Source organism: Poromitra crassiceps (assembly GCF_964638095.1).
Source record: "Poromitra crassiceps genome assembly, chromosome: 1".
NCBI lineage: Eukaryota > Metazoa > Chordata > Actinopteri > Beryciformes > Melamphaidae > Poromitra > Poromitra crassiceps.
The window spans coordinates 27,715,299-27,787,387 of NC_139623.1; the positions used below are offsets into that span (position 1 = coordinate 27,715,299).

The window sequence follows — 72,089 nt, forward strand, 5'->3', positions numbered from 1 at the left end:
AAAATCACATCAAAGAACAAAGAAAAACAACAACTATAATTCAAGTTTAAACAGTAAGTGTGCAGCTGTAGCATTTATACATTTTTTTACTTTTCAACTGAGCATGCAGACAAATAAGGGTGCAATGCATGCTTTTGCACCCCCGTAGAACCGGGCCTGCCAGGCCACGAAGAAAAATGTGCCTTTTTTGCATGTTTGAATCGGTTTTAGCCATATTTAGTGGAATATCTCATTTTAAACACACCAATGTTATTGTCTATTGATTGAATTCCTCTCAGACTCACACCACTGACTTTATTAAATAAAGTCATTTTAAGTCACAACTGTAAAATAGCTGATAGCCCCTATATCCGAAAACACAATTTGTCACTCACTGAGCTGAATATTATGTCCAAGAAAGACTACAGTGAAGCCACTTTACAGACAAGCTTGTTCTGAAGAAGAAAAATAAAAACACAGGTTGCCAGCCAGGTGGCCTGGCCTGTAAAAAAAAAAAAAAAAAAAAAAAAAAAAAAAAAAAAAAAAAAAAAAAAATTTTTGATGGGCCCCCCTGACGAGTGGGCCCTGGGGCGACCGCCCCCTTGCCCCCCCTCTGGCTCCGCTACTGACAGCGGGGGACGCAGCTAAAAACACACCGGTGGTTTGTGCAGCAGCAGAGTCAGATGACACTCGCTACAGATCTCTCTGCAGTAGACGAACCTGCATGCCAACCAAACTTGCATTCTTTCCCGACTAAAACACTCTTTGGAAAAAGTAGGTGAGACTTTTTTGAGATAGGCTACCAAAGTGGTTTTACATGTTGTCAAAAAATACAATTTAATTGACTGCTTCTATCTGCTAATAATGAGTGCGAAAAGGAGCAAACATTGATGGTTATGGTCATATGGTCCCATCTTAATATTCCTCTAAATCTGGCTTGAAAAGGCCCAAATTGTTGGTGGTTTGCCCCCTGGCACACCCTGTCTTTCTGTGGCACACCCAATGTGCCAAGTCTGGCTACCCAGTGGTCGAGCCACGCCCACCCATGCATTCGAACGGAGGCTGCTCACTCGCGCATGAAGCCATCATGGGGGGGGGAGGGGGGTTTCTTCCTGGTTTTACTTCCTGATCATGCAGCCTCAGGCGAAGTGCGCATGTGTGCCATAACGTATTCCATGACGTCTCTCCCACCCCTCCCACCCATGGATGTATTAAAAGAAAATACACCCGTATACGGCTCTTAGTGGCTTCGGAAGGAAAAATGACCCCATAATTTTTTTTTTGATAATTAAAAGAGTCGTTTTATACTTTGAGTCACACCCGGAAAAAATTCCCCTGGGTTTAACAGCTGCCGGGGTCCCCATGCAAGTGGATGGGAATTTTCCTTTCTGGGCTGCATGGCGTCACGTGACTTGCAATACAGAGCTTCGCCACCATGTTCAAATGGCTTCACAGCCCAGCGCTATAGACCCATTTCACGGGGGCCATTTTGTGCCGAAAAGCCAGGGTAAACACAGGTGCAAGCAACACACTAATGAGGGTTTCCCAATTCCAATGGTGGAAGTTGGAAACCCTCATTAGTGTTTTGCTTGCACCTGTGTTTACCCTGGCTTTTCGGCACAAAATGGCCCCCGTGAAATGGGTCTATTCCTGGGGGCTTGGCTGAACCCGGTGAGGGAAAGATAATTTCCGTGTTCGTCATTTGAAGTGATGATGTCGACGTATAATATCCCCGTCGACTCAGTGTAGTCTCATTTAGCAGTTTGCTAGCTAGCCGCCCTTTTAACATAAAAGCTTAAAAACTCATAAAAGTGGTCCTCATGTGTGAAGATTATCCTACTGAACACTGGTTCGCATTTGATTAAGCTCGCGTTGCCCAGAGACCTTATTAGACGCATCGCACCATAGGTGAAATCAGTGAAGAACCAGGAAGTGTTAGCATCAATGTTTTCCGGACTCGTTCCTGGGGCTCTCTATAGGGCCTTATGGCGCATTCCTTTATCGCAAAATAACTGGGATGTTAAGGCTAAATGACGTCGCATTCGTTTTGTTAGCATTTGCAGAAAACTTGAGCTGGGAAGTTTACTGTTCATTGGTCAGATCCAGTCGCTAGCCAGGCTAGCCATTGTTAGCAATAAGTTGATAACATGGCATTTTGCGCATACAAACACTGCAGCCTCATTCACACAGATAGATGTTATGCAGTGCTGTGTGTACAGCTGATTTAATGAGACAAACAAAACAGAAGTGCTAAACAACATTACTACGATTATAACTACTGTTGTTGTGCGGCGCAGCCATCTTGGATTTTTTAGGTCGGGGCTGCTGAGGCTCCTACGAGTTTGGAATGGGAAATACCAGCTCTGGTGACGTCACCGTCCCAGCTCATGACCTTTGAAGTCGTAAGATTACCAGTTCCCAGTTATAAACAAATGCACGATTACTTGGCTGCACATGGGATAAATCAAAGATGGCTTTTGTTTTCCCTCGACATAATTTATAGACTTTGTATTCAGGCTCAATACAGTGTTGCCTTGATGTAGCCTAAGGCTGTTGTGCTTTTCTGGTGATTGAACGTGATTAACAGTAGGCTAAGGGCCACTGACACTAATTTAGTTTCCCTGTGTAGCTCATGAGAAAACAAGCATTAAGTCACTATATTTATACAGTAATATATTTCTAAATTTAAGCAGGTAGCAAATGCTAATTTAGTCTTCCATTTCCTTCACACAGCCTCAAGGTCATTTTGAACAGGGTTGTCACAGAATTTTCATAATTGTTGATATTTTAATGCCATTACAGGTGAGCTAGCATTGTTTTTGTTCTTCTACATCCCAGACTCATTTGATTTTGCAAAAGATTTGCATGGAAAAGACGAATCAATACGTTAAGAGTGCACAGCCAAGAAAACACATGTATATATAGTAACAGGACAGGCTAGGTTGAGAGCATTGGGTTGTACAGTCATCAAACACACACAAAGTAGTGAGCTCTCCCCAGTGGCAATGGCCTGGGCTTTTATTTAGAAAAAAGGTAGAACCAAAAGAGTCGCAAAAGGTAAACATAAATTGGCTCTGACTGGAACTCTACTTTAGCCCTATCCAGGCCGCTATCCGGCTTACCGGGTTGTAAACTCACCAGTTAGGTGTCAGGTCTGGTTGTCCTTGCTCAGCTCTTTCTGAGCCTCTTTGCTCTGCTGCTTCTCCCCTCTAATGTGGCCCTCTGCACTTAGTCTGATCTGGGCCTAATCAGGTGGATGGGGAACATCTGGGCCCAATCAGGTAGTTGGGGACAGCTGGGTGAGTTTGGTCAGGTACACCATCCTCCTGAGACCACATGATGGAGCCAACGGGTGGGGACATAGCAGCCCTCAATCACCATGCCCCTCAGCCCCTTACAATATATATACTGTATATATATATCAACAGATCGTCTGTGGTGCCCCAATGACCCTCCGGGGTTATGGGATAGGTGAAGGTGAAGTGATATATATATATGTATATGTATATAAATACTACTACTAATAATTATTATTATCGTGTGTCCTGGTGGCTCACCTGGTAGCACCTGTGAGGGCGCCCGTAGTAGATCGGGTGGTGAGGCTCAGTCCTGCCAACGCGAGGTCCTTTGCCGAATGTCATCCCCTCTATCTCTCCCCACCTTTCCTGTCTGCCTACTGTTCTATCTTATATATATATGTGTTAATATAATAAGTACAGTATTTAGAAATTTGATTGAAAAGTAAAAACCACAGAAAGTTCAACATAAAATATTAATATGATATATGATTAATAATGATCATTCCTGACATCCTGTATGACCTAAATGTATTACCGTACTTTGTTTTCCTAAATCACTATGGGATCAAATTAATTGGGTGGGAACAGTGATGATTCTGAATGAAGAGAAAATCTTATTTTTTTCCTTTTCATGGCAGGAGTCCAAGCAGCAGTCTCTTCTCACCTTTGATGGAGCACCTCAGTCCTGGGCGAGGAGATCTAACCTTGACTACTTGTCACTGGACTTCAATTCTGCATCTCCTTCTCCTGTGCAGAAGGTATGTGGAGATTGGATAGTTAATAGAGATGAACTGGCTAAATACTCAACAAAAGGCAATATCTTAACCCTGTCTTCCTAAATACATCTGGGAGATGCTGTCACAGTATGGGCCTTTTTCATCAGCAGCCATTTTGTGTCTAAAAGACAGGAAGTTAATGTTTTGCTTGCACCTGTGTTACTTCCTGCCTTTTAGACACAAAATGCCCCCTGTGAAAAGGTCAATTCCACACAGGTTGGTCCACCAGTGGCTCAATCAATTCTCCAATGGTCCACCAGCATTTGCCGTGACTCAGTGGTGGTTCAGTGATGGACTATAGCTGATAGCATAAATTAACTGACAATGTAGACACTGTGTCTGTTGCAAGCCGTTCCATAAGATAATCAAATGTACTTGTATTTACAGTATACAACACAGCTGTTTATTTACAGTATACAACACAGCTATTTTTTTGCTGCATAGAATGCTGTCAACCTTTGGACTAAAGATGCAAGAAAATACAAATGAGGAACAGCTACATCTTACGCACACACAGGACCAATGTAATGCTTGCTCAGTGCTAAGAATCAGGACATGACATGAGATAATTTAAATATGTGGAGATTTTGGGCCCATTTTGTTGTTTGGTGTTGTATTTTAAATTTCTTATTGCGGATAACTAGTCAAAAATAGACCATCTGATGTGATGTCAAGGTATTTCCAGTACAGCTACAATAGAGTTCAAGGCAAAATAAATTCTTCAAAATATCTACCACATACAGTAAAAGAGCATTGAACACATAAAAGGGCAAACCTACGTATGTATCATATATGTGGTTCATTGGCCTGACAGCATTTATATTTGTCACGGGTGCCGGCAGATGTCCCAAGCAGATGGTGACACAGCAAGATTTTTGAAATATGTTATTATGGCCAATTAAATGCCCCAAAATGGCCAATTAATCATAGCACTACCCACAGCAGCCAGCAGGTCTCTCACACACACACACACACACACACACACACACACACACACACACACACACACACACACACACACACACACACACACACACACACACACACACACACACACACACACACACACACACACACACACACACACACACACACACACAGTGATTGCATGCTCCAAGGGGTATCAGAACTAGTAACTATCGAAAAGATCAACAGGAAACATCAAGTTTGTTGTCAATCCCTCCTTCTGAATCAAAGAGCAAGAGCTGATTTCATTTAGCACCGATGGTCAACAATCATATCTGCGTTCCGATCAGCTAGTAGTTCCCCTTCGAAGTGGACTGCACAGGGTATTTAGCCATGTTAAGTAATAAGGCTGAATACCGTGTGCAGTGCACTTCGCAGGGAACTACTAGCCGATCGGAACGCAGCATAGTGAGAAATTCATCGTATCTTACACCTGCTTTTTAAATGTGAGCTGTATCTGGATAACTCATCTGGATGTGATCTGGATATGGAAAAAAGCATTTTAATGCAAGGTGTAAATGCACCGTGATCAGGATGTGATCAGATCTGTCTGACCACATCTACAGGTAGTCTGGCTCACATTGTGCCCAGATCTTTCACCCCATTTACACCTGGTTTTTAAATGTGACCATTATACAGATAAGTAGCCTCAATAGACCAGAATGCAACAGCCAGAGATGCATTTTGCATAACGGGAGTGATTGTCATTTTTTCTCAACTGGAAAAACTCACTCTCTTATAGTTAGGCTACTATGCCATCACTCTCTCTCACCTACTAAATGCTACAAGCTCAGGCATGTTTTCTGGAGGTTGTGCAAACTAGGCATTCTGGGAAATGCAGGAAATCAAGTGAAGTAGAATTAGATGAAGACCGTTGAGGGAAAGTGGGTAAGCAAATGAAAACAGTTCATCACAATATCTGCATTGGAGATCACAGTAAGAGTATCTCAGGGTAATCCCTCAGCTCACACTCAGCTGTAATATGGCATTACGACCACAATCTAGAATGAGCTCTAGTGAGCCTGTGTGCGCTGCTGCTATGAAAACTTGCATACAATTCAAATGACCATGTGAATTCAAGTGTACAATAACACTAATAACTTCTACTTGTAGGCAATGGGGAAATGAACGCAAAGCCATTTACACATTACATTTGGTGTCTTGAAGCACTCTATGCATTGCTGTGTTGTGCAAAACATCACATACAATGGCAAATGCATGGCATTAGATGTGACATCCTACAATACATTCACTTGTTTAGCTTCAAGACATCAAGTGCAGCAGCGCATATACAGGTGTTTTCATTATTTAATTGTCCTATCAACCACTGCCACTCTTTGACAGAGTTCTGACTTCTTCTTAGCAGCATCTTACAGCAGTGATAACACAATACAAAATATCTCCTATATGTTGTACGGGTAAAGCAGAAGCGTGTTTTTATATAACTTTTTGATTTGTAATTTAAGATACATATTTAGCTGACTTATTTTTCTCTCAATGTCCAACAGGAGCCCTTTCTGTCTGACGAGCACAGGGTGGATTATGTGAAGGTGGATGCGACCAAGACTCAGGCACTACAAAACACCAAGATGGAGTGGACAGATGTCCGGCAGTCAAAAACGTAAAGGAAAGACAAAATACATGATGGAAATATCAAGTGCATTTGGTTTCACGAAGACAAATATATGGACTTATACCAATTAGGGGAACTTTGATAATCATGTCAGCAATAATATACGGTATATTAAAAAATCTGATAAATAATCAGAATATATTAGACACTTGTATATAGACAGCGGAGACACAAAATAGCACTGTGAAAAAAAATCACAATAGTTCTGCACTGTAACATATTGCCTAATCATGCTCTGTATAACAATGGTGTTTTACTGTAATGTACATTTTTTACAAAGTTTTGAAGAGGACATCAAACTCAAAATAGTATTTTTTTTAATTATTTTGTTAGAACAAATGACAGCAAGATGTCAAATGGCAAAATGCAATGTAAAAATATGTGCTTGTAAGAGAGTTGTAAATTGTAAATACCGGTATATATATTTTAATGATAAAGAAAACACTTCCACATAATATATCATGAACCAAAATTATTGGAATGTCCTGTCCTGTCAAGGAGATCTACAAAAACAGCATATTGAATGTGCCTGTTTGGTATGGTAAAGGTCATTTGATGAATTTGCCTGCCATGAGGTAATTTCTGACTTTGTGTAACAATTTTTGCAATCTTTGAAATTGGAAGCTTCAGCTTGAAGCTTGAAGTTTGAAACTCACTTTGTCAATACAATTTAGCAATAGAAATGTTTCAGGTTGAAAGACATTGGTACACATTGGTACCTTCAGACCATTCAGTCTCTCTCCCTATTCACCGATGCCCATGGGTGAAGTTTGCGTTAGTTCAGGGGCTGCACTGCACCTTTTAGTGGCCGTGGCCGAAAATCTCTATTTGAAAAATATCTATTTATTTATAACCAGTGTGCAAGCCCACCCCCTTTCCCTGAAGATGCGGAAGTCTTTTTTAAGCTGTAATTCCTTGAATGGCCACTTGAGGCAGGACACAGAAGTCCTGTCATTCCTGTTGAACTGCCCCACTTTGTAACAGTAATTAAAGTCCCTGGAAACCAAAATCCACAAAAACCTTCTAACTATTAAATTTAGGGTCTTATGTGAGTAATTGTGTGCCTCAGAATAGAGAGAGAATTACTTTCAACCCTAACCCCAAAAATCGACACTTTTCTACAAGGTCTGGATTTCCATTTCCTCATTGAAGAGAGCGGAGCGCGCGGTGCTAAAATGCATGATCTTATCATGTCATAAGATTTAATCGAATCACACACACGCATGCACGCACGCACGCACACACACACACTGACACACACACAGTAGCGCTGTGCACTCGCAGTGTGTGTGAGTGTGTTCGCCGAGCAACGCGCGAACACACACACACACACACACACACACACACACACACACACACACACACACACACACACACACACATACACACACACACACACACACACACACACACTCCATCTCTCTTTCCTTCTCTCTCTCTCTCCTTCTCTCTCTCTCTCACTCCGTTAACGGAGAGAGAGGTCTCCTCCGAGAGAGAGAGAGAGAGAGAGAGAGGAAAAGACCTGCTGCAGACGGGACACGCCCACACAGTCCGTGGGAGAAAATACACTCTAAAATCTAATTGATTCTCATTACTTTTGCCATGACTGTCAAATCTAAATTTATATACTTTGCGATGTTCATCATCGTTCAAATTTGGCTGGTGGCTTATTAACATAGGTTCCTGTGATGTGATGAACTCAAAATGCTAAATAATAAAAAAATATTTCTGGTTTCCAAGGACTTTAAACATTTTTACAGCCTGGAACGAAACACGGTTTTGGTCTATATAGCTAATTTAACCTTTTCATAACAACTGTAGGGGGGTGTTTTTTTTAAATATAACTCACCCGTTTGGAGTAAAATAGATGATAGAAAAGGGGGTGATTGACAGATCGCCTGATCGCGCAGCTTGCCGATCACGGACCAATAGCAGGCAGAGCTGTGGCTCTGGGGAACTCCCATCTCCCGTGAGGTGTGGAAGGACTCAACCCATTCCCTCCCACTCTGCTGACGAAAAATCAAGATGTGATGGCCAACGTTTGAACTCCGCCAGGGAGAAGAAATGGGATAGCTACGTCCATATTATTTATGCCTATGTTTATAACACAGAAGTAATCTTTTATGCCTTGTAATCAGGGCCGTAACCAGGGTTCCGAAATAGGGGAGGTCCAGCAAGGGGAGGCGGAAGAAAATTTGAGTTTTCCCCCCCCCCTTTTTTAGCCATATTTAGAGTAATATATCATTTTAAATCAACATTAGGATTATACTGTTGTGATGTCATTATTCAGTATATTCTCTTTCATGTCACCACCTGCTCAGCTCTCCTGTCAACATAATTGTAACTAACAAACACAAACTGTTTTAGCCAAATTCATAATTCAAAATGACACCTACAAACACAGGTACACAACCCAAGCCGTACACAACACACAAAGTCATCATCGATAATAAAAAAAACATACGGAGGGACATTTATTTATTCCTGATAGGAACGATTGAAAAATAAAATAAAATATATTATGTTGTTTTTAACTTTACACCACCTCTTTTTGTTACTTATTGGGTCATGAAACTGAAACCATGCATATAGCCACCTGCATACCTGACTTCGGGAGCTTGGCAATTGGCATCATGCATGATTAGCCAGTAGCATCCCAACGTGTCACACAGGTAACATTACTTAAGAGACAGACTAGACACTTACTTTCTTGGTTGTTGCTAAAAAATCTGTCAGTGTCACTCACTGTCTGTCGTTCACTCGCTCACTGTCTCGCAGCTCGCTCACCTTCAATTATCTCGCCAGGCAGACAGACAGTCATCACTCACCACCATGCTGCTGCTCTCTCGGAATCAAGTTACCGCGGACGCGGCATCAGATGACTTCCTGCCTGACCTGCCTTTCGTTTCAAAATAAAAGCGATCCCGTGTTTTTCATGCTTTTCCATGCAGATTGTTTTATTTTTTTCTCTGAAATATTAGGGGAGGTCCGGACCTCCCCGTCCTCATAGCTAGTTACGGCCATGCTTGTAATGCCTTGCTCTAGAGATAAAGGGTGGAATTGTGTGACTGACTGTTTTCAATGTTTATTATAAAACATAATATTATTCTGGTCTAATTTCCACTGTGGTATGGTGGCAGCCTGATGCAACCGACTGCATGGGCATCTTGGCACCCAAGTCAGGCATTTAAACGTAGGCTACACTGCTCAGTACTCAAGCACTCATAGCTCTCTCATTTTAGCAACTTTCTCACTTGTTTAGCCTACATGGTTTTCAGATCTGCTAGTTATTAAGCTACTTATCGTTAGTTTGCTCCTCTCTCTCGCTCGATCCTCTCTCCACGCATCCTCCAGTCCGAGTCCATGCATGCGGACTCCAGAAACAAACAGAACTAGCCTACTACTTATCCGTGGTGTCCACAGCGGCCCATCATCCCATGTAGTGTAATCCATCACTCATTGGCATTAGTCGGGATATGAAAATGCATCTGCTGGTATCATAATTATTCATTTTCATGGTCTAATTTGTGTCCGTTTTAGCGGGCCTTGATGTGAAAAAGTTTGAGAACCACTATAGAACACCACACAATAAATATAGACCTGCAAGATTTGTTTAGAGAACTTGAATGGTCACTGTGTCTACTTTTTGGAATTAACACAGACTGCCTCAGGCGTCGAGGCTAGTAGAATGCTAAATAGGAGTTGAGTAGGCTAAATATGAATATGACAGAATGTAACTTGCACATCCAAAATTGTTTCTGAGATGTAATTGAATTGATTTTGAAAATACATAAAAATACATTTTATAAAAACTGATAAAGAGCTGCAACAATTAGTCAATCCATCAATTCATTGCCAAATATTACATTAATTGCCTATTTTGATCATCTATTCGTCATTTTGAGCAATTTCTGTAAAGAAAATGTCCTAATTCTCTGATTCCAGCTTCTCAAATGTGAAATTTTCTGGTTTCCTTAGATGGTAAATCATCTCTGTCCTCTGTGACAGTATTCTCCTTTGTGTACCCTCTAACACATTACAGTTCTTTCATTTGAGTTTTAGCTGTTTTTCAGCACAGCTAATTTCTCCCTCACTTCAGCTGTTAATCACCTTCTGTGAGGGCGTTTGACTTACAGGCAGCATTTCTACATTTTAACCTCAAGTTTTGGAACTTTGACCATGTTAGCCCTAGATATCTGACATCATAACAGTATCCCTGGAGATGATGTGCCATGGCTGCAGTTATGGAAATCGCCGGCTCCACGGGCTCCCAAAATCATGACTGACAGACAGGCAGACACCGCCCACCCACCTTGGTGCCATCGTGCAAAGGTGCGCCATCGGCTCACTACATCAGAGTTGCTTGAGTGACATCACTGATGACATCACAACTGCCTGAGTGACATCACAGTTGGGCAAGCAGTTGCTCGAGTGACATCACTGATGACATCACAATTGATCGAGTGACATCACTGATGACATCACAATCATGACCCACACTGCCACCACACACACTGCCAACCACTTTGCCAATTTTAATTAAGAAGATAATTAGTTGTGTCTTTCTAATATGATACACTGGTTTGAATATGCAGTAAACCGTTTCATTTGCAGAAAGGCCAGTGCATGCAATATCTAATCATCAATTTATATTAGTAATTTATCTCTGGGGTAATTTCCACTAATACAAGGCTTGATACTAGACGAAGAAGTGATGTGAAGTCTGTGAAGTCTGATGTGAACTCAAGACCACTCTGCCTCTGATTTGTGGTTGAGTTTGTTCTGAGGGTAAGCCAATCAGAGGTGGAGTAGAAGTGACATGTCAAAAAAAAATTCAAACCTGTGTCAATGGTAAGAATGTGTCAATTTGAGAATAAAATGACATAAAATTAAAGAAAAAAGTATTTTATGTATTTAAAATACACAAAATACAAGGTCTGAAAGTATCTTGATACAAATTACATCTTATTTTTCTCGGTCCAGCCAAATACAAATGACAAAATACATAAATGTATTTTAAATACGTATTTAAAATACTGCCCATCTCTGCACACACACACACGCACGCACGCACGCACGCACGCACGCACACACACACACACACACACGCACACACGCATACAAATACGTCACTAGAATGCGCCGAGACTGTGTACCTGAGAACTGAGAAGGGCCAGTCGAGGAATTCATCAGCGGAGCAGCCGTTAAACGCTTGGTAGGTGTTTTTGTGAGCATAATCAGAGAAATGGCTAAAACAGTCAGTGGATCGCTGCAGTAGCGTTTTGCTGCCTGCGATATGCTTTAACGTTAACCTACCTTGGTGCTACCACCTGACAAAGTCACACTACGTTGCTACAAGTACAAGCCACATTAACTGTAGTACTCATACTGGTGTAAGCAAGCAGTCTAGCTAGCTAGCGTTAGCTAACTAACATTAGCTAGCCTAGCAACAAGCAGTATCAGGCTAAAGCAACCCGGGGCCGAGTCGACCGCTAACCTACTGCAGTAAGTTAACGCTGTCGTTTAATTAAAGCTAAAAGCTAACGTTAGCAGAAACCTCAACGTTAGGTAACGTTAACTTCGCCTCCAGGCTGGGAAATCAACACCCGTCCCATGCTGCTAGATTTGGGCTGCGCTTGGTAAGTTTGTTTAGTTACTTTGAGTGAGCTTAGCTAGCGAACATCGTTGGAGGCGCTAATGTTGAGTGTAGTTGGTGTTGCTTGGGAACAATAGCACTCCGGTTACTTTGCGAGTTGTTTGAAGTCAAGCTTTTGTAACTTTAGTCTGGCCCCACATTTAAACTCAGATTTTGGCGGCGTATGTAACGTTATAACAATCCCTTATCCATAGCTTGTTTTATTGGCGGGATGGATGATCTTGTCTAAAGCCAATGGAACACCAATCAAACAATCTACAACAAACACCGACATCGCGTCACCAGGCTCTTCTCGGCGAGAAAGAGCCTGGCCTCCGTTCACAAGTGATTTTGTCACCCTGTCTGATTCCGGCCTAGAGCCCGCCCTAGACAGGAAGTAACAGCGGAAATAGCTCGTTAATTTGACAATTAGACACAACGAATCAGAAAATAAAACGGCAAACAACAAAACAAAAGATGGAGTTTTTGAAGAAGTTCTTGTAGAAACATTGCGGATTCCCAATCTCACATATTTTAAGCCAATACAGAAGCTTTACTTTTCAAACAAATGGCCAGTTGATGGAATAGTTATAACGCTAGTTGTCTGTCCGCTGTTATCGAGAAGGGAGGATCAAGTACAACAGTTGAAGCATCTCTGCTGCCTGTGCTGGCAAAGACATGGACATTGATCATAAGATTTCACATGGCGAGTACTCCATTGTCTTTGGCTCTCCAGAAACCTTCCTCGGCAGTTACTAGAAATGTGCTAACGCTACTATACAACTTGTGGTGGTGTTCTCTAGTAGTAGCTAACGTAACCTCGCCGCGTCAAGCTAACGGCAACAAAGACGTTTTTTGGCGCACTTATTTCCGGTTCCTTGGTTTACGCCCCCATGACAAAAAGCGGGGTGAAAGGTGCCCAGACTAGTCGCCAGGCTCTCCTGGACCCGCCCTAGACCGGAAACAGGAGAATACAAGAATACAAAAATAATAATAATAGTCAGGCGACGATGCCATATTGCATAAACGTTTTGTTTTATGTACTATACAACTTTTTAGTTGTTTAGTTCTTGCGCGGCCTCGCCCGCCCTGCAGCTCCCCCACTGCGTGGGCTCACAGTGCACATTTGCTCAACTTTGTATCACTAATGACATCACTCAATGATGACATCACAATTGCTCGAGTGACCATCACTGATCACATCATGGAGTGACGACTGTGCTCGAGTGACATCACTCAGCGCACAAATGCTCAACTTCACATCACTGACGATCTCAGTGAGTGATCAGTATTCAGTAGTGAGAGAAAATGAGATTCCGCACATTGAAGTCATAGACACTGACATCACAATTGCTCGAGTGGAGTGACCATCACTGATGACATCGAGTGCTCGAGTGACATCACTGATGATATCATATACATTGTGACATCATCAGTGACATCATTATTGACCAAAATCGTCACAGATCTCACAACGTGGGACAAAAATCGCAGACAGAAACAGACAGAACCCACTTACTCCCTTTTATATTATATATATATATATATATAATGGATGGGAATTTCATGCATTTTCCTTAAAGGAACACTCCGCCCATTTTCAACCAGCTGTGTATCATTAGAACATCAGTAGTATATCAGAAAACTGTAAACGGTTTTGAAGTCTGTCATTTAATTTGACAGTTATTGAGTGTTAACACATTCACTGCCAACAGTTTTTTTTTTTACTGTAGGTAGCTTCTGCCAAGGTTTTTTTTGAGGATTCTGGCTCATCTTTCAAGAGCCGAGGATTATTTTCTGCTAGGACTTTGTGAACACAAAATATCTCAAAATAACTAATAGAATGTGTGCTTTCTCTGTCTAAAAGAGTTAGTTTGTAGAGTTAGTAGTTATGTAGGCATTAGCAGTTGAATACAGCATGGTTTCTAAATGGATTTTTAGAACCACCTCACGTGCCTGTGATTATGGGTGCCCGTGTGTGTGTGTGTGTGTGTGCGTGCGTGTGTGCGTGCGTGCGTACACTTATTCCACAGTAAGCATAAGCTAAGAGAGAGAGAGAGAGAGAGACTAAACTACCGTAATAGTTTAGTCCAATATAACAGCACCCCCCCCACCCCCCTCTCCTGCAAACTCCTCCCCTCCGTGTGTGTTTCTCCGTGGCTCAGCGGGTGTGTCACAAGCGAGTTTCTGCTGCCTGGCGGCCCCTCGTCGGGCGAGCCTGGATGGGGCTCGTTCGTTTCTTGGGGTTTCGGTTGAGAGCTGGGATGAAGCTTTGTGCGATTCGCTTTATGCTGCGTGTTTCAAAGTGTGTTGCACCCAGTCTATTTTTGGAACCCCCCACCGTTGTGCGCCACCGTTGTGCGCCAGCGCGAAAGCGTTTTCGCCAAACCATTCTACAGTATGAGAATGGTTTCCTCACGCTTTTCCCTGCAGTTTTGGCTCGGCTTTCTCTAGTCTGGAGAGCACTGTCGCCACTTAGTGGGTCGGTGGAATGGGTTGTACACGTTCGGTGGCTCCCATATTTTTATAGGAGATGTAAAAGGGTTTGATCCACGTCCCACCGTTTTTTTTTTGACGAGATAACTCGTCGACGGCAGTCAACCGTTGGATTTTTTTTGACGAGATATCTCGTCAACGGCAGTGAACGTGTTAAAGTGTGGACCAGTGACATCACTGGTCCACACTAACTCAAATTAATAACTCATTAACTCAAATCAACTCTAAATAACTGTCAAACTATTCATCATTCATCTAGTTTGACAGTTATTGAGAGTTGATTTGAGTTAATGAGTTATTAATTTGAGTTAGTGTGGACCAGTGATGTCACTGGTCCACACTTTAACACTCAATAACTGTCAAATTAAATGACAGACTTCAAAACAGTTTACAGTTTTCTGATATACTACTGATGTTCTAATGATACAAAGCTGGTTGAAAATGGGCAGAGTGTTTCTTTAACCGTTAGTTCGCACCGTAACAATCAGTTAATCGGTTATTGTTAACAGGAAAAAAATCACGTTTCGCCTTTCAATCAGTTCAAGTTCTATTTAACCTCACAGTCACACAATAGCTGCATATTATTTATGTGACATTCATGGCATGAATCTCAAACGAAAATAATAATAAAACAATAATTAGCCTAAAAACAATAAGGCTCGCCTCATTTGAACAGCCGCCTGTCCTTAATACAGTCATTTCAACAAAGGGGGACATGATAGCCTGGTTCAATGAACTTCATGAAATCCCTCGCTGTCCACTAGGGATGGGCATCGAATTTTCGAATAATCGTTGTTATTATCAAGGTCGACTTTTATTATTGAAAGTCGAAATTCGGGGGAAAAAAAGTTTTTTTTTTTTTTTTTTTTGTGAGTGAAATGTTGCATTGTCTCCCCTGATTCTAAGTATAGTCGAATCGCTTGGTTTGAGCAAGTAAAACAATTTTTATAAGCATTTTAAGCAAGGTTTATGGAAAAATGAATGGCGGATGAAATCCCATGAAGAGGGAGAGGGGGTGACTTTGGCACCCCTTTGGCACTCAGACCTGAGCCTACTAAATATTTAATGAACCACTCATGATTGTCAAAACTGTTTTTTATTTTCGAAAATGTCAATTGACATGTTCTTTACTTCAGTGGTGCAATGCTTGTTTGAGCTAAAAATCCACAGCAGAAGCTTTTTCTATTAATTAATAAAGCCTTAGACTTAGAATCAGGGGAGACAATGCAACATTTCACTCACAATTATTATTATTTTTAATTTTTTTTACGTTTTTTTTATTTTTACATTTTTATTTTTATTTTCGAATTTCGATTAAAAGTCGACTTTGGCCAGCGAATTTCGAATAGTGTTTTTGCTAGAAATGCCCATCCCTACTGTCCACCACGCTTAGCAGCATCTCCTTTTCCACCATAAAGCAAGGCTTCTGTGTTATTGCCTCTGCATGCACGATGCCTGCTCCAATCGCCTAGTATTTAATATTTAGCTATAACTTTTATGAGTGACAGCGTCCAAAATCAGCGTCGAGCGATAATGGAACGTAACGTGACGTTCAGCGATGCTCGTCGGGGAATCATAAATTGCCCCTGGAGTTGAATTTTGAGAACGGCGTCGCAATATTTACAGATGTACTTTTAGAGTGTAATCATTCCATGCTGTTGCTAGCGCGAGCTTGCCACTAATTTTAGCATCTGTTTTGTTTAATGGGGTTTGCTGGGTTTGCTCAATTCACTTCCTACTTCCTCATGCATGCATGACATGCGTGACGACCTTCTCACGTGACCACTCCTTCTGTTGTGCTAGCTGGTTGAGGTACGCCCTCTGCTAGACTGGTATAATTAACACACTGTGAGCTATGAAGACTGAATTGATGATACAAAGTAACAATGTTGTTGTTCAAAACGGTTAATTAATTTAAATCGGCTACATTCTTAATGGCAGTTAACCGACTACTGGTTAATCATTAACATCCCTTATATATATATATATATATTTATATATATATATATATATGTTAATCTAAAAGCAACTTCTAAAATCTAATCTAAAAGCAACTGTTCAGTCTTACAGTAGGTGTAAAAGACTGAAGTTACTTATAGAGGAGAAACTGTAACATTACTCAAAGTGCACCCTGTGTTTTTCACAGGTACTACTGGACCAGGCCTGCTGGCTGGTTAGTAGTCCAGCCTGGGTCCTAAAGACCTTGGAGACACTGGCTTTGAGCCAGACAGCCTACACCCTGGCCATTGGAGACAAGGTAATAGTGCTGAACGATTTGTGTTTTTAGGGTTTGTTTCAGTTGTTAGAACTACATTAATTTGATATGATGATTTTACTCTGTGAATTTATGAAAAAGAATTGCATCATTGATTGATAACATTTGTGCTTTTGTTGCATAGTTTAACCAGAAATTATGACAATATCATGTCTTCATAATTTCTAATATATACAGCTGGCTGTTAACTGCTTATAATTGGTTTGCAAGCTGCCATAACAACGATACCTACCTATCCGGGTAAAATCTAGGCTATATCTGTTAATCACGTGTCTGTATGAAACATGATTGTCATTATCCACATTTTATGGTTAATACTCCAATTTAATTTGACTAATTTCATTCAATTCATAGTCGACACATTTTTTAGGGGCAATTAACAGTCTCACTCTACAGACAACACTGCTATTTTACTGTGCCATACTCAAATATCTATGCTAATGTAGCAGGAGCTGTCTTGCAGTTCTTATGGGCCAGTGAATAAAAAAAAGACCACTTAGCGTTAGGGCTGTCACCATTCTCCAAATCCACGATTCGATTTGACTTTCGATTTTAAGGTCACGATTCGATTCGATATTCGATTCTATATTCTACATAATATATGTATATATATTTTTTCACAGCGCTGACGGCTATGCCTTTGTTAGCTTCAAGTCTTGATTTACAGCAACATATCATTGGTTTTATGCCCTGCTAAACTGTCATTTACTATTTACCACATTAAGGCCATATATATGGTCAAACTTAAATTATTCATTTAAAGTGCAATAATCAATCCATCCATGATCTCCATATTATAACTCTGTATGAAAATAACTCACACTGCCATTCTGTCAATACCAAATAAATTATTATAAATAATTCGCTGGCATGTAGGCTATGTAACAAAATTGGCAAAGCATTTCAGGACAATCAACAAAAGATATAACTGATTGGACAACAAAGTAAACAAACAGTGGACACTCTACACACCAAGTCCGGAATTGAGCACGTTAAAAAAATAATGACCTCACTTCTGCCAGTCATCGTTAACATGTACACCGGGCTCGGAGTCTGGCAATTTCGGCAATACGGCCGTCGTCATTGTAAAGAGGGAGAGGGGAGGAGAGAGGGACAGAAAAGCAGATCTCAAAAGCAAAGCAGGTAGTGAGCGTTTGTCAGAGCCTTGGTGACAAGAGAGAGGAACGGAGCGGAGGAGAGTGGAGTCGGCACAGTTTAAAGAACAAAACGCAATTTATTTAATTCAAACCTAAATCTCGAAAAATGTAGCGTTAGTAGCGTGTAACGTTGAGAGAGAGAGTGCGTATTGGCTGTACCTTTGTCTCGCAAAATAAAGGTCATTTAATTAAAAGATGAACTACAGATACATGGATGTAGTGTGTGATACCGTAGTAGGCTGTAGCCTACTGCCCTGCCTCGCACTCGTTGCAGGCAGCTCCGAGCCTCCGCCTCTGTGCTGTGCTTGTAGATATGGGGTACGAATAGCCCCACAACACGGCAGAAGATATTTACACCCTGGTACGAATAGACACTGCCTAAAAGTTTTCGGGACGGGTTCGGTTTTTTGCGTTTTTCGCATCAGTCAAAAGCCTTTTGCGAGCTGTTTGACCCGTGTGTCTGTCTGTCTTTGGGAGGGAGAAAGAGACAGAGGAGCGGCGGCTGAGCATAGAGGCAGCTGGAGGGATGCTGCTCGCTCGCTCCACTTACTGGCCCCTCTCTGCTGCCTTTCCCCTGGGGAACAACGCAGCGCCCACAAGGTGAAGTCCACCTTACCGCTGCTGCGGTCAGCCCTGCTGCCTATCACCGACCTACTCATGTTGTAATGTGCATACAGCAGAGGACGAATATTTGTCTCGCATTGCGAATAGAACGACAAACTTATGAACAGCCTCCCGCTGTTTTCAGCTCATGGACTGTGCTCAGGCAGGCAGCCGAGGCAGGCAGCTGCTGTGACGCCCCGCCTCCCTCCGCGGTCTAATCATTGAAAGGGTGTGTTTGTTTTTACTTCAGGCGCGTGCAAGTGGGGTGGAGAGGGGGAAATAATACTGGTCTGGGAGAATCGCAATCCTGCCTTTCAGTTTGATGAGTGAAATCGAACGCTCATTTCGATCGATTTCTCGATCTGAATCGAGATCGTGACATCGCTACTTAGCATAGTTATTTTGCCAAAAAGAATGGAACCTCTGAATATATTAGTTTATTATACTAAGTAGCCTCTATACTACTATTCCACAAAATGCTGCGTTTGGAGTTTTATCCTGTCAATACTTACCATGTGCACCTTAAAGCAGGCGTTTTCAAAGTGTGGGAGAGTGGGCCTCCCCTCAGAGAACATTTACAGCTGCGCCTCCCCTCCCCCCCTCCAATTATTATTACCATTATTGTTCTATGGTCCACTCTGGCATAGCGATTTTCAAAAATGTTGTAACCATCTTTATCCTATATTATTTAAGATTTTAAAACATCTTTATCCTTCTTTTTTCAAATATCTTCTTTTTAAACATTTTAAACACCTTTATCCACTCTGAAGGCTTTTAATCGTTTTTTAACACATCTTTATTATAAGTAGCGGCATACCCGCCCCGTGCAGTCTCGTAAAATTTGTCAGAAATAACTTCCCAACAAATACAAAAACATGAGCACATAGTGTTTGATGTACATACAAATAACTGCCGCGATCAGATTTGTGAAACACACATGTTAAAAAATCGTGATTTCCTTCTCGCTGGTTTCTCCTCTGACAGCATGAGCTCACCTCAGGCAGCCAGACTCAATATTATTCGGCTCCGGCTGGAGCCAGTACAGAGCACGCCCTACAAAACACGCCCCCCTAAGTACAGAGCACGCCCATACTTGGGGGGCGTGTTCTGTACTGGTTCCGGCTGGAGCTGGACCATTCTCGCCAGACTGCATGCGTTCCGCCCCTGGCTGATTCACGCAGTGGAGGCTTCGCAGCAATTGTGCAGCCTGCATGGCCAAGTCTCTGATTTTTCCCCGTGATGTCTCGCGCCTCCCAGGAGAGGCGCGCCTGAAATTTGTGACGAGCACATGTGGTTGCAGAGTGGAGAGCAGAATGTACAAACATGGACTTCCCATGTCTGTACATGGGGAGTGCACACATTGAGGACATTTTGCAGAGGCAGATCTTCTTGCACACTTAGTCAACTGTATTCTCACCTGTTTGTCATGATGCAACTATATGATGGACTGGTTATCTGCCAAAGTGGTTCGTAGACATGAGAAACAACTGAAATGTACTAGTACATGGCTGGTGTTAAAATGCAATTGATGTTTGTCTTAACTTTCTCAATATAGGCCTCATAGCAGATGGAGGAACACTTCCCTGCAGTCATCTCATCAGCTGATCGTGAATATTCAACTATCATGCCTTCTGTTGGGGTCATCCTTTTCTAGGTGTGGTAGCCATGGCTTCTCGCAAGGTGGAGGACTTGACAAGTGACAGGAAGCACTCAGCTTCAGTCAGTGAACATGTGTCCATATGTGGCCCTGACAATACTGCTGAAGAGCTACAGTCGGACATGGCAAATGCTGCAGTGAAACCCCAGACATCAGGGAGATTTCGCAGGACCGCCCTTAGGTTTTTTGGAGTTCGTAAAAGTATTTGTATTTTGCCTACTTTTTTTGGAGGAAGGAGTAAAAATCAGAACAAGTGGTCTTCCAAAAAAGGAATCAGCAAAAGCAAAACACATGATGGAATTAGTAAGGCTAGTCATGATGACAATCTTGGAAGTGAGTATGCTTCAGCTGGAAATCTTGAGTGTCACGGCCAGAAAGACACTGCAATAAGGCACTACGATAGCTGTCACAGTGAATGTAGTCATCCCATTCCTGATCAGAAATCTTCATCCCTCCCCCGCCAAAGAAAGGGTTTGAGGAGTCTATTTCACAGCATTAAGCATCATAGAAACCACAGAAATGTTGGGTTAGAAAAAAATGAAATGATTCCAATGTCCTTTCCTCTCTCTAAGAAAGAGGTGCCTGTTGTCCAGGACAACGCTAACCAATATGTCGCAGAGTGCCTGGGCAGTTTATCTGAACCTGACGTGCCTGATTTGGCAAATGTCACATGTGATATCTCTGTTTCTCCTGAATGTATTGATGTTGGTGCAATGGTGCTGGAGAACAGTGCCGTGAAGCACGGAAGCCCAAAGTCCCTTGATCAGATGCTTGATGATCAAATGGAGGGAATGAAAACTGTGGCAGTGGTTTCTAGTGAACATGAAGAGACCTCCAGAGCCCACAGCGAGTCTTGTCTCAAACTTCAGATGATGCCCGAGCCTGTAATAAAGAGCGAAATACCTATTGGCTTGTCAGATCAGCTCAGCCTGATTTTTGGAGATGTTGCATCTTTGAAGAGCTTTGACTCACTCACTGGCTGTGGGGACATCATTGCAGATCAAGATGACGACAGTATCCCAGAGAGTACGGTCTCCGGAGAACGGAATAGAAATGCAGGAAAAAGGACTTCTTGCTATCTTACGTATCAGGGTGGGGGTGAAGAAATGGCTTCACCTGATGATTTTGATGGGGATGGTCTCCATGATTTCTGGGGAAATAAAGCTGGAGAGGACATTTGCTGTACTTGCGACACAGAGCACACAGCTGATCTGTCAAGTTCTCACCATATGGACTTATTGAACAGTAACGGTGCACAGCAAGTCGGCTCCACAGACACTTCTGCTTCGATTGCTGATGTGCTGACTCCTCAAAGTGAGCATCAAGAGTCTGTTCCAAATAGTGATGAGGGCTACTATGATTCAACGACCCCAGGGTTAGATGGACAGGAAAAGATTGACAGAATAAGGACAGACAGACTACCAAGAGATAGTTACAGTGGCGATGCCCTGTATGAACTTTTTGCACCTGACGAGAGTCTTATCAGTCCACATTATGAAAACCAATCAAAGCTGCCCAATTCTGAACAATGTGACTATTTAAGTGAGTCAGTGACAAATTCTGCTTTTGTTCCAGAAATTAATCGATTGCAAATTGGTGCCAAACTATATCAAGTTCAAGATTTTCTCTCTACAGAAATGCCAAGCATGTGCAATAAATCCAAAGAGTTAGCAGCGTTTACAATAGGTCTACGTGCTAAAGGCTTGCATGAAAGCAGCAATTTGAATTCAAAACCCCAAGTGTCAGTTAATAAGAATAATATGAAGCTGGAGGTATTTGAGGAAAGGGGAAATATGCTTGCCTCCATGGAAAAAAGAACAAAATCCATAAACGCTGACTGTGAGCAAAGTCATGGCAACATATCATTTGGAAGTACGTCAGACCCAGATTTTGACAGTTTTTCTTCTGAAACATTTTGTGAGCCGGAAGAGCAACACCTTGAGGAAAACAAACCTGTAGCCCTACCATACAGGAATATCAAATCTTGTTCTACAATTTCTAATGATTTGGATGATGGGCAAACAGTTAGCTTCTCACAAGCACTTGTGGACTACACAAAACACACTCAGATGCTGAGTAACTCGCACAACAATGTGGATGGTTTAGAGACTAATTCTTCTTTTGCTGAGAATATGCAGGCCTTACCTACAATTGTCACCTTTGATGTAGTGGATATGCATAATGAGGGTGAATATGATGAGCAAATTCACATGGAAATGGAGGAGGACATTGCATCACCCTATCAGGAATTTGAAGAAAGCTACCTGCAAAAAGATGCATTTGCTGAATGTGACTATCCAATGTTAGATCTGTATGAGCAGAATCTCTTCAGTAACGCATGGGCAATTGCTAGTCTCCCACGGCACCTCGGCCTTACAAAAGTCAGTCCATCCATGCCTAGTCCGTTGTCTCTAGACAGGAGAAGTAGGTCCCTGGACACCGAAAGCCTGGAGGAGCTGAACATGCCTGACAGATACAGAGGGAACAGGGCTGCTATTGTTTCCAGTCCTCAATCTGAAAATGACTCTAAAAGAGAGTCCTCTCTTTATTATAAAAAGAATGTGTCCACATCAGAGGTCAGAGACAGCAGCAGCATCATGTCTTTATCATGGCAAACAATATCAGAAATGGCTTCAAGCCTTCCTATGACAGACAATGGAAAATTACAGAGTCCCCGTCAAACCCACGTAAAACACAAAATATTTTCAAGTTCAGCCGACAGTGATTTTCAAAACCGTAAATTGCAGCTGCTCTCCTCAGATGTCTCAGAGATGGTGTCCCGTGATTTCATTTCACAGAATACAGAGCTTTGTAATAGACAATGTCACCTTCCTTTGCAATCAGATTCTTGCTTACCTCATAGCACCATTGTTTTTTCTGGAAATATGGGGGAAGATTTATTTGTGAGAACAGTAATTCCAACATCATCAGATGGTGGAGATGAGGATGTTTTTTATAAACCTGTTAACTCCCAATCATATAATCAATGTAGTCAAAGTAAACCAGTGGCTCTGACCCAAGGAATGCCTCATACTGTAAGTCTTCTGAACACAGGTGCTTCTGAGGATGAGATGGATTTCATTAGTGAGGCAAGAAGACCCAGGGATATGGCACGCTCTGTGGCTTGCAACAAACTCCCAGAGGCAACTTAATTGAATGGTCTCGATCTTACACTTCAAGTGTAAGATGAATGCCACGTCTTGGCATTCAGATCATATCTTTATGTGCCAATAATGAGTGTCTTGTATGTTACATCAGATGAAATGATTACTTAAGTTTTCCTGCACCACGCATGTCTTCGATTGAAAAGTTGTACACTGTGATATGCAATTCATCAATCATTGAATTGGGTTTCTGTGCCATCATGCTGCATCAAGTACAATAGGTCTCAGACGCTGTCATATTGGACAGTTAAAAGGGATGTTCTGCATTTGCCCAGTAACAGTTTGCTAGACATGATCACAAACGTGATTCATGTCAGTTTATTGAAAGTATTTGAGTAATGTATTTTTTTATTCTCATTGAAAATGCTCATTTCATCTCATTAAGCTATTAAATTGCACTAGAATGTTTTTCAAAGCACGTATGTAGCCTCAGTGCTTGCATTTTGATGTTAGTGCCATGCTTTTTCTATTAGGTATTTATTCATTAGCCCGGTTTCCATAGCACAGCCAGACTGAGCTGGCCAGGGCTTGCTTACTTTGCCAATTGCCTCTTAACCACATTTGTGCTTAAGCTTTAAGTGCCGGGGTGCGTTTAGTTTTTACTGCTTATCGACGGCCACTCTTTGCTCCAGTAAGGTTTTTGTTGGTCTGTCATGGTGCTAAGATTTTTTTTTTTTTTTTTGCCGGTTTCTTTGCTGGACTATTTTCATGCTAGTTTAAGTTTGGGGACCAACAGGCAGGAATTCATGGTTGTGATCACCTTTTTTAAATTCATAATATGGCACAATTATGTGCAATTATTAATTAAATACAATTCTACAAATGGAATCTAGTTTTGTGGACTATAAATATCCTTCCACACTACAAGTTTTTGCAATGCTTTTCAGCATGGAGTACTCCATAACTGAACTGCATTAGACTGCTAGTGTAGTGTGGAATCATCAAGTTTAATTCATAATGTGCTGGCATAATTTCACAAATGCCTTTTTGTAAGCATCAAAATATCTCTGATAGTTCTTAGTTCTTGCATCAAAGCTTTCAACAGGAATCCTGCCTTTTAATTTCATTAGTAACACTGCTTCATTTGGCCTTACTGTGGAAAGAGTTGTTTTCTTGGGTTGCAGTTTGACAGCTTGACCACTTGTGTAGTATACAATTCTAATTAAAATGATGTGCTCCATTTATGTTTACCTGCATTACAGCAGGATTGTGGAACTAAAAAGTAATTTGATCTTGTTTGTAAAATGCAATGTTATGTCAAGAGTTAAGCTTATTTTCACCTTGTATCATTTTGAGATCCTGTTTTATTGGTCAGAGGTAATGTCTTTGGTTGTCAGATGAAGATATACTTGTAGTTTTATAGCGTATTAATGTACAAATGTCACAGAATTTGTATTTATATGATCAAACAATGTATTCAGAACTGCCATTACACATTGGTAATATTTTGTTCTGGTCTGCCCCCCCCCCCCCCCCCCCCCAAATATGTTATTTCTTCTCCAGTGTCTCAAAGTTATGTTAGGTGATTCCCTTGGAAGATCTGTTACTACTGTCTGATTAAAAGACTGCCTTACACTGAAATAAACATGACAAAACACAATTTGCCAACTCTTTGGAGCCTTTATTACACCATACACATACACCATCCCATCATAGAATGAATTTTGAACATGATTACTCCCAAAGTGTCAAATGTTAGCCACACAGTAGGACTACCGGTTATAGGAAGAATCAGCGTGACGTCACTGCCACCCAAAAATGCGTAACCCCGTGGCAGTTAACTAGTATGAGTTGTGCCAAATAAACGTTAATATCTCAAAAAGTATACATCACATCGCTGATATTTTGAGATTCTGAGTGAGAGCAGAATTAGCTCAAGAGTTTGATGTATAATATATGCATGTCGTGTTAAAGTTGTGTGAACTGTCGCAGTTTTTAAATTGTAAAGATGGTCAGCCGGCTAGAGTCAGACGCTCAAACTCAGGCCCAGTGACGCGGTTTGTTTACCAAAATGCTGCTCGGCTGATCCCTCGTATAGGCCTACATATAAAATATACCATGCTGATAAGGGTAGTCAAATAAATATTGTTTTTCTTAGGGGGGACGCTACAGTAATTGGTGTTTAGAATAGAGTCAATATAATAAGAGATGCACAAAATGCAACAAGAGTCATAAAAGGCCTAGTTTGGTCCTGTTCCCCAGTGAGCAATTTTACGTTGATTAAACTTCTAATAGACGTCCAGGCTAATTTCGGTTGAAATTGGCGGAGCTAATAGACGTCTATGTCTAGACGACGTTTGAACGTTGTTCAAAGACGTTCAAACAACGTCTACATCTATTAATTCTGCCAATGTCAACCAAAATGTAAACTAAAATTAGCCTAGACAGAAAAACAACATATTTTCAACGGTCATGTTCTAAAGTGCGGTTTTGCGGTCTAACTTCCCTACATCTTGCCTGCAACTGAGACCACTCCACTTAACGGCAAACCTCCAGATAGAGATTTGCAGGCAGGGGCGGTTCACAGACAAGATTGAAGAAAGTTACTGTAGACATTGTTCATTGACAAATAGTAACGATTTTGGAACGAAACAAAGCTGGTTGAAAATCTCCAAAATCGTCCTTTAATGTAGTATAATAACAGTGAATAGTCCAGTTTGCACACAGTTGTAGCTTAACTTTTTTATTTTGAAATTATACAATACTGAAGTAGAGAAACAATAATAAAAGAATAAAATAAAAAAGGGCAGGTTTTTAAGATGGGGTGTGTGACTTTTAAATATAAACAAATATGTTACATTGGGGGCTTAACCCAGGAACGGGGGGTTCCAGTGTCATTACATTATATATGTCTGCTTCTCTCCACACCACATACCATCCTCCAGTCTGGTGTCCTCTGCTCTCCTCATGTCTGCTGTGGTCTGGTGTCCTCTGCATTGCTCTGCTGCAGTCCCCTCAGGCTGAGATTAGAAAAAACAAACAGAAAATAGCATTAATCATACAGGACCAACTCGTCAGTTACTCTAGCAGACCAATATATTGTCATCAGTGTGTCATTATCTATGTCTCTGCTTCTCTCCTCACCACCTCCTCTCCACACCACCTCTCATCCTCCTCAAGTCTGGTCTGCTCTGGTCTCATGTCTGCTGTGGTCTGGTGTCCTGCTTTGCTCTGCTCCACTCCCCTCATGCTGAGATTAGAAAAATCAAACAGAAAATATCAGTAATTATGCAGGATCAATTATGTGGGCCTCCCCGCAGACAAAGCTTCGAAAAAGAAGCCCCCCTAGCTCAATTCCTAGATGATACTAATCATGATTATGTTATTTGATCCCATAGCACTCAACAATTGAGCCAAGATAGCCTGATATTGCTGTTTGACATACTTCAGATTACACCAAATACAGTAATAGGTCAGTTTGAAGGTACTTTATTTGTTTCTGACTCTGGGAAAGTTGGGGGGGGGGGAAACTATCTCTTAAAAAAAACACATTTAGGCTATTCTATGAGATCTCCTTTTGATAACTAATCAACCCATGTCTTCCTTCACTGTAGCCAGGTGGTGCAGCAGCCTCGCTTTATCCGCACCTGGCTACAGTGAAGATTTCAGCTAATATCAGGGTGTAAATGACATCATGATCTTTTCAAGTCAACTTGGCATCTCAGGGCTCGTGGAGACGTTGATTACGCCAGGTGAGCAGTATAGGAGCATTTTATGTATTTTTCTGTTTTCTTTTTTTACGTTTTTACTCATGGCCCCTTCACACTCGGCAGACAGCTCACTGTGCCGCCTGCCGTGGTGGCACCGTAAGTTCTCCTATATCGGTGCGCGATGCATCCAGAGTGCTCAGTACACTGACTGTATGCAAGTACCTCATAGCCTATGAGGTAGCCTACTTGCATACAGTCAGTGGGGTCCTAATCGTGCATTCCTTTATAACTGGGGACTGGTAATCTTATGAGTCATAGGACCCCACTTCAAACAAACCGAACTATCAAAGCTGGAAATACATGTATGTGTTTGCAAGCTTTATTTAATGATGCAGTGTAGATTTTGGACTTTTGGTAAGGAAAAGTGGCTCGAGCTGCGCTCGGAGGAGAGAAAACCTTCTGAAGCTGTTGGAGTCCGGTATGTTTTACAAGAAAGTGCTCGTCATTAATTGTCGACGATAACGTTATCTGACCTGGCTATTTCCTGCGCGGCCGTCTGCGCCTGTGAGCGACTCTGTCAAGTTGAACAGATCAGATAAGGGCAGACAGGAACTCCGAAACCGGACATTCGTCAAATAAAACCAATTTCAAAGTGAAATAATGTTTATTTACGTTGTTGATTGCCCCTTTGGAAGTGTGAAAAGAGAGAAAGAGCAGTGTAGGCGGAGCAACAAGTAGAGAGCTAGGACTCGCCTTCTCACTGGGAAAACGGGAGGAGAACAGACAAATGATGCAATTGCATTTTATAACGAAGGTAGCCATTAACTGTTATCCCAAACATATTACTTTAGATATTTATGTCATCATTTACTTGGCCATGATAAGGAAGACAGGAGATCTGGGGCAAAATATATAGCGGACGAGCAGAGCGCACAAAGCGAGGTGCGCTGCGCAGCGCATGCGCGCAATTTTCGCCTCTGGATACTCCGCTTGCTTTCTGTGTACCGAGCTCAAAGTAGTAGGCTACGTTATTTGTTTTACCCTGTCCGTCCGCTACAAAAACAACTCTCTTCCTCGACGTTCTTTTGTATTTTGCGCCGTGACCGCCGGAAGTGTTAACAAGACCCGGAAGAATTTGGCCATAAGGTGTATTTACTATTAAGTATTGTCCATATTTGCACTTGGTTACTCTGTAGGCCTATAAAAGTGTCTAAAACATGTCTATGCATAGACAAAATTATCCTGGGCTAAATGAGAGCTAAGCATAGACCTAATTATAAACACAGTCAGGGGTCGTATTTTAGCATTAAGAAGCTTTATTTTGTAGCCCATGTGTGTCTTTTTCATATTTGTGGATGGTTATTCATTTAACAAAATTACATTTTGTGTGTAGTCTAAAACATGTCTATGCATAGACAACATTATCCTGGGCTAAATGAGAGCATAAGCATAGACATAACATTAAAATCTTCTTGTTCTCTGATAAACTACCTTTTATGCTAACGTGGAGGACTTCTCTAGTGGATATTTTTGTATTTACTGCTAATTATTCATTTTAATAATGTATTTACTGCTTGGTCTAAAATAGGTCTATACATTAGCCTATGAGAGCTAAATCATAGACGCCCCGTTTAAATCACGTCTAATTGCTCAGTGCTCACAGGATCCTGTTGAGTCGTGGGGAAAATAATTTAATTGGCGTCTTTTCACATCTTCGGTTGCTTGGTTCTCTCGCGTTATCTGGCAACCCTAACCAAACTGCGACAGCGCCAATGATGGCAGTGTGTCTCTTTTTACAGTCTATGGTCGCGGTAGGCGAGGAGGATGACAGCAACAAGGTGAGATAAACGCCGTTTGAAGTCACAACCATTGCTATGATTTATGTGCATATTCGGTAGCTAACGGTGTATCTATGGCTACGATATCTCCTTGATCTGAAATCCTCAATGAACGTGAACTTTATCCCAAGTTGCTGTACTGTTCCGGCTAGCACACGCTAAGCAGCTAAAGCTAACTAACGTAGCAACCTGACGTCTGGAGCCAGAGTGGGCTAAATTGTGTTAGCCGTAGCTAATAGCTAAATACCTAGCTAGCTTGATACCGTTAACTTAAAAGAGGCCTGCTGGCCTGAAAAGCTGGGTAACGTTAGCTCGCTATAACGTTTCTAGTTAACGTTATCTAACGTAACCTGTGTCTAAACGCCGACCAGCGCGTAATACAAGAAAACAGACTCGGTTGGTTAGTTTATCGCGAAACTGTTGACATGCATCTTGCCAAGTAAATTGGCTTGCTAGCGTTTGCCAACTATCCAGGGCCTTGGGGTGTCAAACCAATTATCGCACTCAAACTCAATCGCAAGGATGACGTCGTGGGCAGGACAAATGTCATAACCGAAAAAGTATAATATGCATGAGATCACTTGCGCTGTCATTGTGTTTAACCTTCATCTGTTCACGCCTATCAACTCATGATGCTGTTGCTATGGTTAACCGGTGCTTCAGTTCATTTGTGTGGACTTGTCCACCATGTCCACTAGCAAGCTGATGGATGGATTGATTCAATACATAACCAAGTTGGGTAACTGAGCTAAATCAAATGACAGTAAAATGATGTGTCCTTTATGGACATGGTCATGGGATTGATGCAATATTTCGATCAGATTTAAATTGGTTGTACTTTCATGTAGTAAGAGTAAGAGTACACACAATCCAAGCATCTCTCTTTCTAATTTTCCTATATAGGACGAATCAGCGTGACATCACAACCACGTCTGATATAGTATGTCGTGTTAAAGTTGTGTGAACTGTCGCAGTTTTTAAAATTAAGTGAATTTAGTAAACAGCACAGCCGAGGCTGGCTCCATAGGGTCCCATTATAAAGTTACCCCCACTCCCCAGTAAGCCATTTGTTTACCAACACTGATCCCTCGACTAGCATCTTCCTGCCAAATAAATAATTTCCGTTCAGTAATGAATGTGTTTAGGTTTATGTCACATACAGTCAATTGAATCAGTGTCTGTTATATGCATAACTTTAAAATGCATCAAAACAATGAGGAGCAAAGTTAATTAAAAACATATACCAGTAGATCAAAGGTAATTTTGAGCTGTGATGTGTGATGTTGCTATTTTAAAAAAAAAATATATATATATATATATATATATATATATACAGTATATATATATCTATACCTATAGATATATATATATACTGTGTATATATATATATATATATATATATATATATATATATATATATATATATATTATACAATTGAATACACTATAGTCAGTGTATAGATTGGAAACAGTGGGGAACGGGGATGATGTTTTTTAAATATTTTATATTCAAATTTTCTTGGAACAATATATATAATAATAATATATTTTTACTAAACTAAATACTGTTTCAATCTTTTAGCTTTAAATAAAAATAACTAGGTCTATTCACTGCAGCCTCCTTCCCTCTCTCTCTTCCCCCGTATATGGCAGGTCACGCACTAGTACAACAGCAGTCAAAACGAACAGTATTTGCCCCCACCTCTTTTCTCAAATAAATGAATAACATTAGAGCAGACATACCTCCTGCACGCCTGATCTGACGTAGCTCATCAGTCGCCCTAAATCAGATCTGTTCTTTACTTGAAACTACACCAGACGAGGTGTACACCAGCACATAATACACAGAGTTAAAACATTTTTAAGGATCTCCTAGTTGGCGGCATTCTGCACATGCTTTGCAGTTAGCCGCGACGCACAACTATAAAGTCGCTTGCCTCCCGCTGTAATCAGGAAATTCCACACAGTCTGCGGTCTTACTTCTTTCTACATGCACCAATCTCAAATAAAAAGTACACACCTTTGAGCCACGGCTGTTGTCTCGGAGCTCGCCATTTGTTTGTTCTGAAATAGTCCATAGTTTACAAGTATGTCTGTCTGTCTCCCATGACACGGTTGTCCCCTTTTTCTCAAATGCCATCTTTTTGCCGTGCAGGTGGATCATCTTTCTTGTGCGTTCATTTGTGATGTTGACACCAGGTTAACGTTAGTCAGGGCTTTCACCCAGCCAGAAAACTTAATCGATTACATGTCCCCCCCCCCTTCCCTTTTAAATAAGGTTTTAACAATGATTTTACTGTGTTTTGGAATTGCACTCATTCATTTCTCATCAAAAAATAAACTGTTTAGAGGTGATAATGCTGCCTGTAAGCTACAGATGATAACTTGTGTAAAAATAACAATGGGGGGTAACCGCAAGTGGGGGATTATTGACAGATGATGAAGTGCGTGCTAGCTTGTCAAAAACTCTGCATTTCTCCATTTGTATTTGATCCACTTTGGCTATGTGCTAGCTTGTCGGGAAGGGGGCTAAATAATGCTCCTAAAAACACGTAAAATTTTGGCGAGGGAAAACTATTTCAAAGGGGTCCCTTGACCTCTCAGCTCAATTTATCTGAATGAAAATTGGTTCAATGGGTACTCACGAATCTCCCCTTTACAGATAAGGTAGCCTTTTTCACAGCCTAACAGTAATAGCTTGTGGATTGACCTATTGGTGTTGCTCATCACATTTTGTCTCAACAAATGTTATATGCATGCAAATACTTCTGATGAGTAAGGGGGGAGAACATTTTGGCAATCTGCTTTTGGGTATTTTGCCAAAATGTTTTTGTATGTGGATGGATTATTATTAATTTCCCTTATGCCCAAATTCACATGCTCTGTTAATGAAATAAAAAAAATATATAATATAAAAAAACATATAGGGACATACATCATCTTAGTCTCATGTGTTGATCAGAATTGTGATTAAAGGGTTGGGTGGGCCCCAGGAATTTTTCAGATTTCAAAGTGGGCTGTGGCATTCTTAGTTTGGGCACGCCTGCAATAGACAATTGTAGGACATTTGGGGTGAAAATGGGGGACCACCACAAACACAAACAAACACGTCACACACACACATACGTGATGAACAAGTTTGAAATCAACTTGAGAATTATTTATTCCCTTTGCCGTTTCAGTGCCAGTGGATGTTTGCGAAGTGTGTAAGTCATCCCTTCCTATCCCGAGCTACGGCCGTTTCCCCACTAAACTCACTAAACATCCATGGGTGACTGACTGACTGACTGTCCTGACTTTTCCATCTCATGAGCCCAGCATGAGCGCACTGGTCCAGTGCCGTGGTAAAAATGACTGGTTAATCGTCTGTGTAAAGTAAAATAATAAAAAAATGCTAATGGTGCATGGCGTAATCACTGTTTGCCACTCCATCAGCTGTGCACTCCATTTGGATCTGTTCTGGATCATTTATGTGGTGACTGCCCATAACTCAACAGTTGGTTGTCTTAATTTCAAGATGTTTAGCTAACCAAACTACATAACAAGAACTGTTTATAGTGCAATTAGGGATGCACGATATTTTAGCAATCATATCGGTATTGGCTGCTGATAGTCATTTTTTTATATCTGATTCGGAATCGGTCCGATGAGCACAAAAACAGCAATGTTAATGTTTATTGGTATCGGCCCAAAACATTTTAATTGAGAGGAAACGGTGTACTAAATCTATGTTTTATGGGCTTTTCCAAATGTTTTGGAAATACATTTGTATTTGTTTGTATTTGGAAATACAAACATTTATTTTTCAAATTCAGTGTTTACATGTGTTTTTCAGTATGTACAACATTTTATCATCATATAAACTTATTTTTATACAGATCTGATCATATCAACATCGGTAATTATCGGTTATCGGGTGATCAATCTGGGAACCCAGAGTCTATCAATCTGACAACTCTGGGACAGACAACCGATATTTTGGGGTTTCCGGTGTTGAGCGGATATGTCCCCGCCAAGATTAGTCGGGTTTCCATCCACCTGTTTTTATGCGAAATTTAAATTTGCTGCCTAATTCGCAAAAACCTCCAAATATCGCAAAAACGTTTTCACGCTTGAGGGAGGCGGAAAAGTCGGGTGTATCGATAAAAGGAAAATGCGAAATGTGCGGTGGAAACAGATGAAGCGATATTCCGTTGTCTCTCCATTAAAAAAAACACGCCATTTGCGTTGATCACTGCAAAACATGACATGCCGTGTAGCCTACACACGGTAAATAAGTAAGGGTTAATGTACGACGAGGTGTACATTATCACTTTTTAAGGGACGACGCGAGAGGCGTGAACCGTCCGAGGCGAAGCCGAGGATGGTTGCCTCCGCGAAGTCCCTTAAAAAGTGATAATGTACACCTCGAAGTGCATTAACCCGCTTATACCATGGTCACTTGCCAACAAAACAATAAGACCAGTCATTTATATTTCCATGTGTAATAAATAAAGCAATCTAAATGGCTAAATGTCTGTTATTCATACTGTAAATCAGTCTTCCACGAAATAAAATAGTCCCTCCCACTATTCCACCACCCTCCGTTTTAAAGCCGACTCAAACGTTAACTTTATCACAGGAATGCGGGTTTAACGATGTTTTGCGTTCTACATTAAATGAAGACATTACCGTTTGGCAGCTTGCTTTATTTTGTATGATAGATACGTATTGGCCAAGTATATTAACATTTAAGAGCGATCGAGTTTCAGGAAGTAACACAGAGCAGCGGGGGCTGTATGTGGTGACATGCAGAGAGAACTCTCTGCGTTAACGTCTGCGGGTCTTATAAGACGTAAATGGCGCGAGGCAGGAGTAGAGTGAAAACTATCTGCTTTCAGTATGTTGGAGTCCAGGTATGTTTTGTACAAGGACGTCTCTCAGTGTGTTGCTGTTAACTGCCCATTGCGTTGTTTTCTTTTTGTTGATCTCGTCTTTTTCCTCTTTGACTTGATTTGTGCATAGCGGGTGGACCCCTTGATTTGTATCAGTGATAAGAGGCAGCGCGCGCTCTCCCAGAGCGCCTGGCTGCTGGTTGCTGCAAGTTGTAAACAGGAGGTTTGACAGTTGACAGCTGAGAGCCCGGTTTCTGTCAGCTGACCAGAACAGAGCCGGCTTCTCTCAGGAGAGGGAATCTCCGAAACGAAAATTCTCTCTCTCTCTCTCTCTCTCTCTCTCTCTCTCTCTCTCTCTCTCTCTCTCTCTCTCTCTCTCTCTCTCTCTCTCTCTCTCAAAGGCCGGGCTCGTGCACGAGCGAGGGAAATCTCCTCTTTCTCGCCGAGAAGAGCCTGATGACGCGAGGTTAAAAAATCTCCGAAACGAAAATCAAAATTGTAAATAAGAGTTATTTTTGATAAACTGAGCACACAGGGGTGATTTAAATACTTACTTTGACCGACTCAATTTTTTTCTCAAGTTCCAAAATTGTCATATTAACCCTTAACGGGGGTATAGAGCTCAAACTGCTCTCCTGATAACACTGATGAAACTATGGCGCATTGATATGAACGGTGAACAGACCATTTAGCTAGGTGTCCATTATCACTGTACAATATCACTTTTTAATGGACACCTTGCAGCCAATCAGAATCGAGTATTCACCCAGACCATGGTATAATGGTAAATACACAGCACAATACCCGCCGTGGTAAACAGAAGAAGACTGGGATATTAACTTTGAGGCGACTCACTTCTAGAATTGAATGAAATTGTATTCACTTACTATCTGCTCCGTGGATTATAACGTTATGCTTGCCGAGTCACCTGTTAATCCAGAAATGGCGTTATGGTACCTTTTGTCTACTTGTAGATCATCAAGAAACTTTAAATGAATAACGTTAGATGTGTTTAATAGAGCTGTATATCGGGTCTAGCAGCTGATCAGCAGCTCAGACAGCCTCAAACACGAGGTGATTGACAGCTCTATAATTCGCAAAATAGCAGTGATGGAAACGCGCATTATTTCGCATTTTCTTTTGCCGACTTTCTGAAAATTTGATTAAAAGTTGCGATAACTTTGGATGGAAACCCAACCCAGTGATTGACGCAAGAACGGAGTTGGAGCTGGTGGATTAGGTATTTTAGGTCCAGACTAGCCTCATATTCAGACTGGCTCATCAACTCATTTCCTCTTCTAGTCTGAAATTGCAGTCACTTCAGAGGATTTCTATGAGGGGGCAGGCTTCGGTCTTCCCTAACCACCAATCACTAGAGACCAAGGTGTCCACGGCAACCGGCGCCAGCACTGCACTAGTAGTAGTCATGCATAACATAAACAGACACAGCAGGTATCTCTACTTTGGCTACTAAATATGGCAGTTGTAAAACAATTATATCAACAAGCAACGGATTGTCAAAATTAATTTTACAATTGATGAAAAACGTGACTTGGACATAACAAGCAAGCTATGAATCGATCTATCAACATCCCCCTAGCTATCAACAGCTCTGCTAGGCCAGGCTGCGTCGGGACATTTCCTTGGGCGGGTGGCCGAGCAGGGCTTCACTTACCGTGGCCGCCGTAACGTTACTCCCTGCCCAGACAGATAAACCTCCAGCAGGCACCGATCTCTCGCAGGCAAGACTGACTGACAACAGCGTTAGCCAATCAGCGCCCATGATTGGATTTTCAACCGGAGAAAAAGCTTTTGCACATGACAATGCCAGACCAAGAACAACCAAATCCACAACTGTGTGGAGTGGGCGTGGCTTTGAAGGTCTGGATCCAGGCTAGGTCCAGATGGCATTTCGGCTAATAACAATAACAATAATAATAATATATAGCTGCATGAACATTGTAAACAATGATGGAAGTGGAAGTCTTGGGGCGGACATATCCGCTCAACAACGTAAACCCCGAAATATGGGACATCTTTCCCAGAGTCTTAGGCGTTAGACTGATAGACTCTGGCTTCCCACATTATTAGTTATCTTTATTGGACACCATTTTCATATTGGTGCATCCCTGACCCTAAGTGCAATCTATATCCCTCCTCCATACTACATTTTTTAGGGTCAGCTTTGAAAAGAGGGCTTGAGGGACCTGCTTCACTTGTTGCTATGAAACAGAGCTACACAACCTATGCGTTAGGGCTGCTCGATTAATTGAATTTTAATCTAGATTACGATTTGGGCTGTCCACGATTATGAAAACAAGATAATTGACATCAAACGATTTTGCGGCTCTTGTCTCTCTCGTTCTGTCTTGTGTTGTAAATCAAGCGCACCCCTTCCTTGCTCGGCCCCTCCCCCAAAGCCCAAAGAGCACACCAGCTTGAGTTGTGACTGTCGTGTGAAGAGCCACAGGCACGTTTCTCCTGCCCGCTTATTTCACAGAAAGAGAGCCGCTGGTCGAGAAGAGAGGTGAAACAACGTATGTGGGGTGGAAACACTATGGTTTTGCCGAGTTTAAAGGTCCTTACACTGTGCATATCTTGCACTGTTTGTTCCAAGTCTGTGCCTGTGATTGACAGGTGGGTCAAAACTCGCATCGCAATTCCGTGCTGTATATTCACATCGCTCTTGATGTGTAACTGATGAGCGATGCGATTATACAGCACGGAATTGCGATGCGAGTTTTGACCCACCTGTGAAGATATGCAAGGTCGTGGCAGCACCCCGCAACACGACCTCTCCCTCTGTTTAATCACTTGAAATCCACTCACAAAGTGGTCTATGACCAAGAAATAACGCTAAATGAACAAAAAGTCAAAGCCCCATCTAGTTACTCCTGCCACAACACAGTCATCGATTCAGGACACTCTTTACAATGCGACCGCATTGATATGATGCATGAATATGCATTCAACAGCTAACGATCTCACAGATAAACATTAACAATAGCCTATTATGAACCTAAACGTAAGTCGCTTTGGATAAAACCATCTGCCAAACGAGTAATTTAATGTAGCCTAATGTAAATGAACGTTACTCAATAGCGTTCTCATTTGGTTAGATTTGAGGTTTAAGGACTACTAGTTCAGATGTTTACCAACATATTGAATGTAGATTAATAGTTGCAGTTGGTTGTGGCAGTTCACTGCAACATAGTAGGCCTACATATACTGTATATTTATTTTAGTTTTTATTTTATTTCTAAATCTTTGCACTTTTATTATTTATTTTCACTTATTTATTTATTTATTTTCAATTATATCTAAAATCCAAAGACATCCAATGTTAAAAAGAAAAGCCAGTGTCAATGTTCAATAAATTCATGATGTTCTCAATGTCAATGATGTCAATAATCGTGTTAAATAATCGTGATCTCAATATCAATCAAAATAATCGTGATTATGATTTTTGCCATAATCGAGCAGCCCTACTATGGTGTGCAGATAGTCTTGAGGCCTTGCTGTGTTTAAGCCTGTGAATGTGGAGGTGGAGGGGAAAGGATTGGATGAGCTCTGCTCCCTCAAACATTCATCATACAATGTCTTGAAAATGGCAGTAGGCTATGTGAGCAGATGATGTCCAGTGTAACAGTTTCTGCAGATGGCTTGCCACTAATCCTAGAAGTGCCACAACAGTGCCACAAAATCCCCCTTTGTTTACATACAATATTGAAAGCTCAGTTTAGTTTGTCACAACAAGTAATGCTGACGAGGTCTGCACTCTGCATCCTTGCCAGCTCTGATCAATACTGAGACAACATGCACTGCTGATATGATAAACCGCCAAAAACAGAGATTCAAATGTATACATTAGTAGCCTTCGATTCACTCTTAAAATACTGTCAGCTTTCAGTTTAATTGTCAATACTTTGTATTGTTGAGGGCATTGTATTATTTGTTGAGGGTATTGGCATATTAGTGCCATCGATCATACTAAATCAATCAATTTATGTGATTACATGAATCAATGTTCTTCATTAAGGCTATTGCACATGGAAACTCGAGCAAAGCAATATCAGGATTTGTTTTGATGTTGAATAGCATTCTAATAATGGAAGAATCTAAAGTCAGATTTTATTTCTGTTTGTGTGTTTTTGTTCAATGGTCAATAAACTGTTAGAACCTGAAATAATGTACGGTAATTTTTCATTGCATAATATGCTGTCTCAAGAGTTAGTGTAGAGTTGTAGTGTAGCCCTAAATGTTCTGCATTTACTGGCTGCCTAAAGAGAGATGATGAGCTGTGTTTGTGTTAGTCGTGACTGGTAAAAAGGAGTTAGCTGATGACAGGGCCCTGTTGCTAGGCAACACATATCATGGGCTGCACCTCTTGAAGCTAGAATGGTTGTATTTTACTCTGCAAGACTGGGGGCAAGTATAGCCTAGGGCTAGGCCTAATGTTTCTGTCTTTCTGATCATAATGCAACTTATTCAATACAAATTCTATTACAAATGCCTCCAAGTGAAAATTTACGATAAAAACTGTTGTTTTGCCGATATTGTACATTTTTGTATTGCAGGCTCAGCAGGAGACCTGCTTTGCATGCCATCCAACAGCTTTGTTCCCTAAGAAATTGTGGTACATTCAGATTATCTTTTAGTTTGACAAAAAATACTACAGACTAGACTAAGGCTGCAACTAAATAAAAAAAATCATTGTCAATGTTGAGTAATCTGTCAAATTATTTTCACGATTATCAATTCGTTTTTTTTGGTCTATAAAATGTCAGAAAATGTTGAAAAATGTTGATCAGTGTTTCGCAAAGACCTAGATGACGTCCTCTGTCTATAACCTAAATATATTCAGTTTACTCTCATACAGGAGTGTAAAGAAAACGAAATATTCACATTTAAGAAACTGGAATCAGGGGGGGTACGGTGGTGCAGTGGTAAGCGCTGTCGCCTCACAGCTCGAAGGTCCTGGGTTCGATTCCCACCTGGGACGTTGTGAACGCTGAAGGAATGCGTGCCCGTCCGCATGTCCTCGAGTGCCGTCAAAAGGGCCTTTCTGTGTGGAGTTTGCATGTTCTCCCCGTGCCTCCCGGGGGTTTCCTTCATATAGGAACCCCCTTCACCAAAACATGCAATATCCTGGTTGCTAATGTGGTTCCTCCTCTGGTCGTTAATGGCGCCTGTTCGGAGGGAGGGGAACTGGTTGGAATAGCGTGAACCTCCCACGTGCTATGTCCTACCGGTGAACCTTCCCCTGTCAGGTGAAAAGAAGCGGCTGGCTAACTGCCCATGTCTCGGAGGAAGCATGGAGCCAGTTTCGGCTCTCCCCAGATCGGCAGAGGGTGGAGTAGCAACCAGGATAAATAAATTAAATTAGCACTAATGGGGGATAAAAATGGGATAAAAAATGGGATATATATATTGAGAAAAAAAGAAAAAAGAACTGGAATCAGATGGCTGACAACTAATGGATTAATTGTTGCAGCTCTGGACTAGACTATAGAGTAGACAGTACACCAGAGACAGAGAAAGCCAGGCAGAGAAACACAAGCACAGGTCGTACGTAACTCTCTGCAAAAAAACTCAATGGCATATGATGATTTGTTTGAAACACTAGTACATACTCTATATAAAAAAAAATAAAAAAAATAATATTAACTCATTGAGTGCCAATGACGTCTAAAGACGTCAATTCAAATAGTAACGTAGAGTGCCAATGACGTCTAAAGACGTCAATTGCGTTTTTTGACGGTGGGACGTGGATCAAAGCCTGATGCATCTCCTGTAAAAATATGGTGGATGTTGAATGTGTATAAGCTATTTTACGGACCCATTAGGTGGCAACAGTGCTCTCCAGATTAGAGAAAGGTGAGGAAAAACAGCAGAAGAAGCCCCGTGATGAAAGAGAAACCGATGAGAGCCAGAGCCAGAGCCGTATAGATTGCTCTGGCTGGAGCTGACGTTAGCTGCGAACAGCAGCCAATCCGCTCCCACAACTGAGCCCCTCTGTCTCTGCTGCATAGTTTCTCCACACGATTAGCCGAAAAAGCCAAACCATTCTCAGCAGTCCGGTTTGGCTTTTCGGTGTCGCGCTGGGAGCCGGCGCACAAAAACGGCGGGGCGCTCCGAAAATAGACGCTGGGTGCGTGTTACGCTGTGTGTTAGTGTGGGGATGAGTTTCTCCCAGCTCCGCCGGCATGCAGGCTGTGTGTTAGTGTGGGGCTGAGTTTCTCCCAGCTCCGCCGGCATGCAAGCTGTGTGTTAGTGTGGGGATGAGTTTATCCCAGCTCCATGCAGAGATTCGTCGCCTGACGCAGGTAGCAGAGATTCGAGCAGAGCCACCAGAGACACTCCCACGGAGGAGGAGTTTGCAGTTGAGGGGGGTCGGGCACGCAGGGCACCACACAACTACACCACGTCACTACATCAGAAAATATTAGCTTCAGAGTCAGTGATGTGCTTGAAATGCTTCATTTCACAAAAGGCTCATTATCTCAGCTTCTAGTTTGAAACGTCTGTTTTTGGTGAAATCAACCTATCTTCTCCGGCTGATAACTAAAGAACGGAAAATGATATCAATAAACTTTTTTTTGCTGATGATACAATAGAGTCTCATCGTTCTTTGGGCGTGTTCGGTGTTTACATAGTAATATCACACAATATTCTGTGGGCCTCGAGACATCACTGAAAACACTCTGAAAGGGCTGGCACTGGGAGCATCCATTTTCCAAAAGTGGCTGGCACTCAATGAGTTAAAGACATATACAAATGTCTAAATGTCATCAAGGGACTTCAGTAAGTAAGTGCACAACCGAGCACACAGAGTAGTAGTACATTGTTTGATCATCTCCTGTCTGTATTTTTTTTAATTTTTCTCTCCTGTTTTTTACTTGTCACTTGGGGCAAGTGACTAATGTGCCATTTGTCTGAATATTTTTCCCACTCATCCTGGGTCGTTGAACAACTGTTAACGTAGGTATAATATTTCAGAAGCAAATAATTTCTTTCAAAAGTCTTTTCTGGGTTAATTGAGCCTTTCTGTTACAGATGGTTTCATTGAAGTTACACCGATATAACGAAGAATTGATTCCTCCCTTTTGTTTTTGTTCTCTTTCAGGATTAAATCACATCTTTGATTTGGCCTGCTCACTAGGGGTGACCATAGTACTTTGGCCCTACGCAAAGAGCTTGTAGTGCTAAAGTCCAGCACTGAATATGATTCCTGGGTTGCAGAGCTGAGGAAGCATGTGGTGGAAATCTCTGGCGACGAGGCAAACGTGATGACAGCATGGTCCATGGTGGAGAAGCTCAAAATGGAAAAACGCCCATGCAGGGAGGAGAACATTGACTCAACTGAGGCCCAGCATGCCAGTGGCGAGTCAGAGGATGGGAGCAGCTCCGAAAGTGAGTCCGAAGAGCTGCAACACCAGAGGTTGCAGGTGAGCAGCAGCAGCTGTAAAAGGAGGGAGCCCTCGGTCATCACAAAACCCCACCGACAACTATGTCGCTCTCCATGCCTCGACCGGCCCAGCTTTTCCCAGAGTAGCACTCTGCAAGAGTTCCGTTCTGACGATGCTAGTGCAGCTGGACCAGGGAGCAGGCATACCAGTGACAAGGAGTACCAGACACCAGGGAGCAGGCATACCAGTGACAAGGAGTACCAGACACCAGGGAGCAGGCATACCAGTGACAAGGAGTACCAGACACCAGGGAGCAGGCATACCAGTGACAAGGAGTACCAGACAGCTGGACCAGGGAGCAGGCATACCAGTGACAAGGAGTACCAGACAGCTGGACCAGGGAGCAGGCATACCAGTGACAAGGAGTACCAGACACCAGGGAGCAGGCATACCAGTGACAAGGAGTACCAGACACCAGGGACCAGGCATACCAGTGACAAGGAGTACCAGACAGCTGGACCAGGGAGCAGGCATACCAGTGACAAGGAGTACCAGACACCAGGCACCAGGCATACCAGTGACAAGGAGTACCAGACAGCTGGACCAGGGAGCAGGCATACCAGTGACAAGGAGCACCAGACACCAGGGAGCAGGCATACCAGTGACAAGGAGTACCAGACAAAGATGGAATTTGCCTTGAAGTTGGGCTACTCGGGAGAGCAGGTGGAGACGGTGCTCAACAAGCTGGGGGCTGCCGCTCTTATTAATGATGTTCTTGCTGAGTTGGTAAGACTTGGCAACAAGATGGAGCCTGAAATTCAAGCTAGCCTCAATACCGCCACATTGGTATCACGGGCCCACACACACACACACACACACACTGTGTATCAGCAGGCCCCCTGCGTTAAAGAGACCGCTAGTCCAGAGGTGTCAGTGGAAGAGGAATCTGTGGATACTTTCGATAACCTCAGGCCCATCGTCATTGATGGCTCAAATGTGGCAATGAGGTAAGACATTAACAAACATGCACAGTCATTAAGCTGTTTGTGCTTCATACAGAATGCACTGAGTGCTCTTTAACTTTTTCATCTAATGGATGTTCTTTCATTACTTAAGTAGACATTTTACCACATTGTGTTGTGTTTTGTTTTGTAGCCATGGAAACAAAGAGGTGTTCTCTTGTCGTGGTATCCAATTGGCTGTTGAATGGTTCCTGGAGAAAGGACATAAAGACATCACTGTGTTTGTCCCAGCCTGGAGAAAAGAGCAGTCAAGGCCGGATGCCCTTATCACAGGTAGCAAGCTAACTTTGTTTTTAGGTGCTTGCTCTGTCCTCACGCCACTGACTCACAACCTCATCATCTTGGTACTCTGATTGCTTATTCAGGATAGCTGGTTTGAAATTGTGAATGTTAGAGCTTGTTGCATCAGTAAATACAGTACAGATTTCCTCCATAAGTTACAGAAAGAGTAGAGTAGTAAGAGGATATATATATATATATAATATATATATATACTGTATATATATATACACTGTATTTTAATCCATTTTAAAAGGGAGTATTCATTATTAGGTGTTGCAGAAAAGGTAGTTGAAACAAACCACTGCAGTCTATTACAATAGTGAGTCCTGATACTAGTATGTACTAAAAAGGAGTTCATCCAGTGTTTCTCCTATTATTTCCTTTAATGGTGCACATGTGTCTCACAGGGCTTATGTTGACCTGTGACTGGATTTGGACGCAGGCACACACACGCACACACACACACACACACACACACACACACACACACACACACACACACACCTCTCTATTAAGACACTGACTAAGGCCAAAAACAAAAAGAACTGACCACAGTGTTTTCAGTGCTCATTCTTGTATATTACCAATTAAAGAAAATAAGTCCCTTGACTTCACTTCACTGCGTCGACTCAGGCCAGGATGGCCGCCGTCGGGCACGATGTCGGACCTTCCACACGTCTCGTGCTTCCATCAGGGTCGGCAGCTCCCCAGTTGTTAAAGCTCTGCAGTCCTCTTTTAGGGTGTTCACCATGGTCTTTAGTGGTCTCCCAGGGTTCATCCTTCCATGAGTTGCTTCCCACAGAATGACTCAGCTAGCAGGCAGCTCAGGGTGTCTCGCACAGTGTCCAGTAGGGGTGGGGGAAAAAATCGATTCACCTAAGTATCGCGATTTTTAATGTCACGATTTTTTGGATCGATCTTTTATTCCAGAATCGATAATCGCAAATTAAAAAAAAAAAAAAAAAAAAATTTTTTTTTGGGTGCTTGCAGTCAGGCCACTCACTGAACAGCAGGCCAGGCGGCGCCTACTGGTTTACTAGTGGTTTTATTACTTTATTAGTTAGTCTGAAGTAATAATTACACTTCAGGGTTAAAGTGGGTGTATCTCATTGTAAAATTGGACTTCAAACGGCCCAAATCTGGCTTCAAACGGCCCAAATTTCACGCACGTTGGCCCATATCGGCCTGGCCTGCTTGGTATCTAATGCCCGGCCTGAATTATGATCCCAGTCCGCCCCTGTTTTTAACTATATCGCCCAGCCCTACTCATGATATATAATATACAGTCTCTAGTGTATGATTCAACTTTTCCCATGTTCTAATCTAGTGTAAAAAAGCAAACAAACTGAAAAAAGAAAAGAAAAAAATAAACAAATCGCAATAAATCGTAATTAGGGATGTTCATCAATTATCGAAAATCGATAATCGATCGTTAAGGATTGGAATCGATCCTGTGGCATTTGGATCGATTTTTTAATTATTTAAAAAAAAAAAAAAAATTTTTTTTTTTGGACTAGGTTTGGGTGGAATTCGTTCCTCCTCGCCCCACTCCATTGCACAGCCGACTAACGTGAGGTGGAGCTTCATATAGTCTCTAGTTTTCTGGCTGGGCACGGGCCTTTCTGCCAACAAAACTGTTTTAAACATGAGAAATTCACACCGGCATGCGCCGGGGACAGCAGTGTTGGAGAGGAGACACATTGAAATAAAGAGTTCATTGAGGAGAACACGTTGTCTTTCGTATTTTCTGCCATAGGCATTCATTTTGTTAAAAAAAAAAAAAAAAAAAAATTGAAAATATTGAAAATTTTCTAAGTATTAATAAAATCGATAATCGATAATTGATCGTTAATTCTCACCGATTATCGATTTTGGAAAATTTTCAAAATGAACATCCCTAATCGTAATATCGAATCGCAATAATCGTAGAATCGCAATACTTAAGAATCGCAATATAAATCGAATCGGCACCCAAGAATCGTGATAGTATCGAATCGGGAGATAAGTGAATCGCCACAGCCCTAGTGTCCAGCTAACTGTAGTCGTCTGTCTCTTATTTTTGTAGTGAGAGGTGGTAGGTCACCATAGAGATGCTTGTTCGAGACGTGCTGCGTCCAGCAGATGTTAAATGCCATTCGCAGCATCCCTGTGTAGCATCCATCGATAGATTTTGATGTGGCCTTGGAGAGGGTCCATGTCTCGCACCCACAGAGCAATATGGTCTCTATGGTAGCGACAAAGATCCTCTTCTTGAGCCCCCGAGATAGATTTGAGGTCCAGATCTTCCTGGTGTCATTGAGCGCCTTCCTTCCATGGGAGCTGCTCGTCGCACCTTTATGTCTCCCTCCGAGCTCTCCATGCGTGCGCAGAGATATTTAAAGTCATAGACCCGTGGCTACATTACAGAAACCTAGACAGAGGATTAAAGAGCATAGTTTAGTTTAATTTCTACCAAACAATGTTTGCTAGATATTTGAGAAATGGTATCAATAGAGATAGATTTAAACTGGTACTATGCAGTATAAAGTATGAGCAGCACTGCACTTTTCTCTGTGGTCTAATCCAAGCATCGAGGGCCTCGTACATTCTTTCAGGGTTCATGAGGCTGTTTTTCACAGATTTGCCGGTAACTGTCCATATTCACAAGGTGTGAAAACCATAGCATAAGCATGCTCATCTTTCATTATTATTTCAGGTTGCAATGAGTGCCCAAACTTAGAATACTGCACTCAGTCATCATCAAAAGCTTTGTCTATAAATCTGAATAAACATTGATCTTGCCCTATGATTTAGTTCTCTCTGGGGGGAGATATTCTACAGAGGTTTTCAAAGTGGGAGGCAGGGCCCCCCCGGGGGTTTCAAGCCATTTCAGGGGAGGCTCAGTGAATGGAAGTGAAAAAACATTATATTAGTTATAGGGATGTCACAATATATCGTCCCACAATATATCGCGATATCAAAACGTGACAATATGCATCGTTGAGATGAAATCTCATCTCGCGAGAAAAAGAAGCTGAACATGGTGGCACTGATCTGCATCTGATTGCATGCTCGCTCTCCTTTTCATTGCTTTGTTTGAACAGACGAGGGACGTTACAGACACGGAGGATGAAAATGGTGAAATTACTCAAATTAGCGTGGAGGATGCCCCTTCAACTTACAAATCGATTGCAAAAAAAGGATTGTTAAAATATCGTATAGTATCGTTATCGTGAACCCAATATCGTGTATCGTATCGTGAACTGAGTGTATCGTGACACCCCTAATTAGTTATTGAAAGGAAATTGATGGATCATAGCCTAACTGTGTGTAATTTGGTTAAAGAAAGAGTTCAGAGATACAGTCGTTTTGGGGAATTTGACAGTTTTCCCAGAGTCAGAAACAAATAAATGCCTTCAGACCTTTTTATGTATTTGGTGTAGTCTGAAGTATGTCAAACAGCAATATCAGCCTATCTTGGCTCGATTGTTGAGTGTCTATGAGATCAAATAACATAATAATGATCCCATAGGCATCCAGGAATTGAGCGATATGATCCAATATGTGTCTGGGGGGAGGCCCACAGTCTCAGACTTTGAAAACCCCTGTTCTATGACTATAATACATCTTTCTTAAGGTTAGGCCTATGGCAGGCAGGACACCTTGTGGCCAGAATTAGAATCTGTAATTCCGTGGGTGTGTGTGTGTGCGTGCGTGTGTGTGTGTGTGTGTGTGTGTGTGTCAGAGTGTAAAGAACAAGTACTGTAGTGTCTCATGTATCAGCTGAGCAAAAATGGAAATTAATATATTAATATATGTGAGCTGTTATGTTTTGCCAAAAAAAAAAGTAATACTAAAACTTACTTGAAATATCTCTTACAGATCAAGAAATCTTACGCAAGCTGGAAAAAGAGAAGATACTGGTGTTTACGCCATCTAGGAGAGTTCAAGGCAGGAGAGTTGTGTGCTACGATGATCGCTTCATAGTGAAGCTGGCTTGTGATTCTGATGGAATTATTGTTTCAAATGACAACTATAGGGACTTGCAAAACGAGAAGCCAGAGTGGAAGAAATTCATTGAGGAGCGTCTCCTTATGTACTCATTTGTCAATGACAAGTAAGCAATCAAGATGTACTCTTATGGCAGTGAAGTTATCTTAAAGGTATACTATGCAACTATTTCATAAAAAACGTTTTTTTTTTATCATTATAGAAAAGTTTCCCCTCCAAAACATCAATTTTAACCCACTAAATGAGTGTGTTTGAGGCCAGATGCTGCCCCCTGCCTCATTTTGGGGCTTTTTACATAATTGTTTGGCTGTGCCGGGATGTATTTGGGCGGATACCATGGTCCCTATCGTTGCATCGGCGCTGTTTCTAGGCCGAACGCCTGGCGCAGCTCAAATCAGTGGGCGTGGACCAGCGCACTTGATATCGTCGTGCTGGCGCTAGACGCAGCCTCAACCATTACAACCATGCCTTTTAAGCGTAAAATTATGCACCGTCATGCTCATTGGATAACTGCAATAAACGAATCGCACGCTTGCCTTTTTAGCTCCAATTCCAGTGATCCCGCAAAACCAGACGAAAGCCAAACGCTCTGCCCCCCCCCCCTCCCTTCATCCAGTCTGTCTGTCTGACTGCATTATAGGCTATTATTCCATATTATTATGCTTCTCAAACCAATCTAACTGCAGTTTCAATACTGCAAGCATGTAAATACGCTACACTATAGCAAGATCAAAGTGAAAATAATGTACTAAACGCATCAGCTAGAAAAATATAGCCTATTAGATTGGTGAAAGTTTGTCCAGAAAGATATCGTTTTCTCTCCCCTGCTGCAGGTAGAATGATCGATGCACATAAATATACCCTACATTATGTAAAGTCATTGCATAAATGTGTTTTTATTGTAAAACTAAATGTCAAGTAGGGCCAAGTTATTGGAGCGGACATCACAGTATAGCACATCACAGAAGCGCGTTCCGCTGTCACTTATCTAAATCACGTTAAACCCACAAGGGGTATATATAGGCTCAAGAGGACATATATGTTTCACATAGGGTGGTGTTTCATTTCGATGTTTTATTTGGTCCAATATTGAAATGTTCGACAATTGCAGGTTGTCTTACCATTACACATTATTTTAGATCTACCTTTTATATCTATTTCGGCTCATTTGGTTGCTATTTAGTAGCGAAATGGAGGACCCAATTGCATGCTGGGAGTGGACATTCACAGGCAGTAAACTTACAACTGCTATTTCCTATGGGAAGCTGGGTGCTAGGGATGTCAATTTTCGGTTAATTTCACTTTCGATTAACCGACGCTAATAATCGATTAACCTATCGGTTAATTCATAATTTTTTAATATAAAAAAAAAAAAGTTTTTTTTTTCTTTTCTTTTTTTTTTTTGTCTATTTACTCAATGAACTCATGCCCAAACAAGGCGTGTCTATTTAGATGCTGAAATGTTAATGCTTTTTGTGTTAGAATTTCTAACACAAAAAGCATTAACAAGCATTAACAAAAAGCATTAACATTTCAGCATCTAAATAGACACGCCTTGTTTGGGCATGAGCTCATTGAGTAAATAGACCAACAAAATTTTTTTTTTTTTTTTTTTTTTTTTTTTTTTAATATTAACTGATAGACCGACAGCAATAACCGAACAACGACGTTAGCGACGGTTAATCGATTAACGGTTAACCGTTGACACCCCTACTGGGTGCTGCTATGTGTTGTGTCTGTTTGAGCGAGGGAGTCAGAGAGAGAGAGAGAAGGGTGACTCAGAGGCAGAAGAGCACTGGCGCACTGAATAGGCCTGGTTTCAGAGAGAGACAGAGAAGGGTGACAGGGGAGAGGCACAAGTGCACTGGCGCACTGAATAGGCCTGGTTTTCAAAGGCGCAAAGCGCTAAATGTAGGCCAGGTGCGAAGATAGCACTACGCCGGTAGTTAGCGCCGACACGCCCACTTTGGCCCATTCTGGGACTGCGCCACGCCCATTCGGCCTAAAGCGCATTTGGCAGCCTAAAGCCATATTGATATCGTCCCAAAACAGGCGCAAGGCACGTTTTTTTGCGTTTAAGGCCCGTTTTAGCGCCGAAGGCTTGTGGGAGAATAGGGCCCAATGTGTGTAGAGCTCCACGTGGGTCTGTATAATGCCCAGCCAATAGCATCGCTCACAGCACAACAGCCAGCCAATAGCATCGCTAAGATGTTCTGAGAGGAATCCCTTAGCAGAGCGGAGTCAGCGCAGACTAAGACGAGGCAATAGAGCTCCTTCCCAGATCAATGTTTGAGCTGTTTGGCGCTCATCTCTCGATGGTTTGAAGGTATGTGTGTTTGTGTTTTTATAGCATAACCACTGTGAAACTATCAGAAAATAACATTTAATCTCTGTGTTTGAAAGACTTACCAGCACTCTCTCTCTCTCCACATAAACACAGCCTCGCTCGACCACATAAACACAGAACACAGCAAAACAATGTCTCATCACGAAAATACACACAGAGTGCAGCGTCTCAACATAAACACACTGCCACACTGTTATATGGGCCAGGAGGGATCGTTTTGAGGGGAAACTTTTGTACAACTGCTTTTTTCATGAAATAGTTGCATAGTATACCTTTAAAAACCCACTATATATATATCTATATATATATATCCACATACATACACACACACAAACACACACTATTTTATCTGTGGTATATAGAGCTCAACAGTCACGTGACGTTCCGTGATGTTTCCAGCCCCGGAAGAGAGTTCCCCCAACCAAGCCAACCCGTGGCCTACTCAATCGTGAGTGACCATAAAACATTTCAGTTGGAGCCAAAACAAAAAATAACAAGCTGGGTATTTTTTTTATTTAATTTAATTGTTATTTTTTTTTTTTTAATGTTTTATGGTCACGATTCAGTAGGTCACGGGTTGGCTTGGTTCCAGCCATAAAACTCGTTATATAAGGATTTTTCGAAATATCTCTGGAGAAAATGAATGGGGAACTCTCTTCCTGGACTGGAAACATCATGGAAAGTCACGTGACTGTTGAGCTCTATATACACCAGTGGTTCTCAAAGTGGGGTCCGGGGACTCTCGGTTGTCTTTGAGGGGGTCCCCAACAAAAAGGGGAATACTTTATTTTCACTATAATTCCATCCATAAGTAACACAATGACAGAATGTATGAATATTTGGTCATGGGTTTCATACACTTTCTGTAATAAAACATCTAAAACCAAAAATCGTATTCAAATGCGCGTCCATGGTCTAATTTGTGTGGGTTTTGGGGTCCCTGAGATGACACATTTTGAGAACCACTGGTACACAATCATTGTATGATTGTATGTAGAATGGGGGAGGAGCAGGTTTTTATTCATTCCTTTTGATGTCAGATTTAACGATTATGTTTGCATTAAGAGGTTGATGTTTAATAATGGCAATTGAAAATGACTTCTAGATTCATGCCGCCTGATGATCCATTAGGAAGACATGGTCCAAGCTTAGAGAATTTCCTCCGCAAGCGTCCTGTCGTTCCAGAGCACAAAAAACAACCTTGCCCCTATGGTAAGTTTTCTCAACTACGCTTCTATATGTGACGTGTCCATTTGTAGCATGAGATGTTTGTAGCATGGGGATTCAAGGAGTGGCTAGGGGGGATGTGGGTGGTTTGAAGGGGGCAGGGCTAGCGAAACAAGGGGCCCTATCTTCGCAACGGTGGTAATTTTGCATTAGTGCCCGTTTTGCACAAAGCCCTAATTGTGGGCGTGTCAGGCCGCTGCGCTTCACGTCATCTCGGCGCAAACCTCCATAGGCGTGTTTATGCCCATAACAGGATTCACAAGGTGAGACCACTCCCCTTAAAAGCCACAGCGTCACCGCCATCACATCTGTGACAGGCAGCAGCTTCTTTCTTGCTCAGTGCAAGCAGAGTGAGAGAGGGTGAGTGTAGTAACTCAGAGTACTCATTGTGAACAGAGGAGTTATTTATTCTCGTGAGAGAGAAATGTGGCAGCCTGGTTACAACGTAGTTTCAGGAAGTGCACTGGATATGGCTAATTCTATATCCCCGGAACCCCATTACAGAGCCCTCTAGTGGACTGGATGTAGCACCACACAGGGAATCAAACATTATCACAGTGAGAGTCGGAGAGAGAGAGATGTGAGGCTGTCATGCATAGAAATCAAATAACGTGCTCATGCCCACCTGTGAATCACCTGTGTATTATTGCCATTTCACACGCTGAAAAGGGGCTGCTGCCCAAACGTCTGTGTGGTAATAAAAGTATTCAACTTGGAGTGCTGTCCTCCTTACTTGATGGCTGTCATGAATAGTCCTCTTCTCAACGGTCCTAAAAAATCTTGCTTGAGACGTGGACCGAGCTCATCTCGCCCGCTGTTGTCACATATACTCAGCCCGACCAAAACAAACAGTTATTAGACCTAGTAGGACATTATAAAAAAGTGTGCAATTAATGCTGCCGCAGCTCAAATAATGGCAACGGTATGTGTGTGTTGCCATAAATGTTTTTCAGCTTTCATGCTGTTATATGGATGGACGGACTGTATGCTTTTCGGGCTCTCTTCTCCGGCATCTCCGCTGCGGGGCTATACTGCGTACTGAGGGCCGCGATGAGTGATGCTGCTCTATTTGAAGTTTAATTTCGTTCCACCAACACACATTTGCACAAATTGATGCTCTTGTAATTAGTATTAATTAGTCGTTTCCCTCATATAGGCTATAACCATAGCTATAACATACACATTTAAAAATATTTGTTTCTTTAATAGGGTAGGGATGTGTGAGATTTTAATTCTAGCCTATTTCAATAGCCTATATCAGAATTGTCCACTCGGGTTAAGCTATTGTTGCATGTTGCAATTGCGGGGAAAGAGGTTACTGTATAGCCTACTGGCCAGCACAACTTTCTCAAAAACAATCTACTGTTAGCCTATACCTCACACACCACAGACCTGTATGGTCGGGAATTATGTAGCCTAATAAAACCATGACAAACAAATTCTCATTTTTAAATCAAGGTGTGTTTTTTATGCAAGGCTATAGTTGAAAATCAATGTGATTCTGAGGAGAGAAGAGTGTGTGCAGGCGCGAGGTGTTGGAGATGTTCATTTTGAACAATTTCCATAATCGAAATTCGGGAAAATTAACGATCAATTATCGATTATCGATAGCGTAATAATAATAATAATATATATATATTTTTTTACTCTTGTCTGGTAATAACGTTGCGTGTTCTCGGCCAGCTATAATGGCGATGCCGCTCTGTAGTAAGAATATCAGACACTAGCGCTGTGGCCAGGTAAACAAACATGTTACATGTCAGGTTACATGATGTAAGGCAATCGGCTTCTTCCAGCTTAGCTGACAGCACAAGAGTCAAATCAACAGGCCTGAGCCTCACTGAGGTCCGCAGACCGCTGGGTGCGTTTGTTTGTGTCCCCGGCGCATGCCGGTGTGAATTCCCCATGTTTAAAACAGTTTTGTTGGCACAAAGGCCCGTGCCCAGCCAGAAAACTACAGACTATATGAAGCTCCACCTCACGTTAGTGTAATGGAGTGGGACGAGGACGAGGAGGAACGAATTCCACCCAAACCTAGTCCACAAAAAAGAAAAATAATAATAATAATAATCGATAAAAATTCCACGTGATCGAATTCATTCCTCAACGATCAATTATCGATTATTGATGAACATCCCTATTGGAGAGTGACCAGGCCCACCGCACCCCATTACGCAGAGTACGCAGACTGCGTAGGGCATCATGTGACTGAGGGCACCAAATTTTTTTTTTTTTTTTTTTTTTTTTTTTTTTTTTTGTGCCCTCAGTCAGGCCACTCACTGAACAGCAGGCCAGGCGCCGCCTACTGGTTTACTAGTGGTTTTATTACTTTATTCAGGGTTAAAGTGGGTGCATCTCATTGTAAAATTGGACTCGGCCCAAATTGGGCTTCAAACGGCCCAAATTGGGCTTCAAGCGGCCCAAATCTGGCTTCAACCGGCCCAAATCTGGCTTCAACTGGCCCAAATCTGGCTTCAAACGACCCAAATCGGGCTTCAGACGGTCCAAATCTGGCTTCAAACAGCCCAAATCTGGCTTCAAACGGCCCAAATTGGGCTTCAAACGGCCCAAATTGGGCTTCAAACAGCCCAAATTTTTCGGCGCCGCCCTTCGGACGCCGGCACGCACGTCGGCACGCATGTCGGCCTGTATCGGCCTGGCCTACTTGGTATCTAATGCCCGGCCTGAATTATGATCCCAGTCCGCCCCTGCTTGCATGTACAGTTTAACAATCACTTGTTTGCTGACATGTACAGTAATTCTAACAATTGTTTGTTTCCCACATGTAATGAAATGTGAGATACACTAGTATCGTTCATAATTAATGATTTTGCAGTCTTTCGTTTGACAGTTATTGAAAGTTTTACGGGGGGGGGGGGGGGGGGGCACCACAAAACAATTACGCTTAGGGCACCCAAATGGCCAACAGCGGCCCTGAGTGACATCCATGGCGTGCGTAAATGTATCCAAGCAAGGATTTCCTGCACTGCGCACGGAGAATATCTGTCTGCGCTCAGGCGTACGCCTGGCGTAGTGGGGTTTTTTGCGCTAAGACCAGATATTTGGTGGCGTTTAAATTGAGAGCAACCAAGGCCCCTTTCTCTAACACATTGCGCTGGAACGCCTATTTTGGAACGGGCAACGCCCAAACCTCTTGTTTGCGCTCGGAACATTTGCGACGGTATCTTCCCCAGAGCGTAAAATGACACTTGCGGGAGACAGATAATAGGCTAGAGGCCCATGGACACGCCTGGGCCATGCCTACACCTGTCTCTGCGCTTAGATCCCAGCACAAAACTGGACGGTGGAGGCAGACGATAGCTTAAGATACAGGGAAGATGGAAATAAGAGGCGCGCAAACGGCAGCGCAAACAATAGCGCTGTACGAAGATAGGGCCCAAGGTGTCAGTTTGTAGCATGAGAGGATAGACCAATCAGGAGTAGCCTATGCATATGGAGAGAGGGTGGGAGAGAAGGGGACGACCTGCACCACTTCAATACCTGGGTGTGATTTTTTTTTACGTATGTTACTTATTTTGGTCTTTGTTTAAACAGGGAAAAAGTGCACATATGGACATAAATGCAAGTATTATCATCCAGAGCGTGTCAACCAGCCACAGCGGTCAGTGGCTGATGAACTGCGAGCCTTTGCCAAGTTGTCTGCAGTGAAGACGATGAGTGAGGGGGCTTTGGCAAAGTGCGGCACTGGACCAACAACTATAAAGGGGGATAGCAGCTCAGAGGCCAAGCGTGTGGCACCCAAACGTCAATCTGACCCCAGCATTCGCTCAGTGGTCTGTGAACCAGAAGAGCCACTATCTGTTGTGAGGAAGCCTGAGACGAGTTGTGTGCCTTCCCTTGTGTCTGCTCTCAGCGTGCCCACCATGCAGCCCCCAAAGAGCCATGCAGCTGGTGCCTTGAACACAAGATCAGCCAGCAGCCCAGTGCCAGGTTCTCAGCAGTTCGTCCACAGCTCTCTGGAGCACATGTCCAGTGTACAGTACCCACCCATTTTAGTTACCAATAGTCATGGCGCCTCTGTCACATACAGTGAGCAATTCCCAAAGTATGACTCGGTGAGCGACCATGGATATTACTCGATGCATAGTGATTTTTCAAATATGAGCATGAGCAGCATGCATAATGTGGACAGTTTGTGTAGCATGGAGCAGCACGAGCATGCTGTGTATCAGAGAAAGCCCAGCCATTGCCCTGAAGCCTGCCTCAGCCATTCCAACAGTGACTCATTCTCTTATGGGGAGCTGTACCCAAGCTCCATGGAAAGTAGCCTAGAAGAGAGCATGAAGGGGCAGCAACCATCTTCTGCACAGGCTAGGATCCAGGCCTTCTCCCATGGGTTTCATCACGAGGCACTGACCCGGGTTCAAAGTTATGGACCTGAGGAGCCCAAGCAGGGTCCACGTAACCAGTCTACATCTCATCTGGCACCACATATCCAGCATACTGCGGTGGGAGCAAGGTCCAGCTGCCCTGGGGACTATCCCCTAACTCAGAATGTCCTCCCACCTTTGTCCTCACAACCCACACGCTCTCTTGGCATGACACGCATGGACAGCATATCGGATTCAAGGCTATATGATAGCAACCCAATGAGACAGAGGCGACCTCCACTGTGCCGTGAGCAGCATGCAAGCTGGGACCCTCTGCCATGTGCTAATGAATCCTATGGATATCATTCATACCTACTGAGTAACAACCTGATGCCGTGTTGTGAGCGGGTGATGGTCCGCAGCATGCCTGACAAAATGGAGCAAATTTGGAACTCGCCATGGGAGACCCCATCTGCAGCTGAACAGCAAGAGCGCCATGGCATCCCAGACCACCAGTATCAAACATATCGGAACCTTTGCAACATCTTCCCTGCTTACGTTGTCCACTCAGTCATGGAGAAGAACCCTCACTTGACGGATCCACAGCAACTTGCCGCTGTCATTGTTACGAAGCTGAGGTCTTGCCATTAATCTTATTAAACATTTCAAAATTAACGTGATAAGGGATTGAACAGGTATAGTATGGTCTTAGATAACGTGATAAGGGATTTAACAGGTATAGTATGGTCTTAGATAACAATGCGATGTCACCTATAATTGTGACAGCTGAAGCCAGAGATACTTAAGAAAGGACTTAGATGGCAAATCTAAGCACTTGTTTGATGTTGCTGTATGTGCAACATATCATGCCCTCAGGAGTTAATCTTTTTTTTTTATGTCTCTGGTAAGTGAAATCTGGCTTTTTGATTTTACATCACTAAGTCAACAGTAGTTTCCTCAGTAAATTTAAGTCGAAACAAGTTGAAAGACATTTCGCATATAAAAGCTCAATTTTCATACTAAATGTGGTGCATTTGATATAAGGGTAACACCTTATTTGATATCTGGTTCATAACACATTCATAACACCTGAGCAGGAGCTGCTTAGTAGCTTTGTACCATGTTCTTGAATACTGATTGAACCTTTTAAGCAAGCTTTCATAAGATATTTGTTAAACATCAATGTCATCTTTATCAAAGATGTGGAATCGTCTGCTAATACTATTTTAAGATTATGATGGCTGGCTAGTTGGCCTAACTGCCTACCTAGGCTAGCTAGTCCAATACTGATCCTAGGTCCTTATAGTCATCAGCTATGTGGATTAGAAAACCGGGTAGCTAGCTACATAGCACCCCAGTTTAGTTAGCTATTGTCTACTCAGCAACATCTCCCATGTTTGCCTTACGGAAGCTGCTGTATAAGAGCCAATTCAGCATTCATTAGTGCACCATGTAGCTTTTATGAAGATCTTGTTCAGGTATTGTGAATGTGTTATGACGTGCATCTAAAGTGTTTCTGGCACAGTTTAACTATAGATAACTTTGCGTAGGTCTGCCTCTGCTGTAAATAATTCTTGTAACTTTTTTGTCTATTGATTTTTTTGGACAACAGTCAGAGGGAGGTAAGTACATACCTCACAGCATGAACTTTGACATTAATGGCCTTATATCTGAATGACCTCACGCTTCTAGTCATCATCTAATCGGTTTCAGTGAAAATCTTTGTCATTGAAGCCTCCTTTGAAATGTAAAGCACTATCCCATCTCATCATCTAAAGAGATATATTTTCTCAGTCTCATTTAACAAAGCTACTATTTTGGTAGAATTTGAGAGTGCACATAGCAAGCCAAAAAAGAGATTTGACTTGTACGCGTGCACATATCTATATGTACATATAATCACACAAAAAGCCATCATTTCAAAGACATTTATATAAGCTGCTAAATAATGCCAAAAAATAGAATTTATCTAGTGTCAATATTCTACTGAATTTACATTTTGATTTGGAGGATTAATTGGATTATAGTATAAACTAATATCAGTGTTTGGTTATTTCCTATGGTGTACTATATAGTTACCTTTCTGCTGATTTTATTGGATACTACGTTCAGGATTTTCTTATTTATATATCTGTCAGATTTGTTGTGGCAATGATTTCCAATGCTAAAATATATAATACAAATGCAATTATATTTGTTTCAAACAGTAACTCGAATGATCTGATTCAAATTGTGAATTGATGATTTTAGGAGTTATCAAGTTAATTTGGTTGCCATGTCATTTCACTTGACTGAAGTGATTTCAGAAGCAACAGAGAGTAGAAATCCACTAATAGAAATGGCAGCAGTAGTTACCACCACAATTTGAGTTTGCAAGAGGATTTTTGTACCAGACAAAATATCCAGTTGGACTTCATAGATTTTGGAAGATTAATTCAGCCACTTTTTAAGGCAGGCATTAAGCTGATATACAAGCAGCCAGTCCTCCAGTACCAGAGAAGTGTTTGACTGTGCCTTGCAGCATATTGCTCTGAGGAGGCTTTCAGGTATCTAAATTTCATAGTCTTTACCAGCCAAAAACCAGCAGTTACTGGTAAGTGTCAACTGATTCAACAGTGATATATGTTGTGAAAATCCTTTATGCAGTACCTAAGTTAGTTATAAACAATTGTAATGTGGAAATGGCATTGGAAAACATGCTTTTTGTGTATATCCTTGTTATGCACCTTGAGATCAAGAACATTATAGTATTAGGGTGGCTTTACTTGAGGCAACTTTGAATATAGTAATGTTGGTGTCCAAAGGATGCAAAGTTCAGGTTTAAAAAAAAAAGAGAGAGGTTGTTATTGAATTACCCTCTTTTGGCTGTTGCACCAGTAATATATAAATAACGGTACCCAAGATGAACTAGACCCTTTTTTTACTTAGTTGTTAAAGTCACTACTAACAATGTCATTTTTATTTGATTTGCCCATTTTCAGAATTTTCTGCTTGCCTGGCAAGTGTGATTTGGTTTGGACATGATTATTTTGAAGCAAACTGGCAGTTTATTATGTTATTGTCTTCTTGCAGTCCCCTGTTTTTTACCGTGGGCCATAGATGACGTTCTCACCTTGCCAAGGCCAGCAAGTTCCCATGCATCCTGCAATCAGAATGCTATAAATGTTAGTTTTGTTGCAGACTGTACCTGGTACGGTATGTTGTTGGAGAACTTTCCTCAGATATACTGACTAAAATGTGCAAACTTTTATTACCATTTGTTGGTAATAAAACAATGGATGATAACAATATCCTTGCCACATACAGTAGCATAACCTCGGACTGAAAGTGCATTGTTGTACAATGATTCCATACTGTAGTGGATTATCTCTGAATGGTTAGATGGATGCATTGGGGGGCCAGTGCAGTGTAACTTGTAGAGGCAACTGTTGCTTCTGCAATTTGAAGGCAGCTTACTGTTAATGCCCATTATGCTCACAACACAAGTAGGCCTATGTCAGTTGCCAGTCTATGGCTCAAGAGCACTTTTAGTAATTGAGAGCAGGGAGTACTAGATTACTCTGTCACATTTTGGTTTTAAAATGGGTACCGTTGTCATACAATTACTACAATGTCAATTAGTACAATTACTATTTGTAATACAGTTGTTTATACCCCTGCTGACTAGTTCACACGATCGTTCTGTACTTATTGATGGCTTAGGCCTATATTATATCCATCATTCTTATCTTTGCAAATTGCTACATACAACTTACAATTGCATGGAAGTTGCACTATGTAAAGCCAGCCTAAATAGCAAGATCCGGCTTTCAGTGCATTTAAAGGGAAATGCCACTTAATTTCAGGATTCAGGTATGTTACTCAATTGAATTGCATTGAAAACAAATGAACACATTTTGGTTGTTCATGATAACAGATATCACAATTTAGTTCTTTGCTTTGGGAGAGAGTTGTTTATGGTAACAAATATCACGGTTGAAAGAAATTGCACAAGATTTTTTTTTAAATGAGTGGTATTACTCTTTAACATGGCTTATTATGCGAGCCAGACATGGTCTCATGAGTGGTGCTTCAAAAGTTTATGTTTCCTTGTTATTGTTGAGGTACAACCATGGTAAATGAACAGATTTAAAGAAAAGAAGAATTTGAATGTGTTTTGCCCAAATGAATTTTGGGCTTTAATGACTTTGTTTTTTCATGAAATAGGACAACGCCACTTTGGGCCTCCTGTCTGTTCATGAGAAGGTGAAACAAACTGCCTAAATGTTTCTTCCTGTGAAACAATCAGATTGCAAGGCTGCTGTCAAGGTTGTTTCTGGCATTTGGCTTAAAGTTTGCGTGCCATCCTCTAACACTGCTTTCCCTTGAGATCGTTGAATTGTGGTAGATTGCAAGAAAACATGTGAATCTAAAATGCTAGACTAAATGCAAAATAAGTGACGTATGTATACCCTCACTGAAAAAAGAAAATAACCCTGAAATACCATCGGCATGGTTGCTGGTTGAGGAACCAAGCTAAAGGTATGGTTCATCCAAAAATGGAAATGTTTGTATGTCCACAATAACACACAGCAAGTTTGCTAGTGCAGCTCCATTCTCTGAAATAACTCAAGTGGCTGGGTCTTGGTTCTTTAGAGTTCCAAAAGGGGCAAACTATGGTAACGAACAAATTCTCTGAACAGCTGATAGAGCCTGCACTAATCCAAGTTTTCTGAGACCAATTGACGGTAGCTCCAAAAGCCCAATATTTACCACATTACCTCCTTGATTTAACCCCACAATGATTTGTTCTGCAACACATGGAAAGTAATTAGGCCAAACTTTTACTTTTGTTCCCACAGTGCTGTCAAATCGTTTGGCTGCAAAACAGTTGAATTATGCTGCACAATTTATTTGGGGTAATTTTATGGTGCCCATCTCGGAACTCCAAAGAACTAATCCCCAGCTACTCTAGTTGTTTTGGATAAGGCTGACATGGAGCTTCGCTAGCTAACTCATGTGGATGTCCAAACTTCACCAGTGTTTTTCGACTACCATAAGGGCGAGTATATATGTGAATTACTATTCAATTAATTCTATTAAGATCACATGTATTCTGAATTTGACTTCACATATGATAATCAAATGCTTCTTTTACCTGAATTTCTGAATAGTCAATTGCCCTGATGAAGTCAGTGTGTTTTAACCGTCTTTCTAACAAGTAGTAATGTGTAGGACGTAGTAATTATGACATCATCTTCATCTTTTATTTCTATACTTTATTTCAGTATTTCTCAAAGCTGATTATATGAAGGAACTGAGTACCGTAGTGCCTTGCAGTACTGTATGTCCAATGAAAAAAGACGTCAGGTTTTTGGCAATATTGCATCAGATAATACCTAGATAGCAGTATAGGAAGTGAATAAAGAATTATTATTTTTTGCACATCTGGCAGATAATATTAATGCTAGAGCTAGATGGTTGTGTCAGACTCTTTCTAGAGTGTTGCCTACGTATATACCACTGCCACAGATAACAAAACAAAACTCAGGCTTATTTATCTTGCACCGCAGCTATACCGCTGCCACAGACAAAAAAAACACTCAAAACACCAAGAGTCAGGTCTCGCGCTAAGTAAGAATATTGTACGAGCATATTCAAACATCTGTCACAATCAGTTGTTGGTTGTCCAAAAGCGTTTACATACACACTCTCCTCTGCTCAGCTATTTGAGCCTTACATTAGACCCCAATTCACTTTAAAATGACCAACAATCCTTGTAAAAGAGTAGTTAACGTGGGACCTCTCAAATGACAAGCCGTCTAAGGAATTCCGTAGACTTCCAGAGGAGACAGAATCCAAGTAGTAAAAACATGATTTTAATGGCTTTTTCTTTACATGGTGAAGAGGCAATGGAAATATCGACTTTGTATTATGACGGCTATAAGGCATTGACTGCAATGAAAAGAGTGGTTTGTATTGAATTGTAGGAATGATAGTAGTGTTCTATGATACATGTAGGCGTGTTATTCCTTCATGATCTACTTTATAATGAGTTGTTTGTAATGTATTAAGTGTGGATTAAGAATGGGTGGCTGTAATGAGTGGTGTTCACAGCCCATGGAGTAGATTTCAAATCAAGTTTACTTGTATAGCCATACTTCACAGCCATTTTTATTAATTTTTTGTTTTTCGTTCATTTTGTAGTCGTATTTAAATATATTTCTGTAAATAAGACCACTACCAGAAAAACACTCTGATTTCACCAAGACAGACTACATGCACACCAAAATAAAAACACCTCACAGGGGGGGAGGGGCTTTCAATATACCAATCCAGTATTTCTTTGCTAAAAGCTTAGACTGAAAGCCAGAATGGTGGTTCGTAGTCCCCTACTTACCTTTTTAAGTGCCGCAAACAACTCAGCCACAAATGTCTAGAATTGACTTTTGCTTGTTGATACAAATTGTATCTATAACTTGATTGTAACAAAATATGAGATGTATAATATGAACATAGTTTTATTTAAAGGGGAAAAACATCAATGCCATAATGTTTGTGACACTGTGTGTCACTGGGAGTAGCCCATTGGTATGTACTAATTCTTACTGGGTACAGTAGTTAATTTACAGGGACATTTACGTGCTACATAAAAGTGCACAGATACCCTGTGTACAGCAGTAAGCAATGTGTCCTCTCTGTACATAGTCACACGTGTATATATAGAAAGTTATCTAATTGTAAACTAACAGTGAGTTACTTAAGTTGTTGAAATCCTAAGTTAATTTCTGTGTTGTAACCTGTGCACCTTGGTTAAGTGCACCTATTTCCTGCCATATGTCTGATTTATGATATTTTAGTGGTAATTTCACTATAATTGAATATATTTTGCCTAATAAAACATGCCAAAGTTATTCTTGGGTGGCTTTGTCAAACATTTGCTAGTTAAAAACACACGGGTTGTCATGCAAAGAATTCTGTATTCTGGATGACAAAGGATCCCCCTGCCACACTGTAAATTGTTACAGTTATAGATGCACTTAAAATTGGACTTTATTAATTGAATGTTTGGCAGTTGATTTAATGTCTACCCCTGTGTGTTGACAAAGCAGAGGTGTGTTGAATTGTGATTTATTTTGATGATATTGTCACCAATAACAGTTAATAATTTTGATGTCTGACACCAGTTTGCATATGTTTTAAATGAACAGTCTGTAGCTTTTTGCAGTGAGCCTGGCTTTAAGGAAATTAGGCTAGTGCTATTTACAAGATGTTTGTTAGGACTGATTTTGTCAATATCAACTTTAGGTCAGAGTCAATTGTTCATGACTGACCAAAACCAAAGTGATTTTTGATGTATACACATACAGTAATTTACCAGTTACAACAATTAGTTCAAACACACACACACAGAATCATGCTCAAACATTTGTGAACCCCTTGAGTTGCAGTTTATGCTTCCAAATAATTTAAATATTTGGTAGCATAAAAAATCTCAACACAAGAGGTTTATAATTTTGAGCATGACATATATACAGTGTAATACTCAGGTTAAAACACAACAACATTTTAAAATCATATTCTTGGTTTTCTAATATTTATGATAAATGCTATGGTCAAATTTATGAATTGGTGTAGGTCTCATGTTTGAGGAGACCATTCAAACCTTGTATTGTGTTTGCAATGTAAAGGGGGAGACAAAAGATTGAGCAAGTTATTGTGTTGTTATATGAGCTACAGTATTATATTGTATTCCACATTGAATGGAAATCATTGCTTTTATAGACCAAAATATACAAAAATAGACTATTTGGGTCTGTAGGCTCAAACAAAATGTAAGTCTTAATGACAATGTGTTTCTCTCCATAAATAAAGTACATTTCTGTTCACACTGTATTTTTCTTCTTCTTCCAGACACCTGTATTTGAAAGCTTTGTGCATGAAACTAACCTGGTAACCAACCCCAATGAATCCTCCATATGGAGTGTTGACAACTGTGATTCATATGGGGCTTGATGCCATGGTAGTGTGAAACCCCTGATAGTTTTCACAACAGGTCAACTTTGGGATTCATGACCTCTGAAGTGGACAAAGCTGGAGTGATATTCCCTTTGGCGACTTTTTGGTCACTTTAAATATGCGTATCATGACTTCTTTATTTGTTATCATCCAGCACTACATGCCCTCTGGAGTAATGGCATTTGGATCGTTTTACTAACTCTTCATCAGTAATTGGCTATAAGATGACATCTTGAATACATGATCTTGATCGTAGAACACTGGGAAAAACTAAGTATAAAAACAAGGAAGTAAAACATAAATGACAGTAATAATTATACAGAGGGGAGAGTTGAAATACTTCTGGACGGAGTCTTCCACCAGACATTCCCAATCCTTCACTGAACATTTTGGCTTTACCTGGTGTGTCCAGCAGCCTCCCTTGTCTTTACCACCAGATGCTGATCAATTGACATCTCAGTCTCTTCACCCGGGTCCAGAAGAACATTGTGTCACAAAACCTGAAACAACTACAAAATTGGCAGTCAGAAGGTGCTCACCGCTAACAACATATTTATGAACCTCTTTCAATCAGAGACTTGTAGAAAAGATGAATACACTTTATTGAACCAATAAACAGTTTAAGCCGTGGCGTTTGACTCCATATGGTGGTCTCGACCTAGTTTCAAGATGAAGACCAGACACGCTGCCTCGCACCACGCGCAATCCTAGTGACCTCACCTCACCATGTAATCCGAGCGTGACGAGCACAAGTGTAATCCCAGCGTGACGACACGCTGCCTCGCACCGCGCGCATTCCTAGTGACCTCACCTCACTGATGACATCACAAGGTCACCGTTGATCTCACACCGATTACATCACTGATGACCTCACAATTGCTCGAGTGACACTGCCCGTCCAGGCCCAGACATACAGTACATTGATGCCCGTGTGCAGTTTCAGATCGGCACCATGTAATCCTAGTGTGACGAGCACAAGTGTAATCCCAGCGTGACGTCCGCGTGACGCACTTGCCTATATGACGCCGATAATGTTGTCAGTGCCGAGGCTATGACGTAGCAGTATTCATAGCCATGCTCTGTGGGTCATCGTCCTCCGTCCCTGATCTTCTGGTCGCGGTACCCAAGCTGATCGCATCCCATTCTCTGAAAGCTGCGTTTCGACCCACCCACCTCCCCAGGCCATCACCAATGTCTTGACTCCTGAAGAATCCCCTACGGGGGGGGGGGGATTCTCTATTCTAGTCCGAGCAGATGCCCTCTCTCACCGCAAGAGGAGAGGCATCTTAGCGCGGAGTCATTACGCCAAAGAACTAGTCGCCATGCTGCCATGCCATCAGAATTAGTTGCCATACCGTCCCATGCCATAGATCTCATCGCTCTGCCATACTTGAATAAAGCTTGCTTGTTAAAACTCTACCCTCTGGTCTCTCATGATTGAAATGACGTTCCTCTTGATATGAGAGGATCATCCGCGATCTCGAGCAATTGTGATGTGACTGATGATGTCACAATGACTGGTCACTCCAGCAATTGTGATGTCATCAGTGAGTGATGTCAACAGTGATGCGAAGTTGAGCAATTGCGCACATGGGCGGAGTTTGACTTTTATACTTGGGGGGGCACCAGATAGGGCTGCAAGGGGGGGGGGGGGGGGACTTTGTGGACAAAAGATTTTGTCAGTTCTTTTTTGCCGTTTGAAACCAGATTTAGAGGAATTCTTATTGTGCAGTAATTACAACAATTAGTCTCTGAATAATAAAATAATAGGCTGCTGTTACTACTAATAATAAATAATACAATTATTATTGTTGTTTTATTATTATTGTTAATGTTAATAATCAGTAATTATTGTTCAATAAGTATAAGAATGGAAATATAAGAAATAGAATTACAGAGCATTAATATTATTGTATGTTTAGTAATGTAATGATGTACACTACATTCACATGTAATGTACATTTATATTATATAGCGCTTCACTGTTGTTCACTGTTGCTTTTGACTGTGCTCAAAGACACTTTACCAACTCAGGATAAAACAACTTTAATAAAGAGAGAAAATATTAAAATAGATGAGAGAGAAAAAAGATTATAGGTCAAAAGCAACCGTGAAAAGGTGGGTTTTGAAGGCTTTTTTTTGGAAAGAGGATATGGGTATGAAAGACGATGAGTTTTGGCCTGTCAGATGTGACTGGGGAGGGCATTCCAGGGGGATGGGGCGGCTGCAGCAAGGCCCTGTCAGAGGCCCCCTCTGTCAGCTTTAGCAAAGAGATACCTGTGATGCTTGTCAAAGTGGATATACATTTTATGATTATATTCAGACAGACAGTGACATGGAGATTTAAATGGTGAGTAAGAAAAATGGGGGGGCCAGACCCCCCCATTAAATCTGCCAATAGAGCAGGAGAGGCCACCCTGCATAATGTGAGTTGCAGGGCAGCGAGCCTAGGAATCAAGCGCACGAGATGTCTACTCTTGTAAAAGGGTGAATAGTAAGACGTTAAAGTCTTCAATGTCTTTACAGCAGACCACAGTGATCTAATACTGCAGGAATTTGTGAGTTTGGAGTTATGAAGTTCTATTTGGGTAGTTGTGAACCATATTGAGCATCATTATGAAGATTTGACATACCATCTGGCAAAACACAACATTCAACAATCATGAATATGTGGATAACTCAATTTTGATTCAAGAAAAAAACCAAAACCAAATTGTTTCATTTGGATTAGTTACTGTAAACCAATACCTCAGCTGCACAGTGAAAGCTTGTGTTCAGTTCTTTTCACAGCTGTTTTGACAGCAGTTATGTTACAATGTGCCATTATGACTGGCTAATTCCTATTACTGAAGACAGATGTTTTTCTTCTATAGAGACAATGGTGTATGGTCAGAATCAACCTTGGTTTTTGACAATTGCACCATCTCAACTTTGAGTTGGGCTGCTATTAGCTCATTCAATGAGTTGAGACTCTCCTGCCCCAGGAGTTGAGAGAAGAGTCAGTTTACAAAACTGGTGACATTTCAGCCCTGTGCTTTCTGTGGGAATATTGAAGCACAGACTAACTGTTGGAAAGCAACAGAAATACCTTGAGAACAAAATGACTACAAATTAGGCCCGGAGGGAGACGTCTGATGTAGCTTACTGGTCTTGGGAGAGGCAGATCATGTGCTCAATCAGCGATGGCAGTGTGCAATATTATGGCACAGAGATTACATATTTTCTCAACTAGAAGTGCTGCAGAATATACAGTATATTACACATACACACACACTTCCTTGAGCCGGGTTGTAACATTATATGAGGGGAGTCGTACACCGAAGCAAAAGTTAAAACAATAATTGATTAACTAAAACTATAAGGGAAAATAACTAGACAACACAAACTATGGTAACACTTTACAATACTGTAACACAAAAATTGGGTAGTTACTAAGAAATAAAATATATATATATTTTTAAGGAAGTAATCATTACTTACTGGTTCGTTAACATGGTAACTAATGGTCAGTTACTAAGCAACTACCATTAAGGAACTACCTATTAACTATTCAGGAACTAATCATTAACTATTCATGAACTAATGGTTAGTTCCTGACTAGTTCCTCAATAACTACCCATTTTTTGTGTTACAGTATTGTAAAGTGTTACCCAAACTACATTAAACAAACAAACAGAACAAAAGGTGCATCGGCGAGAATGGATTTTGGATTTTTTTTTTTTTTTTTTTTTTGCAACAAACACATCATTTGCAGCATATATAGGAAATGAAAGTATGCACAAGCATAGAGCAGCTGCATTGTCCAGGTGCACCCAATCGGCCTAACGACCCCAACACCAGGACAGCAAGACAGGACGAGGAGGGGAGGGGCGCTATCACACTAAGATGTTTTATTACAGAAAGTGTATGAAACCCATCATCATCAGTATATAAATGGGAGCTAGGGCTCTGTCTGTCGGTTTGTTTCTCTGTCCCACTGTGATTTCTGATTTCATTGGCCACACAGCAGCCGAGCTGCGAATGCGAGCTGCAGGGCCAGCTTGGCGAGCTGCAGGATGGGTGAGGCCACGCAGCACGGCGGGCAAGCCTAGGAATGGAGCATGCGTAGCCCTAGTGACCAAAATAGTCAGAATACATGATGTGATTGTGTTACTTATGGTTGGAATACTAGTGAAAATACAGTAAATGATTCCCCTCTTTGCTGAGGACCCCACTTTGAGAGCCACGTAATAGAGGGTTAAACCACCCCACACACTCCTCTCTTTTTCCTTTTTTTTAGTGGGGCATATCGGTATATATTGAAGATTGAGGTATGTCTAATTTTATATTTGGAGTGATACAATTTAGGAAGAGCCTGAAGAGGTGATCTCAGTCAGAAGGATGGCTGTTGGAAGACATTTAGCAGGCTCTTCGATGACAAAGACTGCTGGACTTGCTTTTGTTTCATGACGGTGACGTTGGCACAGAAGACTGCAGGGAAGGACATTATCAGGTAGGCACAGCTGCAGAGGGAAATGTTTGCTCCTCAACCATGATTGCTATGCAATGTTTTGAGATGCATAGAATAGCAAAGCAATGCTGAATGGGTTGACTGCAAATGTCAAGCTAGGACACTGCAGGCAGTTCCATCAAAATCAGCCAGAGATGCAGTACAAAGACGACATACTTTGGTCTACTGAGCAGTGGAAAAACTTTTGATGGTTTGATGAGTCACCCTGCTCTCATCAAGCACACTAAAAGAAGTCTGCAAGGCCGAAAGCTTGCACAGTGAAGCATTCTGGTGTCTCTGGGTCTGGGGTGCGTTTCTCTGTCACTGAATCAGCGTGACATGACAACACAAAAGCATTTCTGGGTGCCACTGCAGCTGAAAGGTTGTGTCAAACAAATGTTAATATCTCAAAAACTATACATCACATCTATTTTGACATTCATTATTTTGACAGCAGAAGTAGCTAAAGGGTTGTAGATTGATGTATGTATTGACTTCAGTATGTAGGGTTAAAGTTGTGTGAACTGCTGCAGTTTTAATATGTGTGAAATTAGTAAAAAGTACAACCTGCTAGAGTGAGACCCACTCAAGGCTGACTCCACAGCCGGCTGGTATCCCATGGACCCCTTAGGCGGGATCCCAGGTACACGATATCTCACACATAAGCACCTTATGTGGCTGATAGCACTATGTTGTATTGTTGAATGTCAATGATGTATGTATGGTTTTTTCCCTTTCTTTTCCTGTGTCTGAGCCTGTTTGTCTTGTTCGTATATTGTTCTATACTTTTTTTTAAATAAAGTATATAAAAAAAAGGCTGACTCCACAGGGCCTTATTATAAAGGCTGAAAAAAGCATAAAACTTAGACTGTGACTAGATCTGAATTAAGGTGATGGAGTCCTAAAAGTGGTGACTCGTTTAAAGTTTAAATGGAGTGTCTAGCTTAAAGTATGAAGGAGCAGTTAGAGTCCAAAGAGGGCATGGATCCCCCATGAGCTGCTGTTTAAAACAAACGGCAGTTCACCCGGCCGTCAGTCTGTTCAAGCCGTTTGTTTACCAACGTCCTGCTCCCTCATATAGCAGCAAATAAGCGATTATGAGTGACTGGTCAAACTTTAGTGAAGATTTTCTATTCTGATGGGAGACTCCCAGGATGAGAATGCTCTCATCCATGGGCACAAGTCCTCACTGAATGGTTTGATGAGCATGAAATCGAAGTACACCACATATCATATAGCCTACCACTAGTTCTGTGAGCTTCTTGAGAAGGCTTCAACGGGCCCTTAGCAAAATGAAGAGTACCGGTAGTTTAATTCCACTGTAACAGCTCTTGGTTTGAGTAAACAGGACGCAGAGAGTCTCAACTGATGCTCCACGGTTTATTGATTGTCACATCAGGTACCGTAGTCAACACCGTGAAAACTATAAAGAGTCAAAACATATACAACATATCAATATAGTTTCACATCAAATTAAACAGTACATGTAATTTATTAACAAGTTAAAATAACTCAAAATACAGAATTTATTAAGTAATTAACTCTTAAAATACTTCATCACCAAGTCAAAGTGCCAACAGATAAAGTGCAAAAGTTCAAATGGAAAAACAAATCTAGTTCACATTCGGACAAGGTAAATTCAATAAATTAGTCTTTAAAATTGATCAAACTACACCTCAATTTAATCCATACTCAACAAGTTAAAGCTAGGCAAACATCAATACAAGTCAATGAGGTACCCCCGCCAAAATGAACATAATACATTCACATTCATACAATAAGCAGGGCCTGTTGATAATGCACACACATTTCAGCGTACCTCGTTCCGCTCACCAAGGCTGTTAAAAGGGTTTACCGATGCATCTCAGAGTTGGACATAATGGCACACTACCAAACAAATAGAGCAAAGACGAACGTCACAATCGACTTGAATGAAAACAAAAAACTCATAAAGCTCCTGTGTAGTAAAGGCAATTTGTTCTAAACATACCTCAAAGGATTTTAAGTAGATCTCTTTCATCTTGGTTCCAGGATGGGTTGGTGTTTCTCAAACCATGCTTAACTTCACATCCTTACTGGTTGCCATCAGCGCACTAATGAGGCCACCAAGACAGGAGGTGATATTGGTTCTAGAAAATGGGGTTTCCTAGTCACATGACTTGACATGAAAGGGCAACCCCGCCTCGTCTGCCATCTTGTATAAACTTACAGGTAAATATCCCTTTGAGCTGTTCCAAGTGCAATCAAGGGACCAAATAACTACTCACGTGACAAAATAACTCATTATAAAGGGAATTAACCAATTACACAAAAGTAAACAAATAATTAATGACAATAGGAGGTAAGCGGTCAGTTACACTCCCCCCAAATCCCATTATGAACAACCTTAGCAAAATGTACTTATCATATGGGATTTTCAGACTACATCTGACCGCTTAGTTGAATCATTCTGAGGGTACAATGTATGCGTTGTCGTGTGTTGCATCTCTACTGAGGAAACCTCAATCTCATCCCTTACCTCCTAGTCCAGAAAATCAAAACTTAACACATTATATACATAGGCCTGCACCTTTCTAAAATAACCTAAATCAAAACAAAGACATTGGTACAAACTAGCCATCTTAATCGACCGCTTTATATTTCAACAAACTTGAATACTCTTGGTGTCGATTTAGCCGTAGCGACAATGATAACAAAGTAGGCTACCATCATGAAGAGAATATAGACACAATTGACTAATTCTCAGGAGAACTCAGCGGCAACACTCTCCTTGGCAGTCCACTAGGTGAGGAATGGAAAAAGCTTCTCCCTCCATCACTCTGTTCACCTTTCTGGAAACAGAAGACCTCCACAGATTGTCAGTCTGTTTACTGACTCCAATCCACCAGATCCAGTCCAGCACTGCCTGTGTTACCAGGTTCTTACGTGGAGGAAACCTGTACAACTCCAATTCCACTGAATCTGTAAAGTTCTCTTTCTCTAGCCCTGGAAAGGCCTTGTTGGGCAGTCTAGTGCTCTCCGTCTCAAGAGGAAAATAAACAACTTCTGACTCTTTCCTTTCCTCAGGAAACACATTCACAGGACAAACCACCTTCTCAGACTTAACAGCTAAGCCTCGATCACCTTGGTCGAAAACACCTACTGGTTTCTGCTCCTTCTCTAGGGTTGGCGCCACAATGCTCCTTGAAGGTTCAGACTGCTGTAGCTCTACCTTGTCTGTGGTGCTAGACTTTTCTCTTACCTCGAAAGAGTCAAAGTGATTCTGTGTCTCTAGCTGCAGATCTTTAGCCTGCTCTTCTACATGTAGCAGTTTAGGTGGACCACGATCCTCGTGTTCGACTACACGCTTGACCAGGCTGAAATCCACGGCCTCTGACGCCACAGGTAGGGGTTGAAAAGAGACAACTGTCGAGATCCTTCCTGGATTACCTACAGCCTCAGGCTCTATAACCTGGACTGGACTGCAGCCTAATTCCTGATCAATCTCAGACTCTGGAGAGCCCACTGCTTCACCTACCAGCATTGTTGACTCAGCCTGACCACCAGAGGGCTCTTCTGCTTCTTTCTCAATAATTTCTTTTCGCCTAAAAACAAGAGCAACCGTCTCCTCAGTCAGGACTGTACAGACCTTCAGCCTGTCATCAATATCTGCAGTTGTAGCCTGGTTCCGTAGAACGTGCTCATACCGAAGGTGTACAATGTCATGTCTTGTGCTAATTTCTTGCTTGATTCTATCAAGGTCATCAGAAGAACAGTAGGCCTTCAACTTTGTCCTGCTCTCTCTCACCGTCCGTCTCCAGGAATCATAAGTTTTAATGAATGCTAATTTGTGCCTTTTGTCAATCTGATCTTGCTCTTGACTCTTCTCTGCAAATGTTCTTAGTTTTGGCTTATCCATTTCTGTGTCAAGGGGTTTGCTCGTTTCTTCTGCATGGAGTAACATCTTGTTTGGTTGGCTGGTTTGCCTATTCGACAATGACTTAACTATAATGTGTAGTATGTCTGGTATCAACGAACCTCTATGAGTAGTGACTTTAACCATAATACGATACTTAATACGATACTACCCACACCAGACATTTACAAAACACATTTAGACCCAAAGTATTTTAAGCATAAACCAGGCTCCAAATAAATGTCATCAGCACAAGTGCTGCAGTCAAATCTGAAACTACATGTGCAAGGGCATGTCTCTCATAGCAGCTGTGATGCAGGCCTATGGTGCATGATACAATTCTTGCCTGACAATTGAATGCCGGTTAGGTTGACTTTGATGATGGTGAAGGATGAGGATGATGACAGGCTGGGTAGACGTCTCAGATGCGGGTGTGGGGGGGGGGGGGGTGGTCGAGTTTTCACTGTAACAGCTCTTGGTTTGAGTAAACAGGACGCAGAGAGTCTCAACTGATGCTCCACGGTTTATTGATTGTCACATCAGGTACCGTAGTCAACACCGTGAAAACTATAAAGAGTCAAAACATATACAACATATCAATATAGTTTCACATCAAATTAAACAGTACATGTAATTTATTAACAAGTTAAAATAACTCAAAATACAGAATTTATTAAGTAATTAACTCTTAAAATACTTCATCACCAAGTCAAAGTGCCAACAGATAAAGTGCAAAAGTTCAAATGGAAAAACAAATCTAGTTCACATTCGGACAAGGTAAATTCAATAAATTAGTCTTTAAAATTGATCAAACTACACCTCAATTTAATCCATACTCAACAAGTTAAAGCTAGGCAAACATCAATACAAGTCAATGAGGTACCCCCGCCAAAATGAACATAATACATTCACATTCATACAATAAGCAGGGCCTGTTGATAATGCACACACATTTCAGCGTACCTCGTTCCGCTCACCAAGGCTGTTAAAAGGGTTTACCGATGCATCTCAGAGTTGGACATAATGGCACACTACCAAACAAATAGAGCAAAGACGAACGTCACAATCGACTTGAATGAAAACAAAAAACTCATAAA

General features: G+C 41.5%; 3 protein-coding genes across 8 annotated transcripts in view; all 3 read left to right on the top strand.

Annotated features, from left to right (window-relative positions):
* Window positions 1–7,102, top strand: part of gab3 (GRB2 associated binding protein 3) — a gene marked incomplete at its 5' end in the record, with an annotated part of 21,904 nt that extends 14,802 nt beyond the window's left edge. For both annotated transcript variants that reach the window (XM_083650139.1, XM_083650140.1), the window contains 2 exons: window positions 3,917–4,036; window positions 6,529–7,102. In XM_083650139.1, coding sequence (XP_083506265.1) covers window positions 3,917–4,036; window positions 6,529–6,645 — 237 coding nt within the window. In that variant the 3' untranslated portion in view covers window positions 6,646–7,102. The remainder of the gene's footprint in view (window positions 1–3,916; window positions 4,037–6,528) is intronic.
* A 4,707-nt stretch (window positions 7,103–11,809) lies between these two features.
* amer1 (APC membrane recruitment protein 1) lies at window positions 11,810–25,206 on the top strand. The gene is made up of 3 exons (XM_083640368.1): window positions 11,810–11,868; window positions 16,931–17,041; window positions 20,375–25,206. The coding sequence occupies exon 3, from the start codon at window positions 20,485–20,487 to the stop codon at window positions 23,626–23,628; it is 3,144 nt and encodes a 1,047-aa protein (XP_083496494.1). The 5' UTR covers window positions 11,810–11,868; window positions 16,931–17,041; window positions 20,375–20,484; the 3' UTR covers window positions 23,629–25,206.
* A 16,085-nt stretch (window positions 25,207–41,291) lies between these two features.
* On the top strand, window positions 41,292–55,261 carry zc3h12b (zinc finger CCCH-type containing 12B; the record flags this gene model as incomplete). Of its 5 annotated transcripts, none has more annotated exons than XM_083637730.1 (6): window positions 41,292–41,629; window positions 42,074–42,418; window positions 42,567–42,706; window positions 46,577–46,811; window positions 50,158–50,264; window positions 53,835–55,261. In XM_083637730.1, 6 exons carry the CDS (start codon window positions 41,292–41,294, stop codon window positions 55,259–55,261), a joined length of 2,592 nt encoding a protein of 863 aa, XP_083493856.1. The 5 variants fall into 5 exon arrangements, with proteins under 5 accessions (XP_083493856.1, XP_083493855.1, XP_083493853.1 ...); XM_083637729.1 differs by having other exon boundaries at window positions 41,292–41,619; window positions 42,058–42,418; XM_083637727.1 differs by having other exon boundaries at window positions 41,292–41,589; window positions 42,010–42,418.
* Window positions 55,262–72,089: the final 16,828 nt, after the last annotated feature.

Excerpts from the sequence above, each read along its gene's own strand:
- amer1 (XM_083640368.1), top strand. The coding sequence starts at position 20,485 with ATGGCTTCTCGCAAGGTGGAGGACTTGACAAGTGACAGGAAGCACTCA.